We start from the raw sequence: 72,089 nt of genomic DNA, 5'->3' as shown, positions 1-72,089 counted from the left end.
TTTTTTGAGTTCGGATACAAGACAAGCCAAAGGACTTCTCTGAGCTATAGGAAAGTAAAGTATACTTATAGTGATTATCTTACCTTTAAAATTTAGTATCTTACTTGGGTTATTGTTAGACAAGTTGAAAGTTATAGAAATTATGGTATGGTTGGCTAGATTCTCTCCAATTTTATTGTATGGTATAGCTATTTCTATACCTGACTATTAGTTACTTAGTTATTCATTTTTAGCATGATGACACTTAGTGAGTCAATCTTATTCATAGTTGTGGTTAGGGTCGATCACGAAAGTGATCAACTGACACTTTAAGACCAGAACCTAATGCAGAGAAGGTAGATTCTCCTATGACACCAACTGATACCAAGTTGGAAAGCATGTGTCAGGCTCGTCAATAACCTATTGGAGATCAAGAAGCACAGTCTCAGGTTAAGGATATTGGGGACCTTGTAGTTCGATGCTTGGTGTGTCAACAAGTGAAGGTAAAATATCAGAGTGGCGCAATGGAAGCATGGTAGGCCCATAACCCACAAGGTGAGTCAAGGATTAGTAGTCTTACTTCGGAAGACTTTTGTACCTGAATAGAAAAGAGAGCATAGTACTATGATCTTTGGAGGATGTATGATTCAATTTGGGTGATCATTGATCGATTAACCAAGTTCATCCATTTTTCTACTGACATGCTAGATGACTCTTTGGATTACTTGGCAGAGTTTCCAATGAGTCATAGGTACAGAACTTTATTTTGTGTAAGATGTTAGACAAACAGATAGACAGAGCATATCATTCACTAACTGAAAAACTTACTTCGATCATGCAAGAAGAATTTCGAAGGCAACTAGTAGATCCTTTAGTGTATAAGGGATCTTATACCGTTCTAGGCTTTTCAAGATATTAGAATGGACTAGTACCAGGGCATACTACATAATTGTTACCTTTAGATGAAAATATCGTAGTAAAAAATTTGGGGTCAAAGTTGTATTAATGGGGGAGAATATAATATGCTAAAAATATAGATAAAGATGTAAATAATTAAAATTTGACTTAATTAAATTATTTTAGTGAATAATTTATTAGAAATTAAGTTGATATGAATTTATAAAATCTATTGAAAATTTTTAAGATTTTAAAGAAATGGTTTTAAATTTTATGGGATCAATGGATAGGATTAGAAGCATGTTTAGAAGTAGCCTAGTTAAAGAAAGAGTCGATAATCCTAATTAACCTAAGCTTAGATTACAAAACCTAAGTTCGCGTAAACAATAGAGGTGGCAACTATTCATCTCTTTACACGACACACCGACGTGCGACCCGAACGCATTGCTCACCACCTGCAGGTCGATCGCCGGTGCCACCCTCCGCCCAAAGCCGACGTTGCTTCCCTACCCACGCGACCGGCGAAATGTCAACGTCCTATCAATGTCCTTCCCCGACCATCGAGCGCTGCTCCTCCGCCATTTTCTCTTGCGCACATGCACTGTTCACCATCACGTGCGATCAACAGCCAGGGATTGGTCGCCGTCGCTGTCCTTTTTCCTTGCGAGCAGCCGATACTAGCCCCACCTCTTGTCCTCTTCCCATCTTGACGCTACCTCGCGATCTCACATGCGCATAGTAGCCGCGCCGTCGCACATGATGCTCCCATAGGGCTATCTGCCCACGAGCCACTGTCGGCGCCTCTCTTCCCTGCTAGTGTACCTTGTGAGTATAATCCAGACATGTTATTTAGCTACGTATTTTTTCTTTCTTTACATTAGCAGTGATAAACTTTCCTAGCTTTAAGGGATAAAGTCTAGAATTAGTCTACCTATTTTTGTGGTTCTCATCTAGATCCTATTTTTGTGGATCTCATGGTTCGTGCTCATAGCATTTGTGATGCTATATAAAGGGTCGAGAGGCATGTAGTATCTTATCTCATTGTAAGGTTTCCTTTTATTAGTGAAGTTTCTATTTTGTCCTATTCTTCTTGTTTTGTTCTTGGGTGTTGTGTGCTATCGTATCCTATTCTAGGCCAACATTTGGTATCAGAGCCTTGTCAGTATAGAACACCCAAGAATCCACGATTCCACATAAAATGTCGAGCATCCCAGTAAAGGAGAACGGCGGAGTGTCATTTCCCTATCCGATGCTAAGTCCTCACAATTATACTGTGTGGGCAATAAAGACAGAGGCGATCCTTGATGCCCAGGGAGTCTGGGAGGCAATGGAGCCAGCGGAAGGAGCCCAGGTGGATGCAAAGAAGGACAAAAAGGCACGCGCATACATCTTGCAGTGTGTCCCCGAAGACATCCTTCTCCAAATTGCAACAAAGAAGACAGCGAAAGATGTCTGGGACAGCCTGAAGACGAGATATCTTGGTAGTGATCGGGTGAAGAAGGCACGTGTACAAACATTGAAGAGCGAGTTTGACGCTCTCCGGATGAAAGAGACCGAAACGATTGATGAGTTTGCTGGCAAACTCAGCGCCCTAAGCAGCAAATTCTCCACCCTTGGTGACACGCTTGAAGATTCCTCGTTGGTAAAAAAATTGCTTGATTCTGTCCCTGATAAATTCTTTCCTATTGTTGCCGGTATTGAGCAATTCTACGACCTTGAGTCTATACCATTTGAGGAGGCTATAGGGCGACTGAAGGCGTACGAAGAACGAACGCTACGACTATGCAGCAACACCAACGGCACTGAAGGTGAGCTCCTATTAACTCATGCCGAATGGCAAATGCGACAGAAGGGGAGCAACGTGGACACTTCGTCAGGAGGAAAGGGGCGTGGATCCAACAGCCCTAGTCGTGGCAAATGGCGCAGTCGTGGCCGTGGTACGCCGAGCCAAGATAGTGCAGGAGGCACTAGTGGCAACAACAGTGGCACTCGTGGCAAGAGACACATAAAATGCTTCAATTGTGAGAAAATGGGGCATTATGCGTCTGAATGCTACAGCAAGCGTCGTGGAGATGAGGCTCACCTCACTTGCGCCACGGATGAAGAGCCAGCACTAATGATGACCATGTTCCACGAAGAATCTCAGCGGCAGGATACCATTCTGCTCAGTGAAGAGAGGTTGCTACCGGAGGTGTACCGGGGCGTCAAGAAAGGTGAAGACAAAGACGTTTGGTACCTTGACAATGGTGCCAGCAACCACATGACTGGCCATCGTGAGAAGTTTCAAGAACTAGATGAAACCATCACTGGGAGGGTGAGGTTTGGCGATGGATCAACCATTGAGATCATGGGCAAGGGGACGGTTGTGTTCGAATGCAAGAACGGCGACCAGAAAGCTCTCCACGAGGTATACTACATTCCGAAACTTTGTAGTAATATCATAAGTCTTGGTCAATTGACAGAAGCTGAGAATGAAGTGCATATGAAAGGAGATACCATGAAGGTGATTGATAGGAACGGGAAGCTCTTGATGCTGATAAAGAGAACACAAAATCGCTTGTACAAGATAACCTTGAAGATATTCAAGCAAGCGTGTCTCCTAGCAAGACAAGAAGACCCAACCTGGCTAGGACACATGCAAAGCCGCGAACCGGTAGTGCGCAGGGCACTGTCCATGTGCAAGTCTGCAAGAGGCAGACTTGGCATACATCCAAGTCGGGCATGCGCACAAGGCATGCTAAGCAGAGCGGCAGTGCAGGGCTGCCCAAGCCCAAGTCTTACAGGAGGAAGACTTGGCAAACCAACAAGTGTGGCATGGGCGCAAGCTATACCAAGCAGAGGATTGGCAATGCGCTGGGCACGTTCCAAGCCCAAGTTTGCAGGAGGCAGACTTGGCAGCAAAGCGGGTGTGGCAGGTATGCAACATATGCCAAGCAGCAAAGGCGGACAGATGGACTTGTCCGTTGTGCGAGCAGATGGACTTGCTCGTGTTGCCGAAGGAGCAGACAGACGAGACTTGTTTGTGGCAACGAATGTGCGGGCAGACGGACTTGCCCGTGTCACAAAGAGAACGAACAGACGAGACTTGTTCGTGGTGCCGAAGAGATCGAGCCATGGGCCGAGCACTTGGTGTGCAAGCAGACTTTGGCGCAGAGCCAAAGAAACAGAGCCATGGATAACGCAGACAGATGGACTTGTTCGTGGTACGGACAAATGGACTGCCCGTGGTGCCAAAGATGGACATATTGTGGTTGAGTTCGTTAATACCGGAGAACAGCGAGCCGATGTAATAACTAAAGCATTGTCAGAAGTGAAGCCGCCATGCGACAACTACTCGGCGTCCGTGACTTAGAACCATGTCAGGATTAGGAGGGGTAATGTGAGTATAATCCAGACATGTTATTTAGCTACGTATTTTTTCTTTCTTTACATTAGCAGTGATAAACTTTCCTAGCTTTAAGGGATAAAGTCTAGAATTAGTCTACCTATTTTTGTGGATCTCATCTAGATCCTATTTTTGTGGATCTCATGGTTCGTGCTCATAGCATTTGTGATGCTATATAAAGGGTCGAGAGGCTTGTAGTATCTTATCTCATTGTAAGGTTTCCTTTTATTAGTGAAGTTTCTATTTTGTCCTATTCTTCTTGTTTTGTTCTTGGGTGTTGTGTGCTATCGTATCCTATTCTAGGCCAACATACCTCACCACAGCCATCATCGTTGATGTTGGGCCATCGAACAGTCGCCATGAGTAGCTTCAGCCCAGTTGACTATCAGGTGGTCCTGAACCATAGCCGCCTCATGCCCGTAAAACATTTATTGTTGTCACTGTTTCATACCACAGCAACAACAATCCATCGCCGGGAGTCACCATCGGTGACAAAGACGATAAACAATAAGGTAAATTCATTGAATTAAGCTTTACATGGTTTAATTAGATTAGTTAATTAATAAAAATTAGTTTATTAATTAAATGATATTCAATTAATTAAGGTTAACATAGGGATGATTGGGTTTTGGATTATTGTGTAATTGGAGATTTATTTATTAATAGGAGAATTAATATTAGTTAATAGATAATTAATTATTATTTAATTAGTAAGTTAATTAGTTGTAACTATGAGTTAATTAATTAATAGATTTATTAATACTCATTATTAATTTAGATAAATTAAATTGATGATCAAGAGTTGAGTAGTAATGAAGTAATATAATCAATCGATTGATTAAATGATTTATAGATCCTTATATCAGCTTTATATCATATATTTGTAGGATTTAAGCTCGAGATAAACTTTGGACTTGAGGACGATTAGGATAATATTTTACAATGAGGTGGGTAGTTTTGATCATAATGCATGATTATTTACTGACATGTTTTGTGAGGTCACAATTACTCATTTACCTTAAATCTATCTTATATTGCTCATGAGTTTGATACCTTATTGTTTATCCTTATATGTTGACCTATTCATGATTGTGTTTATATATATGCATGATGTTACCATACTATAGTGTTGGACATTGGACATTCTGCTAGACCCTCTTGGTAGATGATTTGAGTTGTAGTTATTATTAGGACAATCATACCATAGTATAGGGTATAGAGCATCTTGCTAAACCTTTGTTTGTTATTTTATGCCGTAGTGTAGGATATTGAGTATCCTAATAAACTCTTGTTATTATTTAGGCCTATGCATATACGCTAGTGGGGTTAAACCAAGGGGTGATTATAAAGTGTTATATCGGATGGGATTATACTTTTTTAGCTTATCGTTATGTTGGTATATCCTAATGGCCATGTCTCCCATTCGTGGTTGAGAGAGTCGTTAGTAATCGTTAGTATATCCTGTTGAATATGGTCTCCCATTCGTAGTTGAGAGAGTTGTCAGCAATAAAGATACATAGGACAAGCCACTAGACTAGATAGTGGTAGCATGTATTGTTGCCCGCAGTCCATAGCTAGATAGCTATATGTCCTGTCTACCCACTAGATCAGGTATGGTAGCGTGTATTGTCTGTTAGTATTAGCCCTAGCACCAATTATGAGATAATTGTAAATGACTCATTTTATATCATATATCATTATTAATAAAATACAAAGTTGGTTATTATATTTATTTCAGTTCAGTGCCAATTGAATAAGTATAATAATATCCTTGGGTAGTGGGTTTTATCTATAGCATATCAATTGGTTGAATTGATAGTGAGATATTGTAGATATACATAGAACACTACTCTTAACTATTCCTAGTCGAGCATTAATATACAAGGACAATATTAATGCGTTGATACTAGCATGTAGGTCAACGGATGACTTAATCTCACAAGTCATGGATATGAGATATCAGGTTGTCACATGGGTATATATTAGAAAATATATACTAAATGACCCGCCATGAGAATGTTTCATGGATTATTATATGAGTGTCATAATCATTCTCAATTGACTATTGGTATGAATAATTCTTAGACCTGAAGTCGCTACGGTTCCCTACATAAGGAGTTGTGTACTTTGGTATCGGCAAGCGTCACCAGTAACAAGGTGGATAATAAAGTCGATCATTAGGTATGCAATGAATTATGCGGAGGGATGTGAGTGATGTAGATGAAATCTATCCCTTCCTTATGACGGAAGCGATATATGTAGGCCCCTTGCTTAGTAGAACACAAGAAAGCATAACCATGTGCAAATGAGTCAATATGAGATATTGAGCTTATTTGATTGAGTATATGTCACGCCCCAGAAGAGTCCCTGTCCGAGAAAATTTCGGCAGCACCTCCCCTGTACGGTGGACAATCTGAAACTTTTCTACATCCTCACATACCTCAGCCACAGGCGGCTGGAATAATAACAATAAATAAAAACAATCACCACGCAGTTTATATAGATATTTAGCCTCTGGCTGTCACAACCACGCAGTTAATAATAAACACACACTGTAACAATGAACATATGACTCAAAAACAACCCTACTCAACTACACTCGTAAATCTCAAATCCGACGATAAGATTAACTTACCTCTTCTGCTGTCCAGGCAGGCATGTAGTAAAAACATATCGAATAGAACATCCATCAATATCAAAAGAAAAACATACGATGTCCAAGTATCCAAATAACCAAGTACACACATAAGCAAATAAAAACCAAACCAAATGGTAAATAAACCCTCGAGGTCTGCAGGGATCTAGCACTACGTGCAGTGAGGACTAGCGACTGGAACTCCCTCCGGATAGCATCAACCTGAAAATAACGACGATGGAGGCGGGGTGAGTCCAACACTCAGCAGGTACAATTGATATGCAAAGTAAAGAAATAACACCTAACACTAATCATGCGTACAGTCTCCTGACATAAGAAAGATATAAATATGCATCTGAAGTAAACAGGAGAGGAGCTGTACTAACCAGGACCTGAGTATAAGGACAAACAATCCGAGTGGTATAAGAATCCTGTATGCATGTCAAACATAGGTATCCAAACAATATGCAGCATATAAATGCAGCAAGCACAAACACAGGCAATAAATGCATCATGCATATGATGCCAATGATGCGTCCTGGTCACCCCTGACGCCAGTCGATCATCTCACACACAATAGTGAGGCCGAGTGGGTAGGGCTGTGACAACCGTGCACTCTGTCATCACTACTCCTGATGAGTGACCGAGTGGACGGGATGCTGTCGGAGTACACCTATCCTCCTACCCCAAATCATAAATGGGGGAGCGCAATGCTCTCATCTCCCGGTACTCAAAGACGGGGAGGAATCCCTGCCGGATAACACGTTGTGTCACACTACCCATGAGCGGACCAACGGTGCCTAACAGAGTCCCTGCTGCAACACACTCAGCCTGAATCGACCACTAACCCATGAGTGGTGGTGTGTGCAGATCCATGTAACTGGCGATGTGCTCAACAATAATGGAGCGGACTATCGCACAGCATGCAATCATGCAAATGGTGCATGACACTAACCACAAAATATCCTGACCTAATCCACATGTATATAAAAATGCATCATAGGTCAACGAATCAAAACAATCCAAAGGTACACAGAAGGTATAAAACCTAGGTCCTGAACATGGTAAAGCATGGTATATCACTACCCCCTATAAGCATGTATAAACAAATAAAGTATACATGGGATGCAAATCAAGCAACCAATCAATCCTGTATCAGATATTGGATAGTGACTAACCGAAACAAATAAAGGACATAATTAATGCAACATGTTAATTTCATTACTAAGCATATCAAAGAAAAAAAAGTCAAAAGTACCCGCCTCCGAAAATAGAAAGGTCCAATCTGACTCCAAGATACTCGTCTCGCGTCAAAGTCCTGTGTTAAATCGCACAGTTTAGCTAATTTAATTATAAACAAATAGCTAAACTAATTTCTAATCCACTGACCAGTTAGGGTTAGTTTCATTAACCCCAACTACACCGTTATACAACTTCTAAACCTAAATCAATAATTATTGCTAACACACTAACAATAATCTACCATAAAGATCAAAACCCTAAACCTTACCTCAATTCACAACCTGTAGTTTCTTGATTCCCAGTCGCAAAGTGTGTTGCTGTTGACAATTAAGTAGGCTGCTAAATGGGATAGCTGCCGGAACCCAAAATCATCCACAAACCCAAACTCCTTGCTGATTACTTCACTGACCACAAATCAAGAAAAATAAAAATCCAAAATCAACCAAAAACAACCCAATTCCAATCAAAGCTAGGGTACAGAGCCTACAAATCTGTGATGGATCGAACCTGTGGTCGGCGACAATGTTAGGGCACAGCGTCGGCGAAGCAAACTCGGCGGCGACACAATCCAAATCTAGGGCACACGAGATGGAGGTCGGCGGCACTGCTGTGAGGAGAGCTCAGCTGACTGTGAACCCAAAATAGGGCACGGACCGGCTGTGCTGTGGAGTCGGCGTCGCTGCTGTGGAGAAGGAGAGAAATCGACTCGGGGAGGAAGAATGAGAAGAGAAGAAGAAGTGCCGAGGTGTTTAAAACTTCGGCGAGGAAGAAACCGCCGGCCAGCGGTTAGGGCTCGGCGTCGACTTCTGCACGCGCGGGAGGGGAAAGAAATGGCACGGTTCGGCGTCGAGGGAAGGAAAAGAAAACGGGAATAAAAATAAGGAAAAAGAAAAAGAATTAAATATATAAACTTTTCCTCACTTAAATGGGGTAGCCTAAACAGGCTTTTCCGGATCCCGATTTTATCCCCGTCAACTCGTCCGTACGAGCTCCGAAAAATTTCCAAAAATTTCAAAAAATTCCCTTATTAATATTTGCCTATTTTCCGGTATTTTACATTCTCCCCCACTAATAAAAATTTGGTCCCCAAATTTCGTTATCTTCCATCAGCAAGTACTAATAACAGACAGAAAGTATAGACGCTGAACGGTAAACACATCACATACCTCAAGTGAAAAGATGGAGATATCGAGCTCGGATCGTATCCTCAAGCTCCCAAGTAGCCTCCTTGTCCGAATGATGCTGTCATCCGACTTTAACCAGCCGGATAGTCTTGTTCCGCAACTGACGCTCTTTCCGGTTGAGAATCCGTACCGGAACCTCCTCATAAGCAATGTCAGGCTGAACTGGAACTGGAATATCAGCCAGCACATGGGTCGGGTCGGGCACGTATCTCCTCAGCATCGATACGTGAAATACATCGTGAACGCCTGACAGGGCCAGTCGGTAAGCTACTGCTCCGATCCTCTCCAATATCTCGAAAGGACCAATATATCATGGAGCTAGCTTACCCCATGAGACCAAATCTCTTCACCCTTTCGTGGGTGAAACTCTCGAAATACATGGTCGCCAACAGAGAACTCTAGTGGTCTGCGTCTCCGATCAACATAACTCTTCCGCCTCGACATCCTCCGTCTGATAGTACGGACCAATTCGCATCCTGCTGAACTCTATGAGGTCCCAACAACTGGGCCTCTCCAACCTCATCCAGAGGGTGTCCGACAAGGTCTACCATACAACGCCTCAAACAAAGGTCATCCGGATAGCCGAATGAAAGTCGTTGTTGTAGGCAAACTCTACCAACGGCAGATGGTCCTCTCAACTGCCTCCGAAAATGACCTCAGCAGGTCCTCTAAAGTCCGAATGGTCCGCATCCTATGGATGGAAAGTCAGATCAAACGGAGCTGCCTAAGGCTGCTGCAGACTGCCAAAACGAGACTTGAACCGGTCTCTATCCGAAATAATAGTCAGAGGATACCACGTGATCCGATCTCCCGGCAAACAGATCTACCAATCGATCCAGAAAATCAGTCTTCCCTAGGAAATGACGGATTTGGTTAATCGATCAACGATTACCCAAATCGCGTCATGGTCGTCCTCGGCAAACTTACCACAAAGTCCATAGTAATGTGTTCTCATTTCCACTCGTGATTAGGAATCTGCTTTGAAGTAAGTCTCGTGCTCGGCCTTCATTTGTCGAGACAAGACATCTAGCTACAAAATCCACGATGTCTTCTTTCATGTCGTCCTTCATGTCGTTCCACCAATAGAAACATCTCAAGTCTCGATACATACGGGTCCCGCCTGGATGGATCGCAAATCGAGAGCGATGAGCCTCCTGAAGTAGCTCCTGTAAGACCGGATGAGACTGAAGTACGCATAATCTGCCTTCTGCTGCCCGGAAGCTATCTGGCTGCAAATAAATTGCAAATACTGATCAGCAGCCTAGGGCTCTCGTATCCTCGTCCTGATCAACGACTGAGCACCCATGGTACCAAAGTACCCTACTCTGTTTGTCCTTACCCCTCAAGGACCAAATCGGAGGAACCTTAAATCAAGTCTGTGACCACAACTCGGTGGCAAACTAAAGTCCCTCCGGACTTCCTGCTAAGCGCATCGGCAACCACATTAGCTCTCCCCGGGTGATAGCTAATGGTACAATCATAATCCTTCAGGAACTCCATCCATCTCCTCCGTCGGAGATTAAGTTCCTTCCAAGTAAACAGATATTTGAGACTCTTATGGTCAGTGAGAATCTCAAATGTAACGCCATATAAATAATATCGCCAAATCTTCATGGCAAAAATAATGACGACTTGCTCCAGATCATGTACAGGGTAGTTCTTCTCATGTTCCTTCAATCGACGAGAAGCATAGAAGACTACCATATCGTGCTGCATCAGAACAGCGCTCAACCCTGAATAGATGCGTCGGTGTAGAGGACATATCCGTCCTCTCCAGAAGGTAACACCAAAATCGGAGCCGACACTAGTCTCCGCTTCAACTCCTAGAAGCTGGTCTTGTCATCCTTAGTCCAAGTGAACTTCACGCCTTTCCAGGTCAGACGTGTCAGTGACATAGCTATCCGAGAGAAACCCTCAACGTATCTCCGGAAATATCGAGCCAAACAAAGGAAGTTGCGAGCCTCTTCTATAGACTCCGTCTACTCCCAACGGTAACAACCTCGTCCTCCTGTGGAACCACGGTATACTCCTACTGGTGACCGTGTGTCTCAAACATCTCACAGAAGACAACCAAAATACACACTACTGAACTTCACATATAGACGTTTCCATCGAAACATCTCTAGAACTATGCAAAGATAGTGTACGTGATACACCTCATATCAGGAATAAAACACCACATCATCAATAACGATAACGAATTCTGATCCAATATCCTAGGGATACCCAAATCATCTAGTCCATGAAAACATCTAAGGCTCCGCAAGCCCTAATGGTAAAACCAATACACATAATGTCCGTATCACAGACATTCCCAATCCATAAGATCCTCGACAATAAATCTGAAATATGATCACCAACGATATAAAACATCTAAGCATAGATCCTTCAGTGTGAGAGAAACGCTCCATCACAGAAAATACCACATATGTGGGAGCAACGCTCTACCACAAGAAATCCTCAATATGTAGGAGTAACACTCCACTACAAATAATCTGAAATATGTATCGCAATAAATATAGGGGCAATGCTTCGCTACCAGCAATCCGTAATATGTGAGAGCAACTCTCCACCACAAAATAATACATAAGTACCCCAAGGAACCTAACTATCCAGCTAGAGACTGTACAAGATCTCTCTACCACAAATCACTGTGGTTAGCCTAGGCTATAACAACCTAGTAAACTAATCAAATCCATCATCAACTCTATCAGCATCCTAGTGGGTCATCCACTGATAGGAGAATTAGTTGATGAGTTAATCCAACAAATGACATAATGCAGTCACTCCACATTCTGCATTCAGCATAAGTAGAATCATCATGCTGCCACCAATATATACCTGGCACACGTGCTCACACAACATATGTATAATCGACATAATCCTCCAATTAGTACACACCAAACATACTCCCAACATAGGTATAAATCATCGTGATATCTCCAACAATGCATACCGAACCCGTGTGCAAAATCAACATAGGTAAAATCAACAATACACCTCAAACAACACTCACATAACATATAGTATAACCAACATATACTTCCAACAAAACATACTAAACCCAGGTGCACTCACAATCAAACATAATCAAAAAGATACCTCAGATACCACACCAAACACATATGTACATATCACAACTCAGATTTAATCGACAAGATATCTTCAATAATACATCCAGATACATACACCGAACTACATATCTATGATCCACAAGGAACCTTCAAACCATATCAGGACATGGATGCATATACTACTTGCAAATGGACAGTCTACCATAGGACTCCTACAACACATAACAATCATAATATACATGCAACATAGACATGCAAAATCAGCATACCAGCTCAACCAAAGAGACCAACCTTATGCTACCAACACTCATGGGTTACGGGTATATCTAAACAAAATTCATGCATATGTATCAAGCATGAATACATCAATCAAAAGCAACCCAAAATAAAGCAGTCTAATCATCCAGTAACAACCCTGCTCTAGGTTCAAAGGAACTAATATCCGACAAGAAAGATATACACACCATGGTATAACATTGCAAGTCAATGTCATACACTACCAAGATCATATCTAATGGGAAAAGATTTTATCATCATAAATCTAAATGTACTCTCCCAGTATATACTAGTAATGATTTTATCCCATAAGTGTTAAGCAATTAGCTCTACACTTCCTTACATCAGCAGGGTCACATATCCCAATGCACCCTCTAAGTTATCCCACGAGGTATATACAGTCCACGGTCAAAGTCTTCATGGAATAGGATACATCGATCCTCTATAACATATCCAAGTCGTCAGTGATATATGGCTAAATCAGTCCTTTCCACGTCAGTACAAAACATGTACTCAAATGTGCTTTAGATACATAACTAAGCACAAATATCCTAAAGGTTCGAACCTCTAAAAATAGAGTATGGCAATCCTCTACTGATCAACCAACAAAACTAAATCATTCATCTACTAACTAATCAAGAATTTATTAAAATCGCATAAGCACACTAAACCATAAACTCTCTAGCACCCGATTTATAATCTGAGCACCAACTATAATCATCAAACCTGTAAATATCATACATGACACTCATTATGTCACCATCAACGACTTCCCAAATATAAATCATCAAAATAGTTATCCACTAATAGATCATCAAAACAAATATCTAGTAATAGATCATCAGACAACCACAAAACATTTACTCTCATAAATCATTAGAAATCAACACATCACAATATCTGATCTCACAATGTTCCTCAACCTCAAATCATTCTCAACAATGATCAAACAGGATAACTCCCCAAATGGCCAATTTTCATCGTAACGGATATCCTAATATCCAAAAGATATGAGTATAAAAACTCTACTGGCTAAGTCAACAGGAATATGTAGGTATCATCCATTAGCCAGCTAACAATAGCAGAGGCTGGTATGTGCCTCCATCTCCTACTAGTAGTAACAGCAGCTAAAACTACTATATGGTATGATGGGAAAAAAAAAATCATCAGAGACTATAATCCTTGATCTCTATTAAGGTCAACCCTGCTCAATGGCTAACCCATCACATGTAATATGGCTACAACAACCAGACAGGTAATAAAGATAAAGTGCTAATAGATGTTCTAACTATCATAAAATAAACATCATACCTATTTGCCGTCTGGAGATGTTCCATCGCTGTCCAGTCCCCAACTTCTGACCTCATAATTCCGAACGAGAAAATCGCCGGAAATCCATATAAATCCAAAACGGAAGTCCGAAACATAACCATAACGGAAATCCGTACAAACCGAAATAGACATCCAAAAATCCAGAACACCAAAAGTAGGTATCCATAACCTGCTCTGATACCAATAAATTGGTATCAGATAAATCTCGAAAATCCATAATACAAAAAATCTAACAAGTATCGCCAAACTTGGCGCTCTGATACCAAGTAAATAAATTGGTATCAGGTTATCCCAAACATCCAACATACGAAAACAAAAGATCGTATACCTGTGCTCTGATATCACTAAATTGTCACGCCCCAGAAGAGTCCCTGTCCGAGAAAATTTCAGCAGCATCTCCCCTGTACGGTGGACAATCTGAAACTTTTCTACATCCTCACATACCTCAGCCACAGGCGGCTGGAATAATAACAATAAATAAAAACAATCACCACGCAGTTTATATAGATATTCAGCCTCTGACTGTCACAACCACGCAGTTAATAATAAACACACACTGTAACAATGAACATATGACTCAAAAACAATCCTACTCAACTACACTCGTAAATCTCAAATCCGACGATAAGATTAACTTACCTCTTCTGCTGTCCAGGCAGGCATGTAGTAAAACCATATCGAATAGAACATCCATCAATATCAAAAGAAAAATATACGATGTCCAAGTATCCAAATAACCAAGTACACACATAAGCAAATAAAAACCAAACCAAATGGTAAATAAACCCTCGAGGTCTGCAGGGATCTAGCACTACGTGCAGTGAGGACTAGCGACTGGAACTCCCTCCGGACAGCATCAACCTGAAAATAACAACGATGGAGGCGGGGTGAGTCCAACACTTAGCAGGTACAATTGATATGCAAAGTAAAGAAATAACACCTAACACTAATCATGCGTACAGTCTCCTGATATAAGAAAGATATAAATATGCATCTGAAGTAAACAGGAGAGGAACTGTACTAACCAAGACCTGAGTATAAGGACAAACAGTCCGAGTGGTATAAGAATCCTGTATGCATGTCAAACATAGGTATCCAAACAATATGCAGTATATAAATGCAGCAAGCACAAACACAAGCAATAAATGCATCATGCATATGATGCCAATGATGCGTCCTGGTCACCCCTGACGCCAGTCGATCATCTCACACACAATAGTGAGGCCGAGTGGGTAGGGCTGTGACAACCGTGCACTCTGTCGTCACTACTCCTGATGAGTGACCGAGTGGACGGGATGCTGTCGGAGTACACCTATCCTCCTACCCCAAATCATAAATGGGGGAGCGCAATGCTCTCATCTCCCGGTACTCAAAGACGGGGAGGAATCCCTGCCGGATAACACGTTGTGTCACACTACCCATGAGCGGACCAACGGTGCCTAACAGAGTCCCTGCTGCAACACACTCAGCCTGAATCAACCACTAACCCATGAGTGGTGGTGTGTGCAGATCCATGTAACTGGCGATGTGCTCAACAATAATGGAGCGGACTATCGCACAGCATGCAATCATGCAAATGGTGCATGACACTAACCACAAAATATCCTGACCTAATCCACATGTATATAAAAATGCATCATAGGTCAACGAATCAAAACAATCCAAAGGTACACAGAAGGTATAAAACCTAGGTCCTGAACATGGTAAAGCATGGTATATCACTACCCCCTATAAGCATGTATAAACAAATAAAGTATACATGGGATGCAAATCAAGCAATCAATCAATCCTGTATCAGATATTGGGTAGTGACTAACCGAAACAAATAAAGGACATAATTAATGCAACATGTTAATTTCATTACTAAGCATATCAAAGAAAAAAAAGTCAAAAGTACCCGCCTCCGAAAATAGAAAGGTCCAATCTGACTCCAAGATACTCGTCTCGCGTCAAAGTCCTGTGTTAAATCGTACAGTTTAGCTAATTTAATTATAAACAAATAGCTAAACTAATTTCTAATCCACTGACCAGTTAGAGTTAGTTTCATTAACCCCAACTACACCGTTATACAACTTCTAAACCTAAATCAATAATTATTGCTAACACACTAACAATAATCTACCATAAAGATCAAAACCCTAAACCTTACCTCAATTCACAACCTGTAGTTTCTTGATTCCCGGTCGCAAAGTGTGTTGCTGTTGACAATTAAGTAGGCTGCTAAATGGGATAGCTGCCGGAACCCAAAATCATCCACAAACCCAAACTCCTTGCTGATTACTTCACTGACCACAAATCAAGAAAAATAAAAATCCAAAATCAACCAAAAACAACCCAATTCCAATCAAAGCTAGGGTACAGAGCCTACAAATCTGTGATGGATCGAACCTGTGGTCGGCGACAATGTTAGGGCACAGCGTCGGCGAAGCAAACTCGGCGGCGACACAATCCAAATCTAGGGCACACGAGATGGAGGTCGGCGGCACTGCTGTGAGGAGAGCTCAGCTGACTGTGAACCCAAAATAGGGCACGGATCGGCTGTGCTCGCGCGTCGCCGGCGCTTGGACAGAGAGGAAGAAAAGATCAGCGGCTGGCGGCTAGGGCTCGTGGTGGCCGGCGCTAATGCTGTGGAGTCGGCGTCGCTGCTGTGGAGAAGGAGAGAAATCGACTCGGGGAGGAAGAATGAGAAGAGAAGAAGAAGTGTCGAGGGGTTTAAAACTTCGGCGAGGAAGAAACCGCCGGCCGGCGGATAGGGCTCGGCGTCGACTTCTGCACGCGCGGGAGGGGAAAGAAATGGCACGGTTCGGCGTCGAGGGAAGGAAAAGAAAACGGGAATAAAAATAAGGAAAAAGAAAAAGAATTAAATATATAAACTTTTCCTCACTTAAATGGGGTAGCCTAAACAGGCTTTTCCGGACCCCGTTTTTATCCCCGTCAACTCGTCCGTACGAGCTCCGAAAAATTCTCGAAAAATTTCCAAAAATTTCAAAAATTTCCCTTATTAATATTCGCCTAGTTTTCGGTATTTTACAGTATATCTACTTAGAGATCAAAAAATACAAAGGTTGATAAGAGGATGACACGGTCTATGCCTCATTGATCAATCTAGATATCAAGAATAGAGGGATAAAGTCATACAAGATAATAGCCACGGACAAGTTAGGTTAGATCTCGACTTTCTCGTCACTTGGGTAGCAATGATGTTTTGCTAGATGTCACTCATTGCTTATGTATCTAAATGTTGATTTGGATACATTACCAACATTACGAGAACCTATTGGGTCACACACAAAGAACAAGTAGATTTGGAGATAAGTTCATATGATGAATCATTGGATTAAGTCTTATCCGAATTGGACTTATTGAGTTAGACTCAATTAGATCTAATTGTTGGATTAAGTCCATTTCAAACTAGACTCAAGGAGTCAATTCAAATTAATGAAATGTGATTCATTGAATTTGAAATTGCATGAAATTAATTGAGTAAGACTCGATTGAATTAGACTTGAGTAAGACTCAAGTGAGGATTAATGGAGAGATTTATTGAATTTTGAAATTCAATGATTCATTTCATTCAATTTTCGGAATTGAATTTGAAATGAGGAGTTTCAAGTGTGTTCCTTAATAGAGTGTAAATGCTCATTAAGACTATTAATGCTAATTAAGTGTTTTCATTGGATTAAAATACTTAAGCACTTTTCTCTTCATTTTTTGATATAGTTCTTCATTCTCCTTGCTCTTATCCTCTCTTGGCCGAAATCCTTTCTCTAGGTTACTAGCATAACCTATCTCCATTTTGTGAGTTTGTGAGACAAACAGACGCTTGTTCATGTAGATACCGTGAGGAGCGAACGTGAGATCGTGCTATGATCCGAGCTGTCGGGAGATTATGTGCACGCACCCAAGGTATAACCTCTTATCTTATAATCTTATGAAAAACTTAGTATATTTTTTTTCCCTTCGCATGAATCTCTTGGAAGGAACTAGATGATTTCCGTTGCGCATAAGCGTGTTTAGCGCTTTAATTCATTACATTGTCGCCCACAAACAGTGACATTCATGTGCTCTGATTGCCCACTGAATGTAAGATATGATAAATTAAATAATAAGTGTTATTGGAGAAATAGTCTTATTAGATTTTCTAGGAATTTTTAGAAATTTTTTGGGATTTAAACGAAAGTCATATGACTTATTTACGGGGATGAATTGAATAGATATAAAGAAAGTTAATTTGTAATATCCATTTAGTAGGAGTTGATTGAGAGATCAACTTAGGGTTTAATTTATTAAAACCTAAGTTATTGATTATAAAAGTTATTTTTTTTTATTTATTCTTTGCTCTCCTCTCACTCTGCGCACCGGCTCTCCCCATCCCCTCTCCCTCTCGCTAATCTCATCTCCATCATATCCCTAATGCCGCATCGCCATTTCTCCCGACCCGATGCCATAGCCACGCCACACCAGTTGCCAGCCATCGCAGCGCCGGTTGTCGTCGGCCGCTTCTTCCACGCATAGGAGAATAGCATAGTCGCGTGCGAGATGCCAACGCCCATTTCCCCTCTCGTCGCCCTCTTTCCGCGATCATCACCGTTGGCACCCCACTCCTAACTCCCGCCGCCACCACTTCACGTGAGACCAGCGCAGCGACGTTGATGTCATCGGCCACCGTGAGAACACTAGGCTCGTTGTTTCCTTCATCCGTGCCGAGCCAGACATCCATCGCCGCTCCTCCCTTCACGCAAGGCTGGGTCAGCAGCAGGCTGTGTGAGACTCACCGGCTGCCCCTTGTTCCTTTTTCATCTACCATTGCCGGAGAGCTAAGGTAATGCAAGGGAGTTAGGGTTGTCATCCTCCCTCACATCAACGGTTGCAAGAAGCTGTCGCTGCTGCCACAGTGAGTTACCACTCTTTGCCCTCTTCAACTGTGCCTAGCCAACCAGTCATCGTCGCCTCATTTGTGTCATGTGCCATATCAACCACTGCTGGAGCAATGATTAACTACCGAAGAAGAGAATCATGGGTCATGGCGGGGGAGGAAGGGGCCAAATAATAGCTGGTATGTCCTTTATTAGTTGGTTCTTTGCCCATGGATATTGTTTCTATGCTAATAATGATTACTATTAGTTCGATTATTCTTAGAGCATAGTTGGGATCAACGGTGCCAAGGGGATACGTGGGGAAAACATCTTTATTGATAAAGGACATTGATATAGGACGAGCGTCATGACATGAGATTTATTTGACACGAGCTACATACTAAGAGATTTATTTGACACAAGCTACAAACTGAAGGCGGGTCCTTCTTCGGTAGTTTATATAGTTCTTTAAACTTAGTGCATGGATTATCTGATAGATTAGATTATTTTATCTTGACTCTTCTTATATTTTATCTGTGCTTGATACTTATATGCTTGATCTTTGAGATACTCTTTTTATTGTCTATACAATCTCATTGTTTGATATTCTTATTATGTAGGATACACACATGTATGGTATGTACAATAGAAATTTGCATTATGGTTGTTTATATGTAGTAGCATACACACATGTATGGTATGTATTATAAGAGTTATCATGCTGATTATGCATATGCTAGTGCACACGTTCTTAGGTGTTGCTACATATTCTATACGTTGTTGGTAGATATTTGTTGGATCTTTTTATGATATAGGTATATGTGATTGATGAATCATGTTGAGTATTATTGGAGGTATCTAGTCGATTAGATCTGTGTTGTGGAATGTGTACATGTGTCTAGTGTATTTTTGGATGTATCTTATTGATTATATCTATTTTGTATGTGCACTCGTGTCTATTATGTTTATTAGAAGTATTATGTTGATTATACTCATGGTATATGTGTATATATGTTATGTGAGTATTATTGATAGTGTATTGCTGATTATACCTACATTGTCATGTGCACACGTGTCCAGTGTGTACTGTTGGAGGTATCATTTTGATTATACCTATATCGTGTGTGTCGGGTGTGTACTATTGGAGGTATCATGTTGATTATACCCATGTGGTATGTGTACACATGTCTGGTGTGTACTATTGGATGATCATGCTAATTATACGTATGTTGTGTGTGCTCACGTGTTTGTTGTGTGTGCACGTGTATTGGGTGTATTATTGGTAGCATCATGATGATTCTACCTATGTTGAGTGTCTACATTGTGTTGTTGACTGTATATCCTGTCAATTAAGTCTCCTACGAGTGAGTTACTAACTATGATGTTGAGAGAGGTGACGGTGACTGTCAACTAAGTCTCCTACTTGTGAGTGACCCACTACGATGTTGAGAGAGTTGACAGTGATTGTGATATGTATGCCCTGTCGATTAAGTCCCCTACGAGTGGGTGACCGACTATGATGTTGAAAGAGTTGACAATGATTTGTCAACTAATTCTCCTACTGGTAAGTGACGCATTACCATGTAGAGAGAGTTGACAGTGGAGTTGATATGCTTGCTGGGTTATTATACCCTTGGTTGCCCACAGTGATATGTGGTAGAGTGATCTCGCGCAGCCCGTAGCTAGATAGATACTTCTTTTCTGCCTATAGTGATCTATAGTAGAGAAATCTCGCGTAGACAGGGATCCTGACATTTTGAATTGCCCATAATAATCTGTGATAGACTGATCTCGCACAATCCCTAGCTAGATAGCTAGATATCTTGGTCACTTGTATTTCTTATGGCGGGGTGTAACTCCCACATATGATGGTTTACTTGGGTTGTTACACCCTAGGCTACCCATAGTGATATGTGGCAGAGTGATCTTGCGTAACCTGTAGTTAGATAGCTACTTACTGTCTGCCCACAGTGATCTGTGGTAGAGTGATCTCGTGCAAATAGGGACCCTAACATTTCGAACTGCCCACAGTAATCTATGGTAGAGTGATCTCGCGCAGTCCCTAGCTAGATAGCTAAATGTCTTGATCATTTATATTGTTTGTGGTGGAGCATTGCTCCCACATATGTTGTATTGCTTGTGGTGGAATATTGCTCCCACATATTGCGGATTGTCTATGATGGAGCGTTGCTCTCACATACTGTGGATTGTCTATGGTGGAGCATTGCTCCCACATACTATAGATTGTTTATGGTGGAGCGTCGCTCCCACATAGGATATATTGCTTGTGGTGGAGTATTGCTCTCACATATGACGTGTTCTTATGATGGAGAGATGCTCTTACATTTGATGATCTATTACTGTTTTATCATATATAGTTATACTGCCACATATATTATCCAGGTGTTATGAGCAGGTTTGTTGTTGATCCCTAGTGATTTTCTAACTATTATATTGTGTGTGTTAGACCGGTACTGGTATGTGAGTTTATTATGTTATATATGATCATGTTTTTATTTTCCTACTGAAACTATATATCTTTGATCGTGTAACGCTTTTATCTATGCATGACCATATTCTTATTGCCCACTGAGTAATCCGCACTCACCACTCCTTGTACTGATTTTTTTTTTTTGCCAAGTAATAGGTAGATGTTGGAGGAGTTACATGGAGGATCCTAACTACTAGTCTTACGTCACATCCGAGATCCATTTTTTGGTTATTTCGCACTGTATTATTCTTACTTTGTTTTTCAAACTTGGTGTGTAGTGATTTGACTTGCTTTTGGATTTTAGCCTTATGGCTCCATTTATTTATTTTTTTTGAGTTTGTATTGTGGTGTAAATCATGCCAGCATGCAATCAGTGTTTTGTCTTACATAGTTTGTGTTTGTACTAGCCATGTAGGCCGAGTAGTTTTATTATCTTTCGCTGTATTCTCTATTTCAGTCGTGTGGGCTGCCTATATAATTGTGTGATTATGTTTTTTTTGTTCCAACCGTGTAGGCTGAGTATATAACTGCACGGTTGTGTATGTTCCAGTCGTGTATGTTCCAGTCATGTGGGTTGTTAATTATTTCTTGTGTAGCCTTGTGATCTTGTATTCATGATTCATTTGTCACTGCTACAAGGGAGGTGCTATGCGATTTTCGTCAGACAACCTTACCCTCAGGGCGCGACACTGGACCAGGTAGTGGTAGCGTGTATTGTTTCCCAAAGTCAATAGCTGAGGAGCTAGATAACTACCTCGCCCTATCCGCCCACTGGACCAGATGGTGATAGCGTGTATTATCGCCCAGAGATAGTAGATACCCTAACTGCCCACGAAACTCATTCGTGGTAGCATGTTGTTGTGTGCAGTCAGGATTTGTTATATGTTTGTTATATGTTCGTTATGTGCTTGTATATGCTGAGTTTAAGCAGGTGATTTTAGATGTACGATATGTATTCCCGATTTGTTAGTTATACTTGGTTGAGCAGGTTAGTGTAGTGTTATGTTATTAGATATGTTTTTAGTTAGTAGGTGATTATGTTGAGACACTTATGTTGGTTAGTAAGTACTTTATCTGAGACTGCATCATTTGATCTCCTGTCAATATATTATTCATGCACTATCTTATTCTATCCATTGAGGTGTTGTACTCATTACCCTTTGCTTTTCCTTTGACTTTTAGGTTAGCAGATAGAGGAGGTGTTGTATCGCTCAGAGGTCCTAGCTGTCAGTCCCACTTGAGTTTAGATTTCTATTTGAATTGTTGGTGTACTTTCTACTGTTTGAAAATTTTGTTTTCTTTTTGTATCAGATATTTATGTTGTTGGTTATGTTTTTGGTTAGTCTAATATGATCACATGTTCATGCATACATATACACATCATCTTTAATGTGTTTATTGATTTTATATCGCATTGGAGTTTGTGTGGGTTTGAATTTGTTTGATATAGATTATTTCCTATATTGTCACTAAGGGGTACCGTTCGGTTTGACAGACAAGTATACCCTGAGAGCATGACAATTCCAATTTGTATTCAACTCATAATGTATCTCTAGGTTTCATAAACAATCACTTAGAATTTTGCTCAACTCATAATGTATATCCAAAACTCTAAATATGACCTAGAGATATTGAAATTTTATGAAACAAATTTCTATGAATTCGTATTGTTCTCCTAACTATAAAAATGACCTCATCCATAATTTTGACTAAATCAATTGATTGTGGTAGTTTTTTGAAACACAAATTAATTCTTATACAAATAAAAAATTGTCACACTTAATTTATTATGTCAAAATTATGGATGAGGATTTTTTTATGATTAGAAGAATAATACGAACTCATAAAAATTTATTTCATGAAATTTTGATATCACTCAGTTCATATTTAGGTGTTTTTATTTTTTTTATTTTTTTATTTGAATCTGGGATGAATCCTAGATTCATCCCAAATTCTGGGACAAATCCATTATTCATTCCAAAATCTGGGACGAATCCAGGTTTCATCCCAGATTCAAATAAAATAAAAAATAATTAAAAAAATTAGAAGGCCTTAATATGTACCTAGAGATATCGAAATTTCATGAAATAAGTTCCTATGTGTTTATATTATTCTCTTGATCATGAAAATGACCTCATCTATAATTTTGACCCAATAAATTGAGTGTTATAATTTTTTAACACAAATTAGGTCATATACAAATAAAAAAATTACCACACTCAATTTATTATGTCAAAATTATAGATGAGGTTATTTTAATGATCAAAAGAGCAATACGAAGCCAGAGAAATTTGTTTTATGAAATTCTGATATATCTAACTCCATATTTAGGCATTCTATTTTTTTATTTTTTTCCCAATTTGGGATGAATCTAGAATTCGTCCCAGAATTCCTCCTAGATTCTGGGATAAATTCTGGATTCCTCCCAAATTCTAGGACGAAATTGGCGACAAAAATCCTTCGTCGCTAAAAAAACCCTAAAATCTACCCAAGTCACAATCCCCTTTCCCTACCCCTATTTACCTTCTCTTTGTAGCGGCAGAATCTACCCAAGACATGATCCCCTTTCCCTACCCCATTTTCCTTCTCTCTGCAGTGGTGGCAACGATGGCGATCTCCAACGATTGACTCGATAAGACACCCTCTCTCCTTTCCCCTCTTCCCTCTCCCCTCTCCCCTCTCCCCTCTCCCCTCTCTGCAGCTGGTCATAGCCGGGGCGCGTCTGGCCTTGGCAGGCCGCGACCATCTGAGGCTAGCCGCGGCTGGCCCTGGTTGGCCACGACTGCCCATGGCTAGGTAGTAACTTCAGTGGTTGTTCTTGTTCTTGGTAAATGTTTGTTAGTGTTTGTCTTTATCTTCATGGTTCTGTCCCCTCTGTTTGTTGTCTTATAGGTACAATCATTGAGCCTCATTAATTATCTCTTTCTGTGTTAGATTGGAATATGGGTGTATGCTTGTTTGCATTTGAGATAGCTAAAAGTCGCATAGTAGAATTGACTGTTGTTGGAATTTCTAGAATATTCTATTTTTTTCGAGTGTAAAACTGCTACCTTTGAATCCCATGCCACGGATCCGTGCGAAGAAATAAAATTTTGATAAACCTTCACGTACGAGTTTTCTAAGCCTAGATCTACAAGATAAGATCTTTACCCTTGATGTAAAGCCCTTCGCGTAATCCCGCTCGTCCTAGGTTCGTCGGATCTCGAGAGTATCAAAGTAGATACTCCTCTATGTGTATCCACACAAGCAAGAGATGGAGAAAAACCACACAAAAGGTGTGCTAGCACCTTTGATGGTCACGGCAAGGAGGAAGAGAGGGAGAGAAGAAAGCTTGGAGGAAGAAGATGGAGGTTTCAAAACAAAAAATGAAACTTCTCACTTGAATGAAAGTGGCCGACCACTTTTTGGCTTCTAAACCCCCATGGAATATCAAGAGTTAAGTCTCTTGATCTCCTCCATGAGATAACATTTGGTCAAGTCAAACTTGACCAAATGAAGAAGCCTTGATGATGTGGCATTGGTCAAGTCAAAGTCAAGTCAAAACTTAACTCTTCATCTTCCTACTTAAGTCAAGTCAAACTTGACCACTTCTCTCCCTTGGTTGATATAATCTAACCATTGGTTCAAGTCAATTTTAATTTAATGAATCTCTATTCATTGAATTAAATTAATTAAATGAGTCTAAGTCCAAATTAGACTCACTTAACACATGAACCAAATTGAGTCCAACTCAATTAGCCTAATTTGGATTACTCTTAATCCAATTTGGTTCATCACATGAACCTAATCCTTTAGGTTCATCAAATGAACCCAATCTCCATCTAATTGCCCTTTGTGTGTGACCCTATAGGTTCTTATAACGTTGGCAATGCTCCTAAACCAATTTAGAAGCATAAGTAATGAGTGGTATCTAGCAACACATCATTACTACCCAAGTTATAAGAATGTTGAGATCCAACATCACCTTGTGACTACTAATTGTGACTCCTCACAATATATGATAATGTCCTTCTATCCTAGACATCTAGATTGATCATTGTGAGGCATAGACCGTGTCATCCTCTAATTAATCTAAATCTTGAACTCCAAGTAGACTCACTCAATCAAATGAGCTCAATATCTCATATTGACTCATTTGGGCATGACCATGCACTTCGTGGTCTCACTCTATCAAGAATATCGATGTCACTCCCGTCATATAGGAGGGATAGATCCCATCTACATCACTCACATCCCCCCTCATAATTTGTTACATACCCAGTAATCGCCTTTATAGTCTACCCAGTTACGGGTGACGTTTGCGAAGCCAAAGTACGTAACTCCTTATGTAGGGAACCATGGTGACTTCAGGTCCAAGGGCTAGTAGTCATACTAATAGCCACATGAGAAAGTATATGACACTCATATAACGATCCATGATACTTTCTCATGGCGGGTCATTCAGTATACATTCTTCAATATATACCCATATGCCAACTTGATATCTCCATATCCATGACTTGTGAGATCAAGTCATCGAGTTGACCTACATGCTAGTCTCGTCGCATTAATATTGTCCCTGAATGTTAATACTCGACTAGGAATGATTAAGAGTAGTGTTCCTTATATCATCTCACTATCGATTCAACCAATCGATTGATATAGGTAAGAACCTTCTACTCAAGGATGCTATTATACTTAGTTATTTGGCACTAATACAAGTAAGTATAATAACCAAAATAAATATCTTTATTTATTTACAAGAATATGATACAACGAGTTAATACAACAATCATCAAATGATTGGCTCTAGGGCTCTAACTAACAATCTCCCACTAGCACTAGTGCCAATCAGTGTAAGCTCTAAGCCCCAATGACCTAGTGTGACCATCATGCTTTCTCTGTGCCAAAGCCTTGGTCAAGGGATTTGCGATGTTAGCCTCTGTAGGTACTCTACAAATCTTCACATCTCCTCTCTCGATAATCTCTCGAATGAGATGGAAGCGCCGTAGTATGTATTTGGTCCGCTGGTGTGAGTGAGGTTCCTTAGCCTGCGCAATTGCTCCATTGTTGTCACAATAGAGCTCAATAGGGTCAGCGATGCTAGGAACCACCCCAAGTTCAGTGATGAACTGCGGATCCAAACTACCTCCTTTGCTGCTTCTGATGCAGCAATATACTCGGCTTCTGTCGTAGAATCAGCTACTGTGTCCTGCTTCGAACTCTTCCAGCTCACAACACCACTATTTATGCACATCCTGATCGGTCTGGAAGCTGGCATCACTGTAACCCTTTACAGCTAGCTCGTCATCGCCTCCATATATTAAGAAATATTCTTTAGTTCTTCTCAAGTACTTAAGAATATTCTTGACCGCTATCCAGTGACTTTCACCTGGATTTGATTGGTATCTGCTCGTCATGCTCAAAGCATACGAGACATCAGGACGAGTACATAGCATGACGTACATGATAGATCCTATAGCTGAGGCATAAGGGATCTGATTCATGCGGTCTCTCTCCTCTCTAGAAGAGGGATCTTGAGTCTTCGAAAGACTCACGCCATGTGACATCGGTAGAAATCCCTTCTTGGAGTTCTGCATGGCAAACCGTAGAAGTACCTTGTCAATATATGTACTCTGACTTAGGCCAAATAACCTCTTAGATCTATCTCTATAGATCTGTATGCCTAGAATGCGGGATGTTTCACCTAAGTCCTTCATTGAGAAACAAGTCCCTAGCCAAGTCTTGACAGACTGTAGCAAAGGGATGTCTTTCCTAATGATCAGAATGTCATCCACATACAATATGAGGAAGACAACTATGCCCCCTACAACCTTCTTGTAGTCACAAGGTTCATCTTCATTCTTGATGAAACCAAACTGTTTGATTACATCATCGAATTGAATATTCCAGCTCCGAGAAGCTTGCTTTAGTCCATAAATGGACCTATGCAGCTTGCATACTCTGCTAGTATGTTGTGGATCTACAAAACCCTTAGGTTGTGTCATGTACACATCCTCGAGCAGGTTTCCATTCAGAAACGCGGTTTTGACATCCATCTGCCATATCTCATAGTCATGGTATGCTGCAATAGCAAGCATGATCCGAATGGACTTAAACATCGCTACTGGAGAAAAGGTTTCATCATAGTCAATACCATGAATTTGTTTGAAACCTTTAGCTACCAAGTGACCCTTATAGATAAGTCCATCCATGTCATTCTTTCTCTTAAAGACCCACTTACACCCGATGGGTTTGATCCCTTTAGGTGGATCAACCAAAGTCCATACTTGGTTAGTGTACATGGATTCTATCTCGAATCTTTTCTCGGAATCTGGTCTCATCACAGCTTCTTGATAGGAGGTGGGCTCATCCTCTATAAGCACAATGTCATCATGGTCAGACAAGAGAAATGAATATCTCTCAGGCTGACGACATATCCTATCAGATCTGTGAAGAGGTATGTCTACTTGAACTGGTTGTTGTTCCTCAACTCCTTGTGGAACAACATCATCCACAACACTTTGTGATTCCAGTTCAACTTCCATCGAGGCTTCAGTGCTATTGTTCACATCTTTAACTTCTTCAAGATCTAACGTACTCCCACTAGTCTTTCTAGAAACAAAATCCCTTTATAGAAATACCCCAGTCTTAGCCACAACTACCTTGTGTTGACTGAGAATGTAGAAGTAATATCCCTTAGTTTCCTTGGGATATCCGATAAAATAGCACTTGTTGGATTTGGGTCCCAATTTGTCTGAGACTTGACGTCTAACGTAAGCCTCACAACCCCAAATCCTCATAAAAGACACATGGGCATCTCTCCCAGTCCATATCCTATATGGTGTCCTTATTACAGCCTTAGATGGAACTCAGTTGAGAATGAAGGCTGCTGTGTTTAGAGCATAGCCCCAAAGGAATGTAGGAAGATCTGTGTGACTCATCATAGACCGTACCATATCTAATAGGGTATGATTCCTCCTTTCAGATACACCATTCCACTATGGTGTTCCAGGAGGAGTGAGTTGGGATAGAATCCCACACTCAGCTAGATAGTCACGAAACTCATGGATAAGGTATTCCCCACCTCGATCTGATCGAAGTATCTTAATACTCTTGCCAAGCTGATTTTGTACTTCATTCTTGAATTCTTTGAACTTTTCAAAGGATTCTGATTTATGTGTCATCAGGTACACATAACCATATCTACTGAAGTCATCAGTAAATGTAATGAAGTACCTATAACCACCTCTAGCAGTGACATTGAAAGGGCCACATACATCACTATGTATAAGACCTAACAAGTCAGTTGCTCTCTCACTGTGCCCACTAAAGGGAGTCTTGGTTATCTTGCCTAGAAGGCATGACTCGCATGTCTTATATGATTCAAAATCAAATGAGTCCAACAAACCATCTTTATGGAGCTGGGATAAGCGCTTGTCATTTATATGACCTAAGCGACAGTGCCAGAGATAGGTTTGGTTCATGTCATTTGACTTGAACCTCTTGGTACTTATGTTATAGATAGCGCTCTCAAAGTCTAGAATATAGAGTCCGTTCATCAGAGATGCACTACAATAGAACATATCATTTAAATAAACTGAACACCATTTGTTCTTTATTATAAATGAAAACTCTTTCTTGTCCAAACAAGAAACTAATATAATGTTCTTAGTTAAAGCAAATACATAACAACAATCATCTAACTCTAATACAAGCCCAGAGGGTAGAGATAGAAAATAAGTCCCTACAGCAACAGCAGCAACCCATGCTCCATTGCCTACGCGTAGGTCCACCTCGCCCTTCGTCAATGCCTGCTATTTCTCAGCGCCTGCACATTAGTACAAATGTGAGAAGCACATCCGGTATCTAATACCCATGATAAAGAAATAGATAGATTGACTTTTATAACATATATACCTGAAGTGGAAGTCTCACTTCTCTTCTTCTTAAGATCTTCCAGGTACACCTTGCAGTTCCTCTTCTAGTGCCCGGTCCGACCACAGTGGAAGCAGGTAGCATCCTTGGCGACCCCTCCTTTAGGCTTCAGTGTTTTGCCTTTACCCTTGGCTTGGGACTTTCCCTTGCCTTTATGCTTGCCCTTACCCTTGTGTTTCTGAACCATCAGAATAGAATTGGGCTTAACCTTCTTAAGGTTGAGCTCAGCAGTTCGTAACATACTAAGCAGTTCAGGCAGTGACTTGTCAATTCCATTCATGTTATAGTTCATGACAAACTGACTGTAGCTCTCTAGCAAAGACTGCAAGATCAGGTCATTTGCCAGCTCTTGGCCAAGTGGGAATCCCAACCTCTATAGATTCTCTATATACCCAATCATCTTGAGTACATATGGACCTACGGGAGCCCCATCTGACATCTTGCACTGAAATAGTGCCCTTGAGATCTCAAATCTCTCGTGCCATGCTTGTCCCTGTATAGTTGACGAAGATGTTCAACTATATCATAAGCACCCATTAACTCATGTTACTTCTGAAGTTCAGAGTTCATGGTCGCGAGCATTAGACATGATACATCTAATACGTCGTCTTGATGCTTCTTGTAAGCATCTTTGTCTGCTCGCGTGGCATTGGCAGGAGGAGCCTCCGGAATGGGCGGCTCCAGAACGTACAGTTTATGTTCTTGGGTGAGAACTATTCTCAGATTCCTGTACCAGTCCAGGAAATTTGCTCCGTTGAGCTTATCCTTGTCAAGGACAGAACACAGAGAGAAGGTGTTTGTGTTTGACGTCATGGTAATCTACAACAGGAAAAATACAGAAAATAAATAAACATCATATTCTAGTAATCACTTAATTAGGCCTTTTAATTAAATGATGCTCCCACTGAATTCTATAATTTGTGTGGGACAAGATCCACATCATACTACGCCTTGAGTTAGCTTTGGCTAAATCGCCCAAGACTTAGTATGATCGGTAGGTAACTAATTACCAATTATATCTCTATGCAACTCTTGTTTATAGGATCAAGATCCGCATTTATATTAAAACTCGAGTTAGCTTTGGCTAATACGCCCAAGAGTTAATATAAACGTGATTGTACCTATATACCAACCATTGGAAAATGCCTATAGTTAAACTCGATCCAATTGAGTTAACTAGTTACTCAATCTAATTGAGTTTTACTCACCCATGCATTGATAGGCGGGACCAAAATTGTCCCTCCGTACCCTACCAAGATAGTATGTGTTGCTCTGCTTTGGCAGATTTAACAACAACATATGATCGAGGTAGTGATAGGTATCACGGCATGGTAGGCATTACGAGTTGACATGATTGAGATCTAATCTAATCGTCGAGGTGTATCATATACGCGATTTAGATCTAATCTAATCGTTAGGGCGCATCATGTACGCGATTTAGATCTAATCTAATCGTCAATGCGCTAATTAATTACTATTCTAGCATGCATTACATATACACACACACAAGCAATTAATTAAATATTTTGTGATTAGTCATGACCCTACTACGATTTTCTCAAGCCAATGAGAAGATCGGATGGTCAACCTAAGGTCAACAACTTCTCAAGCTCCTTCCTTTGACCACCTTGTGTTGCTTGCACCCTCCTTGTAACTCCGTCTCGAGTGGACCTTCCACCACTCCATTTTGTACATTACAAAAGTGAAACTCGAGTTACATTCGAATCTAAACTAATTTACAACAAGAAATAAAAATAGGAAAGACACAACGCGCAGGTCGCATATCAAATATACAACACACACAATCACACGACGGCACGCAGGCCGTATTATGAATTATAACACAATTTCCAATCTAATTGGGTCTTTTGGGCCATGACCATCATAAAATTATACATAATTCTTAATTATGTAATTTCTATAAATTTCTGTAATTTTTCTTACAATTTTTATGAGTAAAAAATTTCCGGTGGTCCCGTTTAGCGTTTTTCGGGTGCAATCGCGGAACGAATCCCCTTGCGGGGTTAGAGGTAGCGCCCCTACCCGCGATATAACCATCGCGAGTGTTCCTAAGCGATTATACAACGCCTTAGCCCGCTGTCCCAAAAAGATTTGGGGCGAAACCTTGCCTTTTCGGAAAGTCTTCTCGGTAGTCGAAGCCTACAAGTGTCTAAACACTTGTGCTTCGCTTCTACGAGAAAAATACCCATAAAAACTATAAAAATCATAATTTTACAGAAAGTTACAGATATGTAATTTTCATAAAAATACAAATTAAAACTCCTACGAGCTTCGCACGTGGCTCTGATACCACCGTTGGGGTTTTCCGGCCGCAAAAACCGCTTTTTGCGTTGTGGAAACCCCGAAACCCCCATGCCACGGATCCGTGCGAGGAAATAAAATTTTGAAAAACCTTCACGTACGAGTTTTCTAAGCCTATATCTACAAGATAAGATCTTTACCCTTGATGCGAAGCCCTTCACGTAATTCCGCTCGTCCTAGGTTCGCCAGATCTCGAGAGTATCAAAGTAGATACTCCTCTATGTGTATTCACACAAGCAAGAGATGGAGAAACCCCACACAAAAGGTGTGCTAGCACCTTTGATGGTCACGGCAAAGAGGAAGAGAGGGAGAGAAGAAAGCTTGGAGGAAGAAGATGGAGGTTTCAAAACACAAAATGAAATTCTCACTTGAATGAAAGTGGCCGGCCACTTTTGGCTTCTAAACCCCCATGGAATATCAAGAGTCAAGTCTCTTGATCTCCTCCATGAGGTGGCATTTGGTCAAGCCAAACTTGACCAAATGAAGAAGCCTTGATGATGTGGCATTGGTCAAGTCAAAGTCAAGTTAAAACTTGACTCTTCATCTTCCCACTTAAGTCAAGTCAAACTTGACCACTTCTCTCCCTTGGTTGATCTAATCTAACCATTAGTTCAAGTCAATTTTAATTTAATAAATCTCTATTCATTGAATTAAATTAATTAAATGAGTCTAAGTCCAAATTAGATTCATTTAACACATGAACCAAATTGAGTCCAACTCAATTAGCCTAATTTGGATTACTCTTAATCCAATTTGGTTCAACACATGAACCTAATCTTCATCTAATTTCCCTTTGTGTGTGACCCTATAGGTTCTTATAATGTTGGCAATGCTCTTAAACCAATTTAGAAGTATAAGTAATGAGTGGTATCTAGCAACACATCATTACTACCCAAGTTATAAGAATGTTGAGATCCAACATCACCTTGTGACTACTAATTGTGACTCCTTACAATATATGACAATGTCCTTCTATCCTAGACATCTAGATTGATCAATGTGAGGCATAGACCGTGTCATCCTCTAAACAATCTAAATCTTGAACTCCAAGTAGACTCACTCAATCAAATGAGCTAAATATCTCATATTGACTCATTTGGGCATGGCCATGCACTTCGTGGTCTCACTCTATCAAGAATATTGATGTCACTCCCGTCATATAGGAGGGATAGATCTCATCTACATCACTCACATCTCTCCGCATAATTTGTTACATACCCAGTAATCACCTTTATAGTCCACCCAGTTACGAGTGACGTTTGATGAAGCCAAAGTACGTAACTTCTTATGTAGGGAACCATGGTGACTTCAGGTCCAAGGACTAGTAGTCATACTAATAGCCACATGAGAAAGTATATGACACTCATATAACGATCCATGATACTTTCTCATGGCGGGTCATTCAGTATACATTCTCCAATGCATACCCATGTGTAAACTTGATATCTCCATATCCATGACTTGTGAGATCAAGTCATCGAGTTGACCTACATGCTAGTCTTGTCATATTAACATTGTCCCTGAATGTTAATACTCGACTAGGAATGATTAAGAGTAGTGTTCCCTATATTATCTCACTATCGATTCAACCAATCGATTGATATAGGTAAGAACCTTCTACTCAAGGATGCTATTATACTTAGTTATTTGGCACTAATACAAGTAAGTATAATAACCAAAACAAATACCTTTATTTATATACAAGAATATGATACAACGAGTCCATACAACAATCATCAAATGATTGGCTCTAGGGCTCTAACTAACATATTCCTCATCTGCTTTGGAGTGCATTACTAGTACCTTTGTTTCCTTTATCTCTTTTCCTAATATATTGGGATTTATTCGGCCGACCAACCCCCTGGCTGGCCCCGACCGACCCCCATCTTGATGGCTAGTCCTAGATGGCCGACTAGCCCTATCTAGGATAGCGGGCTAGCTGTAGCTATCTGTGCCAACTTGCTGTTTCATTTAGCTTTTGTAATTGATTTTTTAACTTCATAATGTTGTTTGTGCAGGTTTCATTTTGCTGGGAGCTTAGGGTAGTTGGTCACCTATTTTTGGTACTTCTTCGTTCATTATTATATAATTATTTTTTGTTATATATATTTAACCACAAGTAATTATGTGATTGTTGATTAATTGCAATAGATCCAGTGTTTGCATGATTAGATTTTCTATAGATTTTTCCCATAGCATGCTATTGGTTCCTTTATGTTATATTTAGCTTTATGTGTAGTAGTTGTTACTAAGGTTGTAATAAACTGATACAGGTAAAATGCAGAATGAAAGATGTTGGATGTATTAAAAAAATTTACCTAACCATGGAGGTTTAACTGATGAGTTTATTACTGGGTTGATATAATTTTTGAATTTTGCAACTAGTAATATTGAGTATATGGATTGTGAACCTTTCAATTTTTTATTTTTTATTAATATTGTTTATTTGTTTTGAACAAGATTTGTGAAGCAAATCAATGTTGGAGGAGAAGGTAAGTATTTAGTGTTTTACACATAAGAAATTTATTGCACATACCTTGTTTCTATATATTACAATTATTTTTCTTATTAGTTTAAGTAATTCCTGTTAGAAATGAAATGTTTTGTTTGTTTGTTTATTTCAATGTCTTGTGAATGCCATACTTGTTTCTACATATTATAATTACTTTCTTGTTAGTTTAAGTAAATATCTTTCTTGTTAGAAATGAAATTTTTGTTTGTTTATTTGTTTTGATGCAGGAAAAGAAGATTGGATTGAGAAGAAGTTTGTTAGTTTAAGTTTTTATGTGTAGTTTATTATGAATTTAGCTTGTTGGATGTGTATTTTATCATGACTTGTATGGATTTTTATGGTACTTTGTTGTATGGTACAAAAAACTTTGTTGTATGGACTTGTATGCATTTGATATTTTAAGATTTGATATTGTATTGAAGATTAATTTGATGTGTGAAATGTTAATTAGGATGTGTGATATATTAAATTGGATGTGTAGTATGTTTCTGATGTAAATAGGTGTGTTGTATTGTATTAACACAATAAATTATGGAAACAAATAAAATTTGGTCAAATTTCCAAATTTAGGGACGAATTTAGTGATGAAAATAATTCATTGCCAATTTATCGAAAATACTATGTAACGATAATTTGCGACGAATTGATTTTCGTCCCAAAATTCATCCCAGAATCTAGGATGAATCTTTGAATTCATCCTAGATTCTGGGATGAATCCATAGATTCGTCCCAAATTTTGGGACGAAAATCAATTTATCACAATATTCATCCTAGAATTCGTCCCAGATTTTGGGACAAATTCTGGGATGAAAATTAATTTGTTATAGATTACCAACGAAATTATTGTTTGTCCCAAAATTTTATCTACCCACATTCAGGGATGAAATATTTTTTGTTGCCAAATTTAGGATGAATCTTTTTTTTGTTGCAAAATCAGCAACGAATTTGGCAACAAACCGAAACTTAATTGCTAAATTTGTCAACGATATCTAAGTTTTGTTGTAGAATGTTTACGATAAATTTTATTTTTATTACAAAATTTGCAACGAATTTGGCAAAAAAAAAAGATAATTTGTCTCAAAATTTGTCCCAATTTTGGGGATGACAAATTTGGGACGAAAAAAATGTTCGTCCCATAATTTTTCCCAAAGTTTTTGCAACAAATTTTTTTTAAAATTCGTCCTAAAATTTATCCCATATTGGAACTTTTTTTTTTTGTAGTGGAGCCTTCTGTGCCTCTAAAAATTTTATGAGAAGGAGACATTCATAGTGAATTTGTGAGTCTGAGTAGTGACCCTTAGATTAGTCATATCAAGAATATGGATACCAAGTAAAATCCAAGTGTTAGTATTGTGAAGATTCTTCGCTTCAAGTTTCCGCTGTAAATCAAGTTCGAAGAAGTGAAGTAAGCTAGCAAACTATTCAACCCCCCCCCCCCCCCACTCTTCTAACTCATACGTGGCTTAATAAGTGGTATTACAGTCACATTTGTCTTCTCTAGACTAATCATCGGAGAGAGAAAAGAGCTAGAGGAAGAAGAAGAAACTGAAAGTGAAGCCCTATATATCAACAAGTCAAAGAACTCATCATTGAGGGAGTTCAACTTCAAAATGGATCCACAAGATGGATTTGGATATGACATCCGACCACCTCCTCCTTTCATAGTTAGAAGCTTCAACTTATGGAAATCAAGAAAAGAGAACTTCTTCATGATGATATAAAGAAATGGTTTTCTTTGATGGAGGGATTTGAAACCCCAATGAATAGCAAAGGGAAGCTTCTCAAGAAGAGCAAATGGACTAAGAAGTAAATGAAGAGATCCAAGGAAAATGATGAAGTAACCAAAATTTTGGCTAATTTATTACCTAACAATATTTTGTGCAAGATAGGTAGATATGAGGATGCAAGTGAGTTATGGAAAAAATTGGCCAAGATCTATGAATATCCATCCTCAACACAAAGTTAAGAAAATTCAAAGAGGAGAACTCTTTGATTCAAGAACATGAGAATTTGGAGGTTGGGATGTATTCAATATCCGAGAAGAAAATTGAAAGAGTATCCACCTAAAAGATTGAGGCAGAGAGATCATTAATACCGGAATGAGAAGAAGTCTCAACATCCGAAACTAATGAAGAAGGATCATGCATCACCCCTACAAATAAGGGTATAACAATTTTAATTGCTAAGAATAAAGATCACATCATTTGTTTTGAGTGTAGGGTGAAAGGATACTATAAGAGCAAGTATCCAAAATTGATTAAGAAGAAGGTTCAAGTGGAACCCAAGGTCAAAGCAAAATCAAGGAATGCTGGAACCTTGACACAAAAGGGCAAGGATCATATAGTATGCTTCTTGTGCAATCAAAAGAGGAATTATCAAAATCAATATCCAAGGAGGAGACATTGAAGAAGTAACAATGGATGAAGCTTAAATCAAGGGGGAGCTTCTAAAAATAAAACTAAAGTACTATTAGCTAATGGTAATTCTTTATATTATGATAACAAGAATGCTAGAAATAAATGTTATCATTTTATTGTTATTTATCATGAAAATAGAAAGTATAACAATCCTAAGGAGAATTATAAATCGTATCATGCTAAACTACCTTACCTAAAGATAGGAAAGTAGAAAATAATATAGGCAAGAACCATAAAGAAGTTAGACCTATGCCTAGAAAAAGAAATGTCCAAAAGAAAAATGAAAAATCAATGGTTGAGAACTTAAGGTTTGAAAAACAAGTCTTAAGGTCAAGACTTAAAAAATTAGAGAGGACCCTTAAGAAAATGACAAATAAAGTCAAGGGGTCTAAGAAGAAAAACTTAGGCTTAGATAGGGAAGAGCAATCTAAGGGCAAGAAAGGTTTGGGACAAACCTGGAGCCAAGGAAGATGTGTCTGTTGGTACAGCGGGACCGGCAATAGGGGGGTGAATTGCCTGTCACTCAAAAAGTATACCCTCCTCAAAGAACTTTAACTCAAAAATGAAAGCAACAAGAGTATTATAAATTAAATTACAGAAACAAAAGAGAGATGACTCAGCTATTTGACTTGGTTACAACCGAGACGGTTGTTACTCCAAGGCGGTTGGAAAGCGTACTAGAAACGTCTCCTTCTTTGAAGGCGAAGAAGCCTTTTACACTTTGAGAGCACAGAAGTTACTAAGAATGAAAGTATAGAATTGTTGTTTCGAATAGCTATTTGAGACCCCTTTATATAGGGGTTCTAGAACTTATCAGATCACCTGATCTTCGGGATCAGGTTTTGACTCGAGAGGGATCGGTCGACCAATCCCTAGGTTTGGTCGACCGAACCTGATGAACTCTCCCAGCTTTCCGTCTGGATCCAGGCTCTGTGGATCGAGCTTAGGTTCGGTCGACCGATCCTTGCATTCGGTCGATCGATCAACCAACGATCTCCCTGAGCTGGCTCGATCAGCACGCTCAACTAGGTCTTCTGGTTTATCTTCAGTTTGGTCGACCGATCAGAGGGTCTGGTCGACCGATCAACCAATGGCTGGATGCTGATGTGGCTGCGACGGCTGGCTTCTGAAGATAGGGGTTCGGTCGACCGATCATGGCTTTCGGTCGACCGAACACTTGTCAAGTCAACTCCTGGTTGACTTACTCTGGTTCGGTTTGCTTGGGTGATTTCGGCCAACCGGAATAGGGCTCACCTGAACCCAATTTTCGGCCTTCTCCTTGAGCAGTCTTCCGTCCCGGCTTTACGCCCCTCGAACGTCGTGCACATTCTTCTCGCCCACCGGTGTACTCTTCCGTAGCTCTCTCATCCTTCGGATGCACCTAGCCCGTCGGCTCCCTTCCCATGTCGTCCTTCTCGCTAGTTGCATCTTCCGCTCAACTTCTTACTCTCCTAAGCTCCTGCACATTTAAACACAGGGATCAAACAAACATAACCTAACCTAAACTTGGTTGATCACATCAAAACAACCACGGGGTCTAACAATCTCCCCCTTTTTGATATGCATCAACCCAAGTTTGAGTTAGGGAAAAACAAGCAAATAGTAATTTTAAGAAAATTACTAAACTAACATTTTAAGCACAAAAATAAAGTTTGCAACATAAGGTACAAAAAAAATATTAAAAAATTAATTTTCCTAACTTCCCCTAAACTTGTCCTTAATTCTCCTCCTTTGATCACAACAAAAAGGGGGTAAAAATAATTTTCTAAGTCATTTTGAAAAAATTTGCTAAGTGAAAATTTAATATTATTTTCAGAAAAACTTAGCTTAGATAAATCTTATTTCAGAAAAGATCTTAAGTAAAGAAAAATGAAAATTTTTCTAAGTAAAACTTTCAAGAACCATTTTTCTAGATAAAAAAATATTTTTAAAGAATTTCTAAGGAAATGTTTAAAAACTTTTCAAAGTATTATTTAATTCTAATTTTAATGATTTTATCAGAAAGTTAATTAAACATTTTATTTCGATATTTCTGCTTCCATGTCATGGCGAGGCACTAGGCCTTCTTGGTTATTGGAGCAACAACCACTTCCTTAGACAAAGCTTTTATAAAGAAACTCATTGTTTAATTTTCTCACTGTAATCTTTTAACTAAAAGAAAAATTTAAACTAGCAAAGATTTTGGAACCCAGTAAAGGTTCCTTCCTACAGGGTTGGTCAAAAACTTAGGGGGTACATATCCTTTAGGTATTCTTCTAAGTTGGCCCTGATGTTTTCTTATATACCAGTTTAATTTTCCATAAACATTAATTTTTTATTTTTGAAAAGCATTAGTTTTTAAACATGAATTTTAAGTTTTCAATATTTCAATTTTCAAATTTAATTTCTCATTTTCTAAATTCAAATTTTCTAACATTGTTTTTAAATTGGAAATTTCCTTTTCTGATTTGACTAAGTCTTTAGGAAGTACTTTGATAAACTTAAAAGATTGAGAAGGAGTGAGATCACGTACCTTACTTACCTCACTTGGTGATGCTCCCCCTTCATCGTAACTTTCTTCTTCTGATTCTCCCCCTTGATCAATGCTCATCTCTGAGTCTGAGTCATCTTCGAAGAGATGGTTGGCCACCAGTGCTAGTCCCAAGAAAGCTTCGACTTCTGACTCGGAGGATGAAGAATCATCCCATGTAGCCTTCAGGATCTTGCGTGTAGAGGACATCGGTTTTTGAGGCTTCTCTTTGTTCTTTTTCTTCAGTTTGGGGCAGTCATCCTTGATGTGTCCTTCCTCGTTGCAGTTGTAGCATTGGACCGTCCTTATGTTACGTTGATGCTTTCTCAACTGCGATTTAAATTTATTAGTTTTAACAAATTTATTTAGCTTTCTTACCAATAATGCTGCTTCGTTTTCATCTATCGAGGCTTCGGCGTCAGAACCGTTTATTCTTGCCTTTAAGGCAATGTTCTGACTAGTCTTCTCTACTCCATTGGGCTATGCAACTCGAAATTCGTGAAGTTCAAAAATAGAAAATAAATTTTCTAAAGTACTTACCTCGAAATCCTTAGAGATGTAGTATGCATCTACTAAGGACGCCCATTCTGGAGTTCTGGGGAAGGTGTTGAGCACGTACCAGATAGAGTCTCGGTTCGTTACTTCTTCTCCAAGGTTTCTTAGTTGAGTTATTAGCTCCTTAATCCTTGCTTGGAGTTGCGCTACCTTCTCGTTGGTGTTCGTCCAGAGATTTGTTAGTTGTATCTGAAGGATGTCGCGCCTCGCTAGCTTTGCTTCCGAGGTACCTTCGTGGAGTTCTAGGAATTTCTCCCAGAGGTCTTTTGCGGAGTCGTAGCTTCTGATCCGACTTACCTCATAGGGCGGAAGAACGCTGAGCAAGTGGAACTCAGCCTTTCCGTTAGCCATGAAATCAGCCTGCTCCTTCTTCGTCCATTGGCATTCTTTTTTGTCTTTTGGAGATGCAAAACCATATTTCATTGTAATAAGAATGTCAAAATCCGTTTTAAAGAATACCTCCATTTTTCGCTTCCATGTAGCGAAATCTCCGTCGAACTTTGGGGGATGAATGTTCACGCCGGCCAATGTCCTGATCTTTATGCTTCAAACGATGGTTAGTCTTTCTGAGGCTGTTGGTGCAAGAGGGGGGGGGGGGGGTGAATTGCCTATCACTCAAAAAGTATACCCTCCTCAAAGAACTTTAACTAAAAAATGAAAGCAACAAGAGTATTATAAATTAAATAACAGAAACAAAAAGAGAGACAACTCAGCTATTTGACTTGGTTACAATCGAGACGGTTGTTAATCCAAGGCGGTTAGAAAACACACTAGAAAAGTCTCCTTCTTTGAAGGAGGAGAAGCCTTTTACACTTTGAGAGCACAAAAGTTGCTAAGAATGAAAATACAAAGTTGTTGTTTCGAATAGCTGTTCGAGACCCCTTTATATAGGGGTTCCAGAACTTATCAAATCACCTGATCTTCGGGATCAGGTTTTGACTCGAGAGGGATCGGTCGACCGATCCCCAGGTTCGGTCGACCGAACCTGATGAAATCTCCCAGCTTTCCGTCTGGATGCAGGCTCTGTGGATCGAGCTTAGGTTCGGTCGATCGATCAGCCAACGGTCTCCCTGAGCTGGCCCAATCAGCACGCTCGACTAGGTCTTCTAGTTTATCTTCGGTTCGGTCGACCGATCAGAGGGTCCGGTCAACCGATCAACCAACGGCTGGATGCTAACGTGGCTGCGACGGTTGGCTTCTGAAGATAGGGGTTCAGTCGACCGATCATGGCGTTCGGTCAACCGAACACTTGTCAAGTCAACTCTCGATTGACTTGCTCTGGTTTGGTTTGCTAGGGTGATTTCGGCCAACTAGAATAGGGCTCACCCGAACCCAATTCCCAGCCTTCTCCTCGAGTAGTCTTCCATCCCGGCTTTACGTCCCTCGAACGCCGTGCACATTCTTCTCGCCCACCAGTTTACTCTTCCGCAGCTCTCTCGTCCTTCGGACGCATCGAGCCCGTCGGCTCCCTTCCCGTGCCATCCTTCTCGCTAGTTGCGTCTTCTGCTCGACTTCCTGTGCTCCTAAGCTTCTGCACACTTAAACACAGAGATCAGACAAACAGGACCCAACCTAAACTTAGTTGATCACATCAAAACAACCACGGGATCCAACAGTGCCATCATATCATCGAGTTCCATATAGCTATGGAACTAACCCTAGATCTAGAAGTAAAGTCAAGGTTACAAGAGAGGTTATCCCTAGAGTTGACTTTAAGGAGACTTGTGTGACTATGGCTTCTAAGAAGCCTAGGAAAGTTATTAGGAAGGTTTCTAAAGAAGTTTTCCCTTGTGAGTACATAGAACACCCAAGGAGAACTAATAGATTTTGGATTTCTAAGAGTGTATTCTCTATACATTATGTAAGATATCGTAAATTAAATAATAGGGTTATTTGAGAAAATAATCTTATTGGATTTTTTGTGAATTTTTAGAGATTTTTCAAGATTTAAACGGAGTCTGTATGACTCGTTTTGAGGAGATAAATTAGTGGAGCTAGTTGGAGGCCTGTTTGGAACATCCCATAAGTGGGAGTTGATTAATCACATTAATATAAGGTTTAATTATATTAAACCTAGGTTTATATTCTCTCCATTCCTTCTTCTTTACTTCGTCCGATCCTTTCTCCCCTCTTCGTTCTCGCGCCGACTCCTTCCCTTTTCTCTTCACGCGTGCACGATGCTGCCACCGCACTGATCGCCGCAAGCTCACCGTCGGCGGCCATTTTCTTCTCCAGCGTGCATCATTAACATCAAACTGCTAGGTGGCTCGAGCCTCCCTCCTCCCTCTCCTTCTCGCCGAGATGCCTCCATCACGCCTTCGACACCGACCAGCGGAGCATTCGTCGGCGCAGATCCGGTCGTCAATGGCCCTCCTTCAGCCTCAGGCAAGGGCGCCCGACTTTCCTTTATGCGCCACAACCGCCGTGTAGATCGATGCCAGCCCTAGTCGCGGACATCTGGTGCTCGCCGGAAGCCGTGAGTGCGAGTCGGCGACAGGGTTGCTAGCTTCGATCACCGTGGCCAGCCGTCACCCTCTTCCTTACACACTGGTGCCCTAGATCCGACCCCTCCACTCCGGCCAACTGGTGTCGATGACTATGGCCTTACGCCAGTTGTTTTCCCCTCGTCAAGAAGTTGACTACGGATAGACTTTGGCTACTTGTGGCTCGTTGCAACCACTAGACATCTACTTTGACCATCATTCTGCTCAAGATTCAGTGCTGGTCCCTTCCTTGTGATCAGAAGGCAAAGTTTGGTGAAGCTATTGGGGTTGCTGTGTGTGGCTGAGTAGGTGCTGCATTCCGATTAGGTAACATTACCTAATTGGACCTTTTGTTCAATTTAAGTAATTAAACGTTGTTGAGGTTGATGTAGATTTATATTTGATTTAGGGTGATTGTTTGGATGGCAGAGGCCAAATGATTTCGGCAGTGAACCTCTTCAGCTGAGAGTTGATGGAGAAATCATCCAATTCAGATTTGGGGCTCTTGATTTGCTTTGGCGATCTTTCTTCAGCTAAGGATTTAAAGAAGGGGGTTATTAAGATTAGTTTTCATGGTAAGCACATATCCGATCAATAAATATAATGATATAAGTTTTAGAATGTGTTATTATGTGATGGTTTGGGTAGTTGTTAATGATGATGTTAGGTTGATGTGGATTTATGACGGAGATTTGATTTTATGATAGGTTATTTTGGGTTGATATCATTATGTGGTGGATTGGTAATTAAGAGATGGATTTGTTATTGGATTAAATGATGTGTTAATTTGGGGGAGTTTTAGAGATGATTCATATATAGACCTATTCTAATAAGGTTGTATGATCAAGGATTATTTAGGGGATTAGTCAGAGATCAGATTTGATTGGAGTGATCCTAATTGGGTTAGAGATTTTATTTAACTATTTAATTCATATGAATTTAGTTAAATAATATATATATATATATATATATATATATATATATATATATATAGATATATATATATATATATATATATATATATATATATATATATATATATATATATATATATATATTGATTTATTTAATCAAACTTTTCATCATGTTTTTAGCATGATCGACAGATAAAGACGGGTACTACTTGCTTTATCTCTTTAGTACATTGATCATAGTGCATGAGTTATATTTTCGGATAGTTTCTGTATTTATCTTGACTCCACTCATATTTTTCCTGTGCTTGATACTTACCCACTCAATTTTTGAGAAACTCGTTTCTGTATCTATACAGTCTCTCGTTGCTATCTATGTTATTTAGCATATACCAGTTACCAGATACTAGATATTAGATATTGGATAACAGATACTAGATACCATGATTATTTGTTTTGGATGTTGTATGTTTACATACCTTACTGAGCATGCTGGCTTCATGTAACATACCTGTTTTCTATTTATATATATTTGATGACTGCTGCATTTTACACATCATGTCATTGCATGCACGTCCCATGTCTCCCTTGTGGGTGAGAGGTTTGTTGGCCAGGGTCGCACGCTCGGCCACTCATGGATAGTGGTAGCTGGAGCGTGCCGCTTGTCCTGACGTGCTCCCACTTGCTCACTCATGGGTAGTGATAGCTGGAGTTGCGAGCAGCAGGGACCCCCGTCGCAGACGTAGCTAGTTAACTACTATGCAACTGTCCCTCGGTCACTCGAGAGTAGTGGTAGCTGGAGTGGTGTACAGTCTGTCATTGTCCCAGCCTCTCGACCATACAATGATCATGGTACAGGGGGGTGGGCGGGAATGACCATCCGTGCATACGCTGTTATTATTATACCCGCTGATGTTGTTGCTTACTTATGTTGTTATTGCTTACTTATGCTGCTATTGCTTATTTATGCTATTGTTGCTTATTTATGCTGATATGCTCACATAGGTTGAGATATATACCTGAGGTATGAGTTTAGACACTGGGTTGTTTATTAGTAATATATATATACCTCACATGTTACCCATGTAGATATGAGCAGTACTATAGCAAGTCTTTGCTATATCTGACCGTCTATTACTAACCTAGGATATGGTTTTAGGTATGGACACTTATTATGATATCCCTGTAGTATTTGCTATTTTCCCTATGAGACTGTATACCTTTGTATCTCTAGTTCTTTATTATGTTCATATACTATTTGTCTATTACCCGCTGAGTCTTAGTACTCACCACCCCGTAAACTGGTTTATTTCGCCAGGTAGCAAGTAAAGGATTTATGATTCTATCCGTCAGTCCCATGCCACATCGAGCTTCTCCTTTCATTAGTGTTTCCTTTCGTATTGTTGGTTTTGTACTTGTTCTTATTTTTTTGTATTCTTTTATATGGAGTTTTGTTTTGTGGTATCTTGTATTTAGTTGGGTGGTGATGTGTCAAGCTGAGCCGGCTCGTAGAGAGTTGTTTTGTTCATTTCATGTTCGTTATTTTATGATTTCCGCTATGCTATGTTTCAGCCGTGTGGGCTGCATTATTAACTGCGTGGTTGTGTGTATATTCCAGCCGTATGTGGCTGATGTATTTTGTATGTATGTATGCCTCAGATTGTCACTGGTACAGGGGAGATGTTGTCGAAATTTTTCGATAGGGACTCCTCTGGGGTCGTGACACATTAAATGGATTTAGAATGTACCAAATCTAATTGGAAGAGTACTTAACCCAACCATAGTGATGTTGACACTTGATGTGTACAAACTTCAAGTGCAAAAAAATATTGACAAGTAATAAAAAGATATCGATCCTACGAGGATTGTGAATCAAGTACTAGTTAGAATGGAAAAATAGGTTATCTAATGAATCAAGACTAGTTGAGTTAACAAGAGAGTTTAAGAGAACAATAGTGAGCTGAGAGTAGAGAGAATTAAGAGAGAGAGAGAGAGAGAGAGAGCTAGCTGAGCAGAGTTGGGGGGTTTAAGTGCAATCAAGAGAGAGTTGTAAGGGTTGAGAGCAATTGAGAGAGAGGAAGTGAACAAAATGGGAAAGCAATTCTAGGACTGTAGTTTCACTCAAATGATTGTAAACACATAATTTATATTTGGTTTTCTATCTTCAATGGTTATTTATTTAGGTAGACTATCCTATGATATCCGATGTGAACTTTTGGAACTACACCAACGTATCCATTCCAATTTATCTTCTACTTTTAGAGTGACAAAGCTAAGATATTATTTTTGACTCTATCACATGATCCCACAACCCCTAAATCACCTTCTCTTAGTGTGTGATGATGAATTATAATAGATCTATTAAGATCTATGATAGCCTATTGCTCCTCATGGCATACCAATCTACTTTTATAGTCGACTCTCCATGTCTCGGGTTTCTACCAGTCAAAAGATTGGGTTGTCTTTTTAGTTCATCCCTAAATCCTCATGGAATATGAATCGTGTACTTTTGGCATAGAGATTATGTATACATAGTAGCCCAGATAATAAGCACACATATCATTGAATAAGAAATATTCAAACTCAATAGACTTAATAAAAGGGTATTTACATGTCAAAAGGGCTAATCCCTAATCCTAGAATCAAGAGAACTACTCCATAGCAAGGGAATCACAAACCAAAGATACTAAGAGAATAATTCATGCAATCCAAAACAGAGAATAGGGGAGAAGAAATACTTAGCGAGAAGATTTTCGATGTCTTTGGAATAGTTCCATGCCCCGAAGGTGCATGGATTGTCTTAATGGAAGAAGATGGCAGCCCTAGGATTTTTCCTAGAGGGGAAACCCTCTCCCCAGGAAGGGGATGGAGCCACTTGTAATGCCCAGCCTTCTCCTTACCTTAACTTATAGGACGGACGTTACCCTTAGCGGTACATCTTAAATTTTGTCATTCTTACACCTTATGAACTGCTCAGCCCATAGGTCCACTTTAACTTGTTCAACTGATAGGACATGACCTGGGCCAAGCAAAGTTGCGCAGCCGTGTAAATCCACACGGCTGTGTCCCCTTAGTCGAAAGAGAGAGGTACACGGCCATGTGAATCCACACGGTCGCGTCCCCTTGGCTGAGGGGAAGAAGTGCATGACCTTATCTCCTTGACAGAGAGGAAGGGGTGCACGACCATGTCACCTTGACAGAGAGAAAGGGGTGCACGACCGTGTGAATCCACACGGCCGTGTCACCTTGGGTCGAGAAGAAGAGGTGCATGACCGTGTGAATCCACACGGCCGTGTCACCTTGGCCGAGACCAGGGAGTAGGGGATTGTGTGAGTCCGCACGGCTGTGACACAGGTCGTGCGGAGGTCACCCGGCCCCTTGCTCCATAAGAGAGGTTGTTCTCCCCTATGTACTCATCCTTGGCTTACCATTCTATCCCATTACTTGAGGAGGCTTTGACACACCAATTACCACCAAACTGTAAATTCATCATAATGACCCTTACTAGTGTTTTAGGTGGAGCAGAAATAAAGAAATACATTAGCACCAAGGTTTAACATAGCCAATTCCAAGATCTTCTTCCACTATTCCGTCGTACACACACACAAAACACTACTCCTGTTGCCTCCTCCTACTCGAGCTTTCCTTTACCTTTATCTGCAGTATAAGGAAATGCAAATCTATAAGCGAATATTTAGTAAGTACCATCTATTCACAAAACGATGCATTTAAAGAGAACATGTTTCCTTTTTAAAACTGGTTGCGAAAATCACAAAAGTTACACTTGACCGTAATTCACACTAAAACACATAAATTAGAATTAAATACACGACGTGCATTTTTAAATAGGTTGATCATGCAAAACATCAACTCAAACCACGCTAGTAATATAATGAAAACAAGAATCTTGGCATATTATAGAGTTCATCAATCCTGCACTTTATAACTCGAGTTCTCAAACTTAGGAGGCTTCCACTAAGACAACCAATGAATTTTGAAATCTTTATATTACATAACTAGTGAAAATAATAATCACTTGATTGAGCCCGACATTGTACCATTTTGCGCACATCCTTAATAAGATCCAAGGTAGCTAATCCCGAACCTATCAAGGTACTATTAGGCGGTCTAGGAGCCTAGGGGCGATCTAGGAGCCTACTCATGGACCTTATGTCCAGTACATGTCTTTCTAAAGTAAAATACTTTCTTTTAACTATTAATTTCTTGTACTTGCACTTCCTTGGCATTTACCCAAACACCTTATGTGTGCTTAATCCCCTCACACTTATATGGAAGCACTTTAGGGCATTTGAATACGCTTCTTAACCCCAAAACTAAATGGGAAGCAATTCAAGACACACTAAACATGCTCTTAGTCCTAAAACTTTAGAAGACGTCATAAATATTATAACATGCATCTTCTTTAACATGCATAAACATAACATCTTCTTTACATGCATAAAAATATGATATCTTCTTTTCATGCATAAAAACAATAACATAAGATGTATCGTCAAACAACTTATACTGCAGGTGAGTAGTACTTACATCCTCTCGCTAGATCTTACTATGATAAGGTGTAGGGAAGACAATCATCTCTTGTATGCTTTAATCTCCAAGATACCCTTCCCTTGTGTACTACCTCCTTGGGAGAACCCCTCCCCTTAGATTCCCTCTTTGGAAAGCCTTAAGACTTGGAGCCCTAGGTTTCTTGGCTGAAACTTGAAAGGAGGGAGAAGAAGTTTCGGCTAGAGGAGAAGAGGAAATGAAAATTAGGTTTTTAATCTCATCCATCCCCTTTTATACTAAGTGGAAGTTGAAGCATCCCTTCACACATAATTTGCATATAATGAATTGTTTCATATTGCTCATGTGATGCTTTACCACCACCTAATTGCTACTTAAATCAATCTTAATTAAGAGGTCTCGGGTTCAAATCCTAACCCGTGCCATTTATGAATATATTTTTATTTCTTTTCTCTTCTTCTATTCTTTTTTGCTATTTTTAGAAGAAAGGAAATTTACGAGTGTTACAATCCCCATACCTTATAAAAAGTTCATCCTCGAACTTAGAACAAGTGTGGATACTTTCGTCTCATATCATCCTCGCGTTCCCATGTTGCCTCTTCATACTTTTGACTTTGCCACAACACTTTCACTAACGGTATCTCTTTGTTCCTTAGCTTCTTAACTTCTCGATCTATTATCTGAATAGGTCGACTTTCATAACTGAGATCCTCTTGAACCTGTATCATCTATGGCTCAATCACTTGTTTTGCATTAGGAACATGCTTCTTCATCATTGAGACATGAAATACATTATGAATGGCTGACATTTCCTGCGGTAGTTCCAGCTCATAAGCTACCTTGCCAACCCTTCTAGTGATCCGGTATGACCTCACATAACATGGACCCAACTTTCCTTTCTTTCCAAACCTCATCACTCCTTTCATAGGAGTTACTTTGAGAAACACTGAGTCCCCAACATCAAATTCTAGTGGTCTACGGTGCACATCCGCATAGCTCTTCTGCTGGCTCTGAGCAGTTTCTATCCTCTGGCGAATGTTCTGAATGGCTTTGATGGTGTTCTCAATAAGATCTGTCTGGAGTCCCATTTCTTTCTTTTCACCACTTTCATACCAACAGATAGGAGATCTACATCTCCTCCCATATAGAGCCTCGTAGGGTGTCATTATGATAGTAGCTTGATAACTATTATTATATGTGAATTCTGCTAAGCATAGGTATCGACACTAGCTCCCTTTAAAATCTAAGGCACAAGCTCATAGCATATCCTCCAGAACTTGATTTACTCGTTCTATTTGCCCATCAGTTTGAGGATGAAATGATGTGCTAAAACGTAACTTAGTGCCAAGAGCTCTCTGAACACACTCCCAGAAGTCTGAAAGTAAAGTGACAATCTCTATCATAAATTATGGTTTTGGGAACTCCATGCAATCTGATAACCTCTTTAACATTCATTTGTGCTAGCTGTTCTATGGAGTAGGATGTTTTGATAGCTAGAAAATGAGCAGACTTGGTCAATCTGTCCACTCTTAACCAGATAGCATCTAATCCATTCGTAGTTCTGGGTAGTCCTACTATGAAGTCCATAGATATATCCTCCCACTTCTATTCTGGAATCTGAATAGGCTGCAGAACTTTGCCTGGTCTCTGATGTTCTGCTTTAACTTGTTTGCATGTCAGGTAGGTACTGACATATCTTGCAATATCTATTTTCATTCCTGACCACCAGAAGCATCCCTTTAAATCTTGGTACATCTTGGGAGAGCCAGGATGCATTGCATAGGGTGCTCCATGGGCTTCATCTAAAATTTTCTGTTGGATCCCGTGGTTGTTTTGATGTAATCAACCAAGTCTAAGTTAGGTCCTTTTTGTTTTTTATCCCTGTGTCTAAGGTTGCAGGAGCTTAGAAGCACAGGAAGTCGAGCAGAAGACGCAGCTGGCGAGAAGGACAGCACGGGAAGGGAGCCGATGGGCTCGGTGTGTTCGAAGGACGGGATAGTTGCGGAAGAGTACACCGGTGGACGAGAAGAACATGTGCGACATTCGAGGGACGTAAAGCTGGGGTGGAAGACTACTCGAGAAGAAGGCCGGGAATTGGATTCAGGTGAGCTATATTCCGGTTGGCCGCAATCACCCAAGCGAGCAGAACTAGAACAAGTCAACTGGGAAGTTGACTTGACAAGTGTTCGGTCGACCGAACATCTTTATCGGTCGATCGAATCCCTATCATCACAGACCAGCTGTTGGTGACACGTCATCAACCAACCGTTGGTGAAGTGATCGGGCCAGATCAGGTGGAGACAAACCAAAGACCTGGTTGAGCGATTTGATCGGGCCAGATCAGGTGGAGACCATTGGCTGATCGGTCGACCGAACACTGTGATCGGTCGACCGAACGTAGGCTCGATCCAAAGAGGCTGCATCTGGATGGAGGGCTGGGCAGGTTCAGCAGGTTCGGTCGACCGAACCTAAGGATCGGTCGACTGATCCCTCTCGAGTCAAATCCTGATCCCGAAGATTAGGTGATCTGATAAGTTCTAGAACCCCTATATAAAGGGGCCTCGAACAGCTATTCGAACATCAACTCTAATTTTCATTTCCAAGCAACTTGTAAGATCTCTTAGTGTAAAAGGCTTCTCCGTCTTCAGAGAAGGAGGCGTTCCTAGTGTGCTTTCCAACTGCCTTGGATTAACAACCCTCTTGGTTGTAACAAAGTAAAACACTGAGTCTATTTTTCTCTATTTTAATTTTAGCTCTATTTAATTTCATAATTGTTGCTTTTATTTTAAAGTTGAAAGCTTTGAGGAGGATATTTTTATTTGTAGACAATTCACCCCCCTCTTGCCGGTCCCACTGCACCAATAAGTGGTATTAGAGCCCAACAGCCTCAGAAGAACTAACAGCCGACTGAAGCACAAAGATTAAGATAATGGCCGGCGCAAACATTCATCCCCCAAAGTTCAACAGAGATTTCGCTACGTGGAAGCGAAAAATGGAGGTATTTTTAAAACAGACTTCGATATTCTTATTACTATGAAATATGATTTTACAGCTCCAAAAGATAAAGAAAAGAATGCCAATGGACGAAGAAGGAGCAAGCATATTTCATAGCAAACGGAAAGGCGGAATTTCACCTGCTCAGTGTTCTGCCGCTTCCGCCCCAGGAGGTAAGTCGAATCGGAAACTACGACTCCGCGAAAAACCTCTTGGAAAAATTTATAGAGCTTCATGAAGGTACGTCAGAAGCAAAATTGGCAAGGCGGGACATCCTCCGAACTCAGCTGACGAACCTCCGGATGAACAACAGTGAGAAGGTAGTGCAACTCCAAGCGAGAGTCAAATATCTGATAACTCAACTGACCAACCTCGGAGAATCGGTAACAAATTAAGACTCAATCCGGTACGCGCTCAATGCCTTCCCAAGAACTCCAGAGTGGGCGTCCTTAGTAGATGCTTACTATATCTCTAAGGATTTCGAGGTAAGTAGTTTAGAAAACTTATTCTCTACATTCGAACTTCATGAATCTCATATTGCAGAGCCTAAACAAATAGAGAAGTCAAACCTCAACGTTGCCCTACAAGCAGAGATGGACGATCCTGACTCCGAAGCGTCGATCGATGAAATCGAAGCGACACTATTAGTAAGAAAACTAAATAAATTTATTAAAACTAACAAATTCAGATCGAAGTCGAAAAAGCATTAACGTAACAAAAGGATGATCTGATGCTACAACTACAACGAGGAAGGACACATCAAGGATGATTGCCCTAAGTTGAAAAAAAGGCACAAAGAGAAGCCTCAGAAATCAACATCCACTACACGCAAGAGTCTCAAGGCTACATGGGATGATACTTCATCCTCTGAGTCAGAACTCGAAGCCTACTCAGGAGTAGCACTGATGGCCAACCATCTCTTTGAAGATGATTCAGACTCAGAGATGAGTATAGATTAAGGGGGAGAATCAGAAGATGAGAGCTACAATGAAGGGGGAGCATCACTAAGTGAGATAAGTAAGGTACGTGATCTTATCCCTACTCAATCTTTTCGATTCATCAAAATACTTACGAAAGATCTAGCAAAATTAGAAAAAGAAAATGCTAAATTGAAATTAAAATTAAAATTAGAAGAATCATGCTCCTTAGAGTTATTTAACAACCTAAAAATAGAAAATGCTAGTTTGAAATTACAAATTGAAAACTTGAAAACTGCTGCATGTTCAAAAACAAATGGTTTTCAAGAACCAAAACTTAAAATTTATGGAAACCTAAATTGGTATATAAGAAAACATCAAGGACAACTTAGAAAAATTCCCAAGACTTATGTACCACCCAAATATTTAGCTAACCCTGGAACCTATATTGGGTTCCAAAATCTCTACTAGGTTAAAATTCTCTTTAAGATTTTCGAAAGAAAATTTGTCTAAATCAGAAAATGACTTCAATTTGCCTAACTTAGAAAATTTGCCCCATTTTTTTTTTTTTAAAAAGGACCTAGATTTTTTTGACAAAGAGCAAAATTTTTTTTAACATATTTTATACCCCATTTTTTTTTTACTGTGATCAAAGGAGGAGAGATGAGTATAAGTTAAGGGGGAGTTAAAAGTTAAGGGGAGTTAAAATTATTTTCAAACTTTGTTTGAATTTTTTATTATTCTTTTTGGTAATTGGTAACAAATAGAATTAAATTTTATGTTGCAATTTATTTTAATTGCAAACTTATGCCTAAAATGGTAGTTTAGTAGTTTATTTAAATTACTACTTGTTTGGTTTACCCTAACTTGAACTTGGGTTGATGTACATCAAAAAGGGGGAGATTGTTAGACCCCGTGATTGTTTTGATATGATCAACCAAGTTTAAGTTAGGTCTTCATTGTTTTTGATCCCTGTGACTAAGGTTGCAGGAGCTTAGGAGCGCAGGAAGTCGAGAAGAAGACACAGCTGGCGAGAAGGACGGAACGGGAAGGGAGCTGACGGGCTCGGTGCGACCGAAGGATGGGATAGTTGCGGAAGAGTACACCGGTGGTCGAGAAGAACGTGTGCGACGTTCGAGTGACATAAAGCCGGGGTGGAAGACTGCTCGAGGAGAAGGTCGAGAATTGAGTTTAGGTGAGCCCTATTCCGATTGGCCGCAATCACCCAAGTGAGCAGAACTATAGCAAGTCAACCGAGAAGTTGACTTGATAAGTGTTCGGTCGATCGAATCCCTATCATCACAGACCAACTGTTGGTGACACATCAACAACCAACCGTTGGTGAAGTGATCGGTTGACCGAACCTTCTGATCGGTCGATCGAACCGGAGATAAACCAGAGACCTGGTCGAGCGATTTGATCGGGCCAGATCAGGTGGAGACCGTTGGCTGATCGGTCGACCGAACACTGTGATTAGTCGATCGAACGCAGGCTCGATCTAGAGAGGTTGCATCTAGATGGAGGGTTGGGTAGGTTCAGCAGGTTTGATTGACCGAACCTAAGGATCGGTCGACCGATCCCTTTCGAGTCAAATCCTGATCCCGAAGATTAGGTGATCTGATAAGTTCTAGAACCCCTATATAAAGGGGCCTCAAACAACTATTCGAACATCAACTCTGATTTTAATTTCCAAGCAACTTGTAAGAGCTCTTAATATAAAAGGCTTCTCCGCCTTCAGAGAAGAAGACGTTCCTAGTGTGCTTTCCAACTGCCTTGGATTAACAACCCTCTTGGTTGTAACCAAGTAAAACACTGAGTTTGTTTTTCTTTGTTTTAATTTTAGCTCTATTTAATTTCATAATTTTTGCTTTTATTTTAAAGTTGAAAGCTTTGAGGAGGGTATTTTTATTTGTAGGCAATTCACTCTCCCTCTTGTCGGTTCCACTGCACCAACATTTTCTTTCGTAGTTCTTCTTGATTAGGGACATAAAGGTGATTACTGAAATATAGTATCCCACGGTCTGATACTCGGAACTCTCTATTTTCTCCTTCCTACATTCCCTGCTTGATCTTCTGAACATTAGAATCTTCATCCTGCCCTTTCTTTGTATCTTCAATCAAGGTTGACACTAATGCCAAGGTGGAGAGCTGCCTGGTAATAATCTCAAGCCCAAAATTTACTATTTCTTTCTGTAGGGGATGGGACATAGCGGATAAGGATAATAACGTTGCAAAAGATTTCCTACTTAGTGCATCTGCCACTTTGTTTGCTTTCCCTGGATGGTAGAGTATTTCACAGTCATTGTCTTTGACTAGCTAAAGTCATCTCTGCTGTCTCATGTTCAGATCTTTCTGAGTGAAGAAATACCTAAGACTTTGGTGATCTGTGTAAATCTTGAATTGAGCTCCGTATAAGTAATGCCTCCAAATCTTGAGAGCGAAGACTACCGTTGCTAACTCAAGGTCATGAGTAGGATAGTTCTTCTCATAATCCTTGAGTTGTCTCGAGGCATAGGCAATGACTTTTCCATTCTGCATCAGTACGGCCCCGAGCCCCAATTTAGAAGCATCGCTGTAAATATCGAAGCTTTCGTTATTCTCTGGAAGAGTCAGGATTGGAGCACTGGTCAGTCAACTTTTCAGTTTAGTGAAACTCTTCTCGCAATCCTCTGTCCACTCAAATTTTCTGTTCTTTCTGATAAGTACTGTCAATGGGGAAGTAATCCTTGAGAAGTTCTCTACAAATTTCCTGTAGTAGCCTGCTAACCCAAGAAAACTCCTAATTTCACTAGCATTCTTAGGTCTATTCCAGTTACTCACAGCTTCTATTTTTGTTGGGTCGACCATAACCCCATCTTGGAAATGATGTGACCTAAGAAGGACACTTGATCGAGCCAGAACTCGCACTTGGAAAACTTTGCGTACAACTGGCTCTGCTGAAGAATCTTTAATACTGTCGTCAGATGTTCTGCATGTTCTTCCTGGGTTCTAGAGTATATCAGGATATCGTCAGGATATCGTCTATGAAGACGATTATAAACTTGTCCAAATATGCATTGAATACTCTGTTCATCAAATCCATAAACGTAGCAGGAGCGTTCGTCACTCCAAAAGGCATAACTATAAACTCGTAGTGCCCATACCTCGTTCGGAATGTCGTCTTCGGCACATCATCTGCTTTCACTTTCACTTGATGATATCGTGACTGCAAGTCTATCTTGGAAAAGACTGTGGCTCCTTTTAACTGATCAAAATGATCATCAATTCTAGACAGGGGATACCTATTCTTAATTGTTACTTTGTTCAGCATTCGGTAGTCCGCACACATTCGGATGGACCCGCCCTTCTTCTTTACGAACAACACCGGAGCTCCCCACGGTGAGTGACTAGAGCGAATAAAACCCTTGTCAAGTAGCTCCTACAGCTATCCCTGAAGTTCTTTCAATTCTGCCAGAGCCATGTGGTAGGGTGCTTTTGAGATTGGATGGGTAACAGGGATGAGTTCAATCTCAAATTCAATTTCCCTATTCGGAGCTAAACCTGGCAACTCCTCTGGAAACACTTCTGGGTAGTCACATACGACTCTAACTTCCTTTAGCTTATGGTCTCTTTCTTGCTGGGTATTAACCACATGTGCTAGAAACTCGGCACACCCATCGGCTAATATTTTCTGAGCTTTTATGGTCGATAACAATTTCTGGGTTCTCTTCCTTGATTCTCCGACGAACTCAAACTTAGACTCTGCCTCAGGTTGGAATATGACTCTTCACTTATGACACTCGATGGAAGAACCATACTTGCTAAGAAAGTCCATCCTAAAAATGATATCATAATCAGACATATTCAGTATTACCAGATCACTGTACAGTTCTTTGTCTGAAATTTTAACTGACACAGCACGTAGCCAGTGCGTAGATGTCATTATCTCTCTCGAGGGTAGTGTCATCAAGAATTATCTGTGTTGGACCTCCGGGGGTATACCTATTCTATCAGCAAATGCCATGGAGACAAACGAATGAGTTGCCCAAGTATCAAATAATACGATTGCGTAATGACTAAAAATGCATATCTGACCTGCGACGACAGTGATGGTGTTTGCTACATCTTCTTTGGTAAGGGAGAAAAGTTGTGCATTTGTAGAACTTGGTGGGGCCTCCAGTCTGCCTTGGCTAATTTGAGGACCCTCCAACGCAACTTGCATTTGGTGTAACTGCGCCTGGTTGCCTCCATACTAAACAGGTTGTGCTGGAGGTAGGTTGCTCTTGGTCGGGCAATACTTGGCTATATGCCCTCTTGACCACACGTATAACAACCACTAGTGCCCTTGCGACAAATTCCAGGATATATCTTTCCGCACGTGGAATGTTGGTTAGTCCTAGGAAAATGTACCGATTCCATTGTACAAAAATTTTGTACAAGTGTCGAACCTTCCCATAAATAACCTATTGTGTTCTTTAGAAGTTAAATTAGGAATCGCAGATGGAACTTAACATCATTGATTTCAAATTTAACTTATCTGTTCTTAATGGTTTAGATTTGAATCGCAAGCGGAACTTAACACTATTGATTCAAATCCACCTATGTTATTAATTTCATTAAATATTAATTTCCAAAATTGGCTTCTAGGACTGCATGGCGAGGCACATGGCCTTCTTGGATATGGGAGCAACCACCACTGCCTAGACAAAGCCTTTTAAGGAAAGTTAATATTTAATTTCCTTAAATAACTCTAGGTTAACCAAAAAGAACAATCGAATCACAAATTCGAAAAAAGAAGAAAACACAAACTCAAAAAACTAATTCAAAAAACTAGATCTAATGCCTCTTGTGTTTGGAATTCTTACAAACACTGTAACAAAAATATTAATAGACAACGGTTAAAAACCGTTGTCATAGGCCATTTAAAACCGTTATAATTGGTAGTGTTGTTAAAAGTGGGGGCTACGACAACGGTTTTAAACCGTTGTCTTTGAATGAAAAGACAATAGTTTTGCAACGGTTTTAAACCGTTGTCTTTGAATGAAAAGACAACGGTTTAAAACCGTTGTTGTTTAGAGCATTTTTACTGCAGTTACAACCATTTTTGGGGCTACGACAACGGTTTTTAATCGTTGTCTTTGAGGGTGATAGACAACAACAACAATTTTAAACCATTGTCTTTTAAATTATTATCTTTTAATACCAATATATTATATTTCAATATAAATATATAATAAAAAATCATAATCACAAAAGAAAGAATATTCTCCACATCAATGTCATTCAAAATGTTACTTATATAAGAATTACAATCACAAAAGAAGAAACATGTCTAATATTCAAATAAAATTTATCCCAATACAAATAAATAAATAAACTCTATTTATAACTAATGAACAATAGTCAAAAGATTAGAAACTTGTGATGGTGGTTCATGTTATGTAGGATTGCATGTAATTATTATCAACCCAAATCCTATCACAATCTTCAACTTGTAGAATTTCATTGGACTCCTCTTTCTCACTTGCTGATTCTTCCATGTCAACCTTTTCCAACTTTGTTGATCATCAATTCCATAATAAATCCAGTCTTCCCACACCAGCTCCATCAAAAAGTCCAATCTTTCCACTCCTTTGATAAGGCACCAGGAGATCTCGACATATAAAAAATGCACATGAATACTCATTTTCATTGGATTAGGAGTCTCCAATACAGAAGTTGAAAAATGCACATATGAAAAAGCTCACCCTTGTTTATCTCGTATAACAAAGGGTAGAGTGGTCTTACAAGGACTAAACAGTCTCAGCATCACCTGTCATGAGATAAACGAAAGCAACTAAGAAAAACTCAAATTAAAAGTATATGTAAAAAAGTTGTTGTAAGATGGGAATAAGATTAAGATAATGAAAGATAACCTGAAAGACTGTCTTTAAAAGAGGCTTGTTTGCCACTAGTTCTCAACTAATATTATGGCACCATCTATATCATCGAGGCAAATGCTCACCCTTGTTCTAGAAAAAGGTAGCGACAAAATCATTGGTCAAAGCAATATATGATATGAACATTCAGGTCTAACACAAGCCATGTGAAAATTATAGAACCTTGCACAAAAAATAAGATAAAAACCTGAAGGAGGATCAGAAGTAATTAAGTGATTAAGTAATTTCCTTGAAAGAGCGCTGAGATACAGGATGAGCACATGTTCCATATCAAAGATAGATGCACCGATGGCAATTATTAGGTGTCCTTGGGGACGTCGAGCAATCCGGTTTCTAGATTCTTGAATGAACTTAGACACTTGAAGTCGTTGTTACTGGTTTTGTGTTCTGTGCGTCATGCAAAGCATCCTGTAAACTCTTTGCGGCACTATCGTAGTGCATAAACCCCATGAACCAAAATTCATGGTTATCGACCGACACAACCTGGATATACTTTTCTGCTGGTTTCTTTTTGCTTGTTGATGAATTAGTAGATTTGAGCTGATGTAGAGGAATAGCAACCTGCTCAGGATCCAGGAAGCAAATTTGTAAATATCATGTTAGGATAGGACATTCAATTCAAAATAGCAAACTACAAAGAGCAACAAAAAGAAACTAAAATGTAGTCGCTGTAGAAACAAGTGTAGTTCAAAAAGAAAATAATTAAACAAGTTATACGAGTTTTGCTATTGGTATGTGTAATAACTAGATCTTATTGGAATTTTTTATTAATGAAAATCATGTGGAATTAATAAACTGTGTTCATGAGTTGTCTATGAATACTTAAATTACACATCGAGGGATAGAATTATTGATAAATTTTCTAAACACAATGAATATGCCCACAAAGTTTACTACATAACAATTGACAGATATGGAACTATATGATCTGACCGCATACCACCTATATACAATATCTGAACCTTGCTGTGAAAGGTCATATCAGAAGTAATGTAGGCTAAGCTTTTGCATCTTGTCATCAAATTGATCCCTAGAGATTAAATTAGAATAAACAAATAGATTAGATTGGTATGACAGCCAGTTAAAAAATAACACCATATGAGACTACATAGGCATATTTGGGATACGTGATGCAAAATATTTCATATGCATGTAGACACATATGACCACTTGGAATTCATTCTACATTATTCTTTTAGAATTCATTGATCATTATGTTGACGATTTTCTTCAGATATATTATACAGAGATGTACATGAGATGTCTAGTTTAAAATTTTTTATATATAATAACCAATTTTAACTTCAGAGTATAAGAAGTGTTACTAACTTTTGTAATCATCATCCATCTTAGAGGAGTACCATATAAAAATGCAACTCCTACTAGTTATAAAAGGTAGACCATAGAATCGACTTAGTGACATTAATTGTGAAAGGCACATAGAAGAGCATGGTATGTTAGCTTATGCAAAGGAAACTTCATGCTTGACTTAATGCACTTTCTTCTTTACAATTATATGATTATACATATCAAGGATCTACTGCAAAGGGTAACATTCCTACAATACTTTTGTTAAATTTTCAAAAAAAAAAACAGAAAGTAAAGGAAAAAACCTAAAATTTCACCAAACTGGCAACCATAATCAATTAGTTGTTTTTGGCATGTGAGGATGAAATTTTCCATGCATGGTGTGATATCTGAAGAATTTAGTCATGCATACTAGCAAAGGTTGTCTCATTTACCTGGGCAATAGCAGCATAACGAGCAAGTCCCCATGCAGCCTCCTTAACAACCAGAGTAGAAGGTCCAGAAGGAATACTAACAGCTGTTCTCCTGCAATTTTTTCTCAAGTAATTAGAAGATACATATCGACATAATTGGTTCAAGTACAATACGACAAAGCTAGTAAATAGGATGTAAAAAACTATACAAACCATTTATCAAAACGTGAGCCTTGTTTGTAATACTTAGCACATCTTGAGGCCAATCCATCCAATCCTTGGCACCAAGATTCATTGTTTGATCCAGGTAATGGGACCAAACCCTTGACAATGGAACAAAGAAAAACAAACTTCAACATTTCATATGAGTAAAACAGAAATTGTCATAACTTTGAAGATAATAATTACCTTATCAACCTTAATACTGGGCATGATTTTCTCATGGTGTAAGCAGTCCACGAACTTCTTTCCATCTATGGTCGATTGGTATAGTGTTTCCTCATAAAGAATAGCCCCAGATATATATGCACCTAGACCCGAGGTGGTCAACAAAAGTTGTCTATAAGCTTGGCGGTTTTGTTCTGTATTCTCCAGACCAATTGAAGCAAGCCTCTTTCCACATGTAGCATTTGATTCATCGACAGCAAGAATTCCATGCCCAGGTGAAGCAATAGATTTCTAGAATAGTAATGAGCAAGCAATTGGCTAAGCAAAGAAAAAAAAGCAGACCAACACTGACAATGTTTACCAAGCAATAAAACAAAATTTATAGAAAAGCAAAAACCAAAAACACTGTACAAAATCCTGAGACAAATCTGCTTATTTTGTTTCAAAATAAAAGCGAAGAATCATTCACCAATCTACATTGCTTGTTAATCATCTTCTCTTTCTTTCTTATAGAGATGAATTTACACTACTTTACAAATGATTATCCTTCTATAGTTTCTCAAAAATTGTCATATGGCTGTGCGACAAATAAATAATAACGAACAAAAATATTGGTGTGGCCATATTTGGAACTCTGTCAAGAAACTAGAGGCCGTAACATGATACAACCTATCCAATATATCATCCAACTGTATGTCGACAAATATTAATCAAAGTGAAAAACTAGATGCTTGAAAGATCTAAAAGTGAAAAAAAACTATGGAAAATTGATAAATATTAATCAAAGGACTACATAATGGAGAGAAAGAATAGCAACATCTAATAGTTATCACACATTTACTGATTTAGGATTCAAGAGAAATAAGTAAAACCAAGATTCTTTTAGCAATATTCATCAAAAGAAACTTTTCCCCCCTCATTTCTGAAACAAGATCAACATTTAGTAAAGAAAAATCCGAATTACCTTAACATCGTACTTTATAGCGACGCCTGCAAGTGTGTCCAACTTGGATACATGATGCTCGATGTACTTCAACGCACAAGGAGACGAGGGAGGAGCAAAGGTATCATTTTTTCTCTCATGAGAAAGAGATCCCATCGCTATAGGATGAATGCGACAAAAAAAAATGGGGGTGAAAACCTAGAATGACATCAGTTTCTTCGATCGGCGATGCAAGGAGGTGGAAGAAGACGAACAAATCAAAATAAAAGAAGGAATTGGTAATGCAAACAAACCGAGAAATGGAAAGTAACCTAGATCAATAGATCTGGAACTCCAGATCATGTCCTGGCCTTCGTCGCGCACGCTCCCATGATCCGGACCCTCACTGTCACCCTACGATCACTCTTCCCAGCTGTTGCTGCTCCTATGCGGCTCCAGTGAGCGAGAGATTGTGAGAAAAGAGGGACGAAAAAGCTTAGGGATCGAGAAGGTAAGGGGGGAATGCGACGGCAAAAAAATTTCGGGGAGAGGAAAAGAAAAAATGTGGCAGTAAAAAATGACGAAGGGGGAAAAACGACGAAGGAAAAAACACCGGTATTCAACATCATTTAATAGACAACGGTTTTCAAAACCCGTTGTCGTAATCCCAGAAAAGCGGACATAGACAACAGTTTTCAAAAATTGTTGTCGTAGCCTTTAAAAACCGTTGTTGTAGTCCTAAAAAACATAAATACATAACGGTTTTTAAAAACCGTTGTCGTAGGCAAAAAAAACTGCTAAAAGACAACGGTTTTTGTTAAAACCGTTGTTAAAAGGCAAAACAATAACGATTTGGCATAAAATCGTTGTCGTTTCAGTGTTGTTGAATGAGGATTTTATTGTAGTGAAAAGAAATAACTAGCATGATGTGGAAAGCAATTGCTAATTATACATTCTCTTTGTATGCTAATGACCTCGAGATCTTCTGCCGTATTTCTCGCTTCGCCTTGGACGTCGTGTGGGCGACGATCCTCCAAGATGAACACCACCCAAAAGCTTTCTTCATCTTCCTCTAAAATCCGGCCACCACCACCACCAAGGAGAAGAGAGCAAAGGGAAAGGGAGAAGAGAGAGGGCCGGCCACCAAGAGATCCTCCAAACAAGAGAATAAGAGTTGTATCTCATGAAGCCTCCTCACCACTTCTTTTATAATACTTGCCCAAGACAAATAAGGGAAGAATTTTTTCAAAAATTAAAAACTTCCTCTAGTTTTTCCTTTTCCCTTTTTATTTTCCTTTTCTTTCCTCTTGATTGAATCAATCACCAAATTAATTTGGATAATGATTTAATCAATCACCAAATTACTTGGGCACCAAGCAAGGGTGGCCGACCCCTATAAGAGGAAGGAAATAATAATTTTTTATAAAATTTTACAAGAAGAAAAACTTTTATAAAATTTTACAAGCTCTCTTTCCTGAAGTAGGAGTTAAAAAAAGGAAAGTTCTAAAAATTAAAACCATGTTTTAAAATTTAAAATATCTCTTGTAAAATTTCCTTTTTTAACATGGTGATAGAAAATTTAAATTTTAAAACTTCTCTTCCTTTTTTTTTTCAAACCATGAGGATGGTTAAATAAGGAAAGTTTTAAAATCTTTTAAACTTTCTTTTAAAACATGTGGCCTAATTCAAATAAGGAAAGTTTTTTTAAAATTAAAATCTCTCTTATAGTTTTCTACAAAGAGAAGATTTTAAAAATTCAAAACAACCCTCCTTGTTTAATTAATGTGGTCGGCCCCTACTGGTTTGTTCATCAAACAATAGGGCCAACCCCCATGGAAGAGGATGTGGCCGACCCTTGCTTGGTCACCAAGCATTGGATCAACCCCCTTCTTGGACACCAAGATAGGCTTATATTTGGATGGACTTGAGGCTTTAATGAGGCTACGACAGGGACCTAGAGGAGAAATTGGTTTTGGCCTTCCGATGAGCTTGAGTATCTCGTGTTCGCCCCGAACACACAACTCAAGTTCATCAATAATAACTCATTCCACAAGAGAGTTATTATCGCACTACCGCACCAATCCCAAATTACATTATGGGCTCCTTCTTATCATGAGTGTGTTAGTCTCCCTGTGTTTAAGATAACGAATGCCCACTAATTAAGTAAGTTACTGACAACTCACTTAATTAATATCTAGCTCCAAGAGTAGTACCACTCAACTTCATTGTCATGTCGGACTAAGTCCACCTACAGGGTTTAATGTAACGGCCACCCTCCCTACTACTACTCTGATGTGACCGCTACTGATTCTACTAACTACACATAACTGATACCACTTACTTTAAGACCAGAGATACTTTAAACTAATGGAAACATAGCACATATCAGAATATGTCTCTAAATAGCAGCATAAAATTTTCTTGATACATATATTTTTTTTTCTTTTCTTTCTTTCTGGTTTATTCTTTTTTTTTTCTTTACAGGATTAAACATTCAATGAGTGAAACATCAAGTATAACGTACAGACATATGAAGCTTAAATACCTCTACTGCTTACTACACCACTTGTTATCTTGCATTCATTTCATTCTACAACCGAAGAGAAATAAAAGGAAGTCAATTAAACCTACTGCTCATTTATTGCACACAAATCCGAACTTCACATATTTTCCTTCCATAAAACAACTACTTCTACAAGAATGCAGAATACTAGCATGTAAAGCAGTTACCAAGTGAATATTCCAAGCTAGCAGTAGCAAAATAACCTAGCATATTCACAAGAATACCGAGCATATCACTTCACCCTTCTAACAAAATTTGCAAACTACAATCAACTAGGAATTCACGGCAGACCAAAAATTCAGCAGCAATAAAGAATGCTGAGCACACTACTTCACAGCAGATTGAAATCCCAGCAGTAACAAAAGGAATACCGACCATAGGAAATTGCTAGCTATTCATGTATACCACTTACTGTAATTAAAAAAAAGTCACTACAGCAGAAGTTAATCATGTTGCAGTGTTTCCATTAAAGCAAAACTCATATAGAATACTAACATGCACATAAAAGTACTGAGCTTATAACAACCGAACATCCCATGCAAATTTCTCCATAGAACAAAACTCATATAGAATACTAACATGCACATAAAAATACTGAGTATATAACAATCCTTAGCATGGCAATGTAGTTCCACTATAGCAGAAATCAAAAGAACACTAGCAGAACATTTCCAAAATCATCTAGCAAGATCCCAAGCTTCCATATCAGCCACCACACACACACCATCGACGTCTCCTTGTCGCCTTCTTCTACACCACTTTAGCTTTTCCTTTATTTTTATCTATATCTGCGGTAGGAGGAAAAAGTAGTATCTATAAGCTAGAAGCTTAGTAAGTGCTTTCTACTCACAAAATCCGATAAGGAATGCATAAGCATAACTGAAAACAGGGAGTACATGCTCAACATGAAAATAGCAGATAGAACTACATCATGCATCTCTAAAGGAAACAATAATTTAACTTGCTAGAATTTGCAACTTAGATAAATGAACTTGTTCTGTTTGTTTCCAAATTAATATTTTTATACTTTAAAATAATATTCAACTTTACTTGGGCCCGGCATTGTACCACTTTGCGCGCCTTTCTTAATGTGAATTGAGGTAGCTAATCCCAAAACCATTAAGACACTTCTAGATCTTATGTCTAGGGGCAACTTGGAGCCCATCCCTTGGACCTTGTGTCTGGTACATGCCCTTTTAAAAGTAAAATACTTTTCTTTATATCCTTCTTTAAATACTTCTTGTAATAAAATGCCTTGGCATTGATTTAAGCACTTAGTGTGCTTTGATTCTAAATTCTGAAATTTAGGATCAGATTGTGACTTAGTCTTTCTTTACTTGCACTTCTCTCTTTTATTCATTATACGAGAGATTCTAAAGCATATATCACTAATATAAGCCAGTACTTATTCAAACTGATCTCCACAGAGTTTTAAAAACAACTACACTACTGATAAGTAACATGGTATATTGCAAACCGAATTTCAACAGTCAATAACAAAACTGTATGGAAAAGTTTTCCCTAGTTAGGCTCATGGCAGTAAAAGTTTTCACATCTCAAGCTTGTATAAACTAACCCTATTTCGAGTCTTAACAGACCCTTAATCATGCTGTAACTTGAAGGGAAATCTACTACTTAATCATGCTTGAATTGTAAGGTAACCCATGTAATTAGCATGCTGTGGTAATCAAGGAAAACCCCAAAAAACTTCTGCTCGTGCACTAAAAACATCAACAGATTTGAACCAAAGACCTAAACCAATTTGCTAGATCAAGGTCAAAATCCGAAACTACATACCATGATAAAAGATTTCTGTTGTTCATCTTACAACAAAACGCAAAATAAAAACCCGAGAGCTACTCCTACCGCAGGTGAGAAGCACTTACATCGGGTTCTTGGGCTTACAACCGAAGGGAAATGCTTTAGGATTTCGGTGGAGCCTTGATTCTACCGATTCCTTGTATTTCTCGAGTTCTCCTTGTCGGAATGGTCACCCACGGGTGGAAACCGGCCGGAAAACCCTAGCCTTGGCTGCGGTTTTCGCCCGAGAGAAGAATCGCGCCGTCGGGAGAGGAAAAAGAGAGGAAAAGGTTAGGTTTAGGTCACGGGAAAAACACTTAACCCTTTATAACTTAGTTTTAATTCGATCCCAACTATGCTTAACTCTATTTCTCTCCATACTAGGTTAGTAAAACCGTGTAGCTCAGCTGGTTGGCTGGGTTTGGCTGAGATTCGGCTCGGGTCAAGGTCTCGGGTTCGAGTCCTAGCTCTTGCACTTTGTGTTGTTGTTTTTTTTTTTTAAAACTTCCTCCTCCCGGTAAAAATGCCAACCGGACTCCAAAAATTGCATAAAAATACTCTAAAAATTCCTAAAAATCCCTAGAATATTTTAAAAGTATTTTCAGACATTTTCAAAGATATTTAGAACTCAAAGTAAGGAAAATTTGGGTCGTTACAATATTACCTTATAAAATAACTTAAATAGTTTGAAATGTATAAGTATACTTTCTTGTTCCCAAGTGACTTGCTCGTGCTTCTGGTTCTGCCAGACGACCTTCACTAGTGGTACTTCTTTGCTTCTTAGTCTCTTGACTGCTCTGTCCACTATCTGTGTAGGTCTACTCTCAAAACTAAGATCCTCTTGGATCTGCACTGACTGAGGCTCAATCACTTGGCTAGGGTCATGGAGGCACTTCTTTAACATGGAGACATGAAACACATTGTGTATTGCTGACATGTCTTGTGGTAATTCCAGTTTGTAAGCTACCTTCCCAATCCTGTCTGTAATCAGGTAAGGTCCTACATAGCGTGGACTTAATTTGCCCTCTTGCCAAATCTCATCACTCCCTTCATAGGAGCAATTTTAAGAAAAACTGAATCTCCTACTTGAAATTCCAGTGGCCTACGACGTGTGTCAGCATAGCTTTTCTGTCTACTCTGGGCAGTCTCAATCCTCTGTCTGATTTTCTGAATAGCCTGAGTGGTTTCTTCTATCAACTCTGTCTGAATGCCCAGCTCTACTTCCATTTCCTTTCTTTCACCTGCTTCTTGCCAGCATATAGGTGATCTGCACTTTCTGCCATACAACGCCTCATATGGTGCCATCCTGATGGTGGCTTGGTAGCTGTTGTTGTAGGCAAACTCAGCTAAACACAGATACTTGCACCAACTGCCCTTAAAATCTAATGCACAAGCCCTGAGCATATCTTCTAGGATCTGATTTACTCGCTCTGTCTGTCCATCAGTCTGAGGATGGAAGGCTGTGCTGAACTTGAGTTTGGTGCCTAGTGCATTCTGAATGCACTCCCAAAAGTGAGAGGTGAAGCGCCCATCTCTATCAGAAATAATAGATTTGGGAACTCCGTGAAGTTTGATCACCTCTTTAACATATAACTGTGCCAACTGCTCTATAGAGTGAGACACTTTGATGGCTAGAAAATTAGCAGACTTGGTCAATCTGTCCACTATCACCCATATCGCATCATATCCATTTGTGGTTCTTGGGAGACCTGTTATGAAGTCCATGGATATGTCTTCCCACTTCCACTCTGGTATTGGAAGAGGTTGTAAAACTCCTCCTGGTCTCTGGTGTTCTGCTTTGACCCTCTGACATGTCAGGCAGATACTGACATATTTAGCTACATCTCTTTTGAGTCCAGACCACCAGAACTTCTGTTTCACGTCTTGGTACATCTTGGTAGAACCAGGATGCATGGAGTATGGTGTACTATGGGCTTCTTCTAAAATTTTCTTTCTCAGCTCTTCATCATTGGGAATACAAAGGCGATTTCCCTGATAAAGAATTCCACTGTCTGATACTCGAAATTCTGAACTTCCTTCTTCTTGTATCCCTTGCTTGATCTTTTGAATATCTGGATCTTCGCTTTGCTTTTTCTGTATATCCTCAAGCAGGGTTGACTCTAGGGTCAATGCAGAAAGTTGTCCATAAATAATTTCAAGTCCGAAATCTGACAACTCCTTCTGTAGTGGCAGGGCTAATGATGATAAGGACATCAAGGATGCACTGGACTTTCTGCTTAGTGCATCTGCCACTTTATTAGTTTTACCTGGGTGGTAGAGGATTTCACAGTCATAATCTTTGACCAACTCTAACCACCTGCGCTGTCTCATGTTTAAGTCCTTCTGAGTGAAGAAGTACTTAAGACTCTGATGGTCTGTGAAGATTCTGCACTGGACTCCATACAAGTAGTGTCGCCAGAGTTTCAGTGCAAAGACTACAGCTGCCAGCTCTAGATCATGAGTGGGGTAGTTCTTCTCGTAGTCTTTGAGTTGTCTTGAAGCATAAGCTATAACTTTTCCTTCCTGCATGAGTACAGCTCCTAAGCCCATCTTGGAAGCATCACTGTAGATGTCAAAACTCTTGTCATCCTCTGGAACAGTCAGTATAGGAGCACTGGTCAGTCTCCTCTTGAGTTCTTGAAAACTCTGCTCACATTTATCTGACCATTCAAACTTCTTGTCCTTCCTGGTGAGGGCTGTAAGTGGAGAGGCTATCCTGGAAAAGTCCTCCACAAATTTCCTGTAGTACCCAGCTAAACCAAGGAAGCTCCTGATCTCCCTGGCATTCTTGGGTCTCTTCCAGTTGCTGACCGCTTCTACTTTGGCTGGATCCACTTGAATGCCTTCTTTAGAAACGATATGCCCTAGAAACGCCACCTGCTCCAACCAGAACTCGCACTTTGAGAATTTAGCGTAAAGTTGCTTTTGCTGAAGAGTCTGCAGTACTATCCTCAAGTGCGTGTCATGCTCCTCTGGGGTTCTGGAATAAATTAGAATGTCGTCGATGAACACAATGATAAATTTGTCAAGGTATTCTCTGAACACTCTGTTCATCAGGTCCATGAAAACTGCAAGTGCATTAGTCACACCAAAAGGCATGACTACGAATTCGTAGTGTCCGTATCTGGTCCTGAAGGCTGTTCTGGGTATATCACTCTCCTTCACTTTCAACTGATGGTACCCAGAGCGCAGATCTATCTTGGAGAACACTGTTGCCCCTTTCAATTGATCAAATAAATCATCGATCCTGGGCAGTGGATACTTGTTCTTGATGGTCACTTGATTCAGAGCTCTATAATCTATGCATATTCGCATAGATCCATCCTTCTTTTTGACAAACAACACAGGAGCTCCCCATGGTGAATGACTAGGGCGGATGAAGCCTTTGTCAAGCAGCTCCTGAAGTTGTTCTTGTAACTCTTTCAACTCCGCTGGGGACATGCGGTATGGAGCTTTTGAAATTGGACCGGTACCAGGAACTAGTTCGATCTCAAACTCTACCTCTCTATTGGGAGGTAGTCCAGGTAGCTCTTCTGGGAATACCTCTGGATACTCACAGACTACCCGAACTTCCTCCTGCTTAGATCTTTCTTCTTCCTTGGTACTCACAATGGATGCAAGAAAACCAACACACCCTTTAGCTAACATCTGGTGAGCTGTGAGAGAAGAGAGGAACTTCTGGGTCTTCCTCTTTGGTACTCCTGTAAATTCAAAGGAAGGTTCACCTTCTGGGCTAAAGATCACCTTCCTTCTGCGGCAGTCCACTGAAGCACTGTACTTGCTAAGGAAATCCATACCCAAAATGATATCGAAATCCTGCATAGCGAGGACTACCAGGTTAACACATAACTCTCGGTCTGAAATTCTGACTGGTACAGACCGAAGCCACTGGCTGGATTCCATGACGTCTCCAGAAGGTAGAGTTGTCAGGAACTTAGAATTCATGTTTTCTGTAGGTACCTGTAGTTCTTTGGCAAAAGGTATGGATACAAAAGAATGGGTCGCCCCAGTATCAAATAGTGCAGTAGCTATATGTTGAAAAATAACTACTTGACCTGTTACGACCGTGGAGGCACTAGCAGCTTCCTCTTTGGTAAGGGAGAATACTCTGGCATTGTCAAAGGCTGGAACTGGTGGAGCTTCCAACCTTCCTTGACTGATATGAGGTCCTTCCAAAGTTGCAGGCATATAATGTAGTTGAGGCTTGGCCCCATATTGTATTGGCTGTGGCTGGGGTGCTTTGAACTTGTTAGGACACTGTTTAGCCATGTGTCCTTCTTGACCACAAGAATAACATCCAGTTTTACCCAAGAGGCAGGCTCCTGGATGCGTTCTCCCACATTTGGGGCAGGGAAGGAGCTTAGTCTGTTTGGTTTCTGATCCTCCCTTCTGGTTACTTCCCGTATCCCACTGCTTCCTTTTAGTGCCCTTGCCTTTCCAGTTCTGATTATTTAACTGGGGTTTCTGATTTCCCCCAGTCTTGGTCTCCATCTTGATTGGCTTGTGCTGCTCTCTTTGTGCCTTCATGCTGTTCAGGTAGTGCTCAGCTACTAAGGCTCTACTGACCAACTCTTCTCCAGTCAGGGGCTGATGGGTTCCACTGCTCACATTGAGTGATATCACAGGCTTCAGCATTCTGAGCATTAGTCTGACTCGCTCCTTCTCTGTACTCACTAGTTCTGGGCAGAGACGGGCTAGCCTGTTGAATCTCTTAACTGCTTCCTCCACTGTCAGATCCCCCTGTCTGAACTCCATAAACTCCTCGTAGTGCTTGTTGGTGATCTTTTGGCGAAAGAACTCGTCGTAGAATTCTGTCTCAAAATCAATCCATTTCATCTGATTGATTGCCCTCTTGCTCTTTACTCTCTCCCACCACATGCGTGCATCTCCAGTCAGACAGAAGGAGGCACACTTGACTTTCTCAACTTCTGGCCAGTCAAGAAGCTCCATGGTGCTCTCCAGTGTTTTGAACCAAGCCTGGGCATCCCAGGGCTCAGTTGTGCCTGAGAAACTCTCTGGTTTCAGTTTCAGCCACTGAATGAGGTAGGATTCTTGTCTCTGGGATGTTGTGACGACTCCTTGGGTAGCTGGTGGAACCTCAGTTACCACTGTAGTCTCCACAGTTACTATTTGAGGAGTAGGAGGGACTGGTTGTTGATTTGCCATCAGATTGGCAATTACTTGCTGCTGCTCAGCTACTTGTTTCTGAAGTTGGGCAACAACTTCAGAAAGATTAGGCTCAGTTGAGCCTGGCCCCTCTTTCTCCTGAACATGGTCCTCAGTACGAGCGGTACGGGGACGTCCTCTTCTCGACATCTAATTAAACAAATAAGAAAATTTGATAATTTCTCTATCCTTTCTAAACATACACCTTTATATATTAAGAAAGGAAATAGCTAAAAACTCTTATCTTACTTAATCACTTATAAACAATCAATCCATACTGCAAATAATAATAATAAAGGAAAGCACTAAAGAAAGAACTTAAATACTTTCTTACTTGAAGACGACAAGGATGATGATGATGTGTGTGTGTTGCTGGAAATGGACCTGCTCTGATACCAACTGTAACGGCCACCCTCCCTACTACTACTCTGAGGTGACCGCTACTGATTCTACTAACTACACATAACTGATACCACTTACTTTAAGACCAGAGATACTTTAAACTAATGGAAACATAGCACATATCAGAATATGTCTCTAAATAGCAGCATAAAATTTTCTTGATACATATATTTTTTTTTCTTTTCTTTCTTTCTGGTTTATTCTTTTTTTGTTTTCTTTACAGGATTAAACATGCAATGAGTGAAACAGCAAGTATAACGTACAGACATATGAAGCTTAAATACCTCTACTGCTTACTACACCACTTGTTATCTTGCATTCATTTCATTCTACAACCGAAGAGAAATAAAAGGAAGTCAATTAAACCTACTGCTCATTTATTGCACACAAATCCGAACTTCACATATTTTCCTTCCATAAAACAACTACTTCTACAAGAATGCAGAATACTAGCATGTAAAGCAGTTACCAAGTGAATATTCCAAGCTAGCAGTAGCAAAATAACCTAGCATATTCACAAGAATACCGAGCATATCACTTCACCCTTCTAACAAAATTTGCAAACTACAATCAACTAGGAATTCACGGCAGACCAAAAATTCAGCAGCAATAAAGAATGCTGAGCACACTACTTCACAGCAGATTGAAATCCCAGCAGTAACAAAAGGAATACCGACCATAGGAAATTGCTAGCTATTCATGTATACCACTTACTGTAATTTAAAAAAAGTCACTACAGCAGAAGTTAATCATGTTGCAGTGTTTCCATTAAAGCAAAACTCAAATAGAATACTAACATGCACATAAAAGTACTGAGCTTATAACAACCGAACATCCCATGCAAATTTCTCCATAGAACAAAACTCATATAGAATACTAACATGCACATAAAAATACTGAGTATATAACAATCCTTAGCATGGCAATGTAGTTCCACTATAGCAGAAATCAAAAGAACACTAGCAGAACATTTCCAAAATCATCTAGCAAGATCCCAAGCTTCCATATCAGCCACCACACACACACCATCGACGTCTCCTTGTCGCCTTCTTCTACACCACTTTAGCTTTTCCTTTATTTTTATCTATATCTGCGGTAGGAGGAAAAAGTAGTATCTATAAGCTAGAAGCTTAGTAAGTGCTTTCTACTCACAAAATCCGATAAGGAATGCATAAGCATAACTGAAAACAGGGAGTACATGCTCAACATGAAAATAGCAGATAGAACTACATCATGCATCTCTAAAGGAAACAACAATTTAACTTGCTAGAATTTGCAACTTAGATAAATGAACTTGTTCTGTTTGTTTTCAAATTAATACTTTTATACTTTAAATAATATTCAACTTTACTTGGGCCCGACATTGTACCACTTTGCGCGCCTTTCTTAATGTGAATTGAAGTAGCTAATCCCAAAACCATTAAGGCACTTCTAGACCTTATGTCTAGGGGCAACTTGGAGCCCATCCCTTGGACCTTGTGTCCGGTACATGCCCTTTTAAAAGTAAAATACTTTTCTTTATATCCTTCTTTAAATACTTCTTGTAATAAAATGCCTTGGCATTGATTTAAGCACTTAGTGTGCTTTGATTCTAAATTCTGAAATTTAGGATCAGATTGTGACTTAGTCTTTCTTTACTTGCACTTCTCTCTTTTATTCATTATACGAGAGATTCTAAAGCATATATCACTAATATAAGCCAGTACTTATTCAAACTGATCTCCACAGAGTTTTAAAAACAACTACACTACTGATAAGTAACATGGTATATTGCAAACCGAATTTGAACAGTCAA

The 72,089-nt window shown here is 39.7% G+C and overlaps 1 protein-coding gene and 1 long non-coding RNA gene across 2 annotated transcripts; one reads left to right on the top strand and one right to left on the bottom strand.

Annotated features, from left to right (window-relative positions):
* The first annotated feature begins 41,705 nt into the window (after positions 1 to 41,705).
* LOC122012391 lies at positions 41,706 to 44,484 on the top strand. The gene is made up of 3 exons (XR_006120209.1): positions 41,706 to 42,393; positions 42,476 to 42,641; positions 44,296 to 44,484. It is a non-coding gene; the product is annotated as an uncharacterized LOC122012391 (long non-coding RNA).
* Positions 44,485 to 57,610: 13,126 nt separating this feature from the next.
* Positions 57,611 to 60,540, bottom strand: LOC122011105 (fructose-bisphosphate aldolase 3, chloroplastic-like). The gene is made up of 5 exons (XM_042567536.1): positions 60,406 to 60,540; positions 59,463 to 59,732; positions 59,268 to 59,377; positions 59,076 to 59,166; positions 57,611 to 57,894 (listed from the first exon to the last, which is right to left on the bottom strand). Exons 1-5 carry the CDS (start codon positions 60,538 to 60,540, stop codon positions 57,685 to 57,687), a joined length of 816 nt encoding a protein of 271 aa, XP_042423470.1. The 3' UTR covers positions 57,611 to 57,684.
* Between the last annotated feature and the right edge of the window lie 11,549 nt (positions 60,541 to 72,089).

Source organism: Zingiber officinale, chromosome 8A, assembly GCF_018446385.1.
Source record: "Zingiber officinale cultivar Zhangliang chromosome 8A, Zo_v1.1, whole genome shotgun sequence".
Lineage (NCBI taxonomy): Eukaryota > Viridiplantae > Streptophyta > Magnoliopsida > Zingiberales > Zingiberaceae > Zingiber > Zingiber officinale.
Note: the sequence above shows the minus strand (reverse complement) of the source record. Positions and strands in the feature narration are given on the sequence as shown.

Excerpts from the sequence above, each read along its gene's own strand:
- LOC122011105 (XM_042567536.1), bottom strand. The coding sequence starts at position 60,540 with ATGGGATCTCTTTCTCATGAGAGAAAAAATGATACCTTTGCTCCTCCC. Across the intron at positions 59,733-60,405 it reads CTATAAAGTACGATGTTAAG|AAATCTATTGCTTCACCTGG; the intron begins GTAATTCGGATT and ends TTACTATTCTAG. Across the intron at positions 57,895-59,075 it reads GTTATGCTGCTATTGCCCAG|GTTGCTATTCCTCTACATCA; the intron begins GTAAATGAGACA and ends GATCCTGAGCAG.